The 72089-nt window shown below is 35.7% G+C and overlaps 3 protein-coding genes across 5 annotated transcripts; 1 reads left to right on the forward strand and 2 right to left on the reverse strand.

Moving 5' to 3' along the window:
• Positions 1–7647: 7647 nt before the first annotated feature.
• LOC124840251 (protein BOBBER 1-like) lies at positions 7648–12937 on the reverse strand. The gene is made up of 6 exons (XM_047316271.2): positions 12471–12937; positions 8877–9049; positions 8687–8735; positions 8112–8278; positions 7939–8022; positions 7648–7850 (listed from the first exon to the last, which is right to left on the reverse strand). The coding sequence occupies exons 1-6, from the start codon at positions 12859–12861 to the stop codon at positions 7812–7814; spliced, it is 903 nt and encodes a 300-aa protein (XP_047172227.1). The 5' UTR covers positions 12862–12937; the 3' UTR covers positions 7648–7811.
• Positions 12938–29152: 16215 nt separating this feature from the next.
• On the forward strand, positions 29153–46642 carry LOC124836150 (uncharacterized). 3 transcript variants are annotated; one of them, XM_088101241.1, is made up of 3 exons: positions 29153–29346; positions 43582–43664; positions 44284–46642. In XM_088101241.1, the coding sequence occupies exon 3, from the start codon at positions 44284–44286 to the stop codon at positions 46420–46422; it is 2139 nt and encodes a 712-aa protein (XP_087957367.1). In that variant the 5' UTR covers positions 29153–29346; positions 43582–43664; the 3' UTR covers positions 46423–46642. The 3 variants fall into 3 exon arrangements, with proteins under 3 accessions (XP_087957367.1, XP_087957357.1, XP_087957360.1); XM_088101231.1 differs by lacking the exon at positions 43582–43664 and having other exon boundaries at positions 44268–46642; XM_088101234.1 differs by lacking the exon at positions 43582–43664.
• A 2639-nt stretch (positions 46643–49281) lies between these two features.
• Positions 49282–56808, reverse strand: LOC124836148 (receptor-like serine/threonine-protein kinase ALE2). The gene is made up of 8 exons (XM_047311241.2): positions 56386–56808; positions 53630–53719; positions 53455–53553; positions 52419–52787; positions 52077–52343; positions 50876–51265; positions 50533–50773; positions 49282–50231 (listed from the first exon to the last, which is right to left on the reverse strand). Exons 1-8 carry the CDS (start codon positions 56453–56455, stop codon positions 49571–49573), a joined length of 2187 nt encoding a protein of 728 aa, XP_047167197.1. The 5' UTR covers positions 56456–56808; the 3' UTR covers positions 49282–49570.
• Positions 56809–72089: the final 15281 nt, after the last annotated feature.

Below are 72089 nucleotides of genomic sequence, written 5' to 3' on the forward strand. Positions count from 1 at the left end.
ATGATGCTTAGATAATGGTAAGAATTAGCATTATCACACGTGTAGGATTGGAAATGTGAAGGATCACACTTGAGAGTTATTATCTTAAAGGTTTAATCATTCCGGAGGTCCCTATTTGTGCAGAATTGTCTCAAATAGATCCTTGTATTTTTTTTATCCCATTTAGGTTCCTTTTTTGTAAAATTGAGTCAATTTTGACCTTGTCGTTAAATTCAGTGGACGACGTTAAAATTCGTGTGTCTTGACTTGTTGACTGCACAATTTTAAATGACATAGTCTCATTAAGTGTAATTTAAAAATGAAAAAGAAAAAGATTAAAATGACCACGATTGACCAGCTTTGTCCAGATGAACGTAGTCGATGAGGGACTGCCACGTGGTAGCCCCCTTTCTCCCAAATTAGGGTTTTGCAGATGAGGCAAAGGAGCTTGCACCGCACTGCAAGCGAAGGATAAAGAAGGCGCTAGAAATTCCTCTCGTGGTGGCGCGTTGTATGTTGGTGCTTCTTACAGGTTCGATTTGGGATTTTACGAAAGCAGAAAGAAGCATTGGCTGATGGAAGATGAAGGCGTTGCAGTTTTTGTGATTTTGGGAATGATTTGCAAGTTTTGGATTGTTGGTGGTGGTGAGGCGCAAGAATGAAGATAGGTTGGTGGTTCTGGAATCGACAAACACGACGGTTAAGGTCTCTGTTTTCGCTTTTCGCGATTGTGGTTCCCTCTTTGCAGGTTGATGAAAGCATGAGGGAGATGGTGGTTTTGCCCTGGCTACTGGCGGCGTGCTTTTTTGATGGGTTTCTCTGTGTTTGATTTGCAGATGGTGATGGACGAAGCTTCGTGGTGGTGCGTCAATGGAGGAAGCGTCGCATTTTTGGGTTGGTTATGGAGGAGATCGCGACGCGATTTGGGGCTGGCTTCTGGTGGATGGTCGTGAGCGCGGGCGACACGATTTGGGCTTGTTGGACGACAGTGACGGTTAGGCACTGACAACAAGATGTTGATGTGACGGCGCTGTATTGGCGTTAGGTGGTTGAGTCGTTGTGGTGGCCGGTTCTGCGTCAGGGATTGGGCAGTTTGGGTATTGCGACGGTGAGGTTGGCGGTGGGTTTCTCATGGTGTTAGCTGGTCAATCCATGGAGTTCAAAATTTAAAATAATTAAGTTCCACATAACTCTGCCACGTCATTAAAAATTGCGCAGTCAACAAGCCAAAACATACAAATTTTAACATCGTCCACTGAATTTAACGACAAGGTCAAAATTGACTCAATTTTGCAGAAAAGGAGACCTAATTGGGATAAACAAAATACAATGACCTATTTGAGACGATTATGCAAAAATAAGAACCTCCGAAATGATTAAACTTATCTTAAAAGCATTCACACATCTTTCAAGGAAAGGATGTCAAGATAAGGGAGGTAACTAGGAATGACAATGAGTCGGGTCGGGTATGGATAGTGCGTACCCGCAACCCAATCCAAAAATAAAAATTTCACTCGCTACCCCCGCAGATATTCGTTTAAAAAAAATTCGCAAATATTTTAAAACTCGCGCATACTCGTAGATACCCCCGCAAATATTAAAAAATATATATTTTATACATTTTTAAAATAAAATTACAAAAAAAATATATAAAATTTAATATAAATGAAATAAAATATAAGCTAAAATTTAATTTTAGTTAAATTTAATCTAAAACATATAAATTAATTTTATTTTAAATTTAATTTAATTAAATAAAATATAAATTAAATTATTATTTTTATTTTTTGCGGATAACCGATATTTGTAGGTCAAGTAGTATAATACACACACTCAACCCATTTATAAGAAGTGGATATTAAAATATTCGCTATCCACAACCTGCGGATAGTAAATATTTTTAGGTACCAATTATCCATCATGAATTTTACTTGTAGATATCCATAGAGGCGGATTTTTTTTCCTTCCATGGTAACCTCGAGGCATGGACAGTTCAATACAACCTTTACACCTTGAAAGGATCAAGTTGAACTACTTGCCAAGCAACGAAAAACGACCAAATTTAAGAACAATCAGAATGGATTAAAGAGAATTATCGACCCGACCTCTTCATGCAGAGAATGCCCGAACATGATGCAAGGAGAGGTGTCCGAAGGTTGAAGGCCGAAGCCCTACATTAACACATATGGGCCAGCATTTCAAAGTCGAATCCAATTGTGGTCTTTGTTTGTGTGTAACCTTTATCCTCTCCAGTCAACCAAACGGAGATTTAGTAGGGATTTTCTAGATAATTTTACTTAAGGATAGTGTTCGCAGTTGTAAAGAAACATCCTTCAATAATTTGATAATACTGCATTATGCGTTTAACTTTTTCACTTTATAAATACAAGAAAAACTATCAGGGACAAACTATTTTGGCTTAAGCATAATAGTACATTCTCTATCTCGATATCTTAAGTTAAAAAGGTCTAATATCATTTTTCTTCGGAAAATAGGTCGTTGATGTAATTTGCAGAAACAATGTTATTTAAGATGTGAGTCTTTCCTATTTGTGGACATTATTTATAGTTATTGCATAAGAAGATGCAAAATGTCATACAGGTTACTATCGAGAAGATGAAATTAATACATACCCATGGTAATATAGAGTGGGAAGGAGGAACGCATCTCCTTGTTCAGCAAGACAAGACATGTATCTTATTTGCTGTGGCACCAGCTCTTAGAACAATGTGGTTTGGATTAAAAGTCACTTTGTTTCCTCTAATCTTTTCCATTAAGTCTATCAATGCCTTCTTGAGGGAAGGGAGGTCATGGTAGTCCTAGAATAGAGCAAGCTTTCAGAATGTCTTCGGATCACATGTTCTGGAAGACAATTTATCATCATTATATTGTGTCAAGGGTTACCCTATTTATCATGATTATATTCTGTTAAGGGTTACCCTATCTATCATGTACTCTTGTGTCAATTTATTCTTATAAATAGAAGATTATGAGAGGATCAATCAAGCCTTCTAGAATTATTTTATAGTTTAATTCTCAAGTTGGTATCAAAGCGGGTCGATTCCGCTCTAGTTTCTGTCTTCACTGGTACGATTCGTCTTCTTCAGAGATGGCATCTACAGTACTATTTCCTTCTCCGAAAGTCCATCAATTACCTCTGAGAAGCTACATGGAAAAAATTATCTATCATGGTCTGTTGCTGTTGAAATGTGGTTCCTTGGCCAAGGGCATTATGACCACCTTGAGCGAGATGGAGGCCATGTGCCAACAAAAAAAGTTGATCAGTGGAAACAAGAAGATTTATAATTGGGTGCCCTGTTATGGCAATCAGTGGAACTCAAACTTCTTATATCTCTAAGGGCTTTCAAAACTTATCCCTCCTTTTGGAAGAAATCTCAAAGCATTTATGCCAATGATATTCAACGTCTCTATGACACTGCAAACAAGCTCGCATCTCTTAAAATGGCAGATTGTGATATGGTGTCTTCATGATTGAAGCCCAATCTATTGTCGAAGAACTCATGATGTTTTTGGAAGCGGACCCATTAGAAGATATCAAAATGAAACTAGACAAATTTTACATGGTATTGATCCTTCGTGCCCTACATCCCGATTTTGATCATCTCAGAGATCAACTTCTGACCAGTCATGAGGTCTCTTCCATGGAAACATTGACCACTCGTCTTCTGCGTGTCCCGGTACCTCAAACTCAGGAAGCACATGAACTAATGGAACCATCTGTCATGATTTCCACACGAGGAAGAGGAGGACATGACACTAGAAGAGGAGGACGAGGAGGTCGGAGACGTCCCCAATGCACATATTATAAAAGGATGGGTCACACTCAAGAGAATCACTACTCTTTACATGGTTTCCCTTCCAAAACTGCCAATATTTCGAAGACTGAAACTTCTACTTCTAAGTTCTTCGAGGATGAATATCAACAGTATTTAAGGTTAAAGTCTAACAGTTTGGAACAACCATCTCAATCTCCCAGTACATTAACAGCCGGCGTTTCTCAATCCATGGAAGGTCAAATTTCATGGGTAATTAACTCAGGTGCTTCTGATCACATTTCTGGTAATACATCTTTGTTCTCATCTATTTCCTTTCGAGAAAAACCTCATTTCATAACCCTTGCAAATGGATCTAAAACTTCCTCCAAAGGAGTCGGTCATGTTTCCTTGTCTCCCTCCCTCAATCTCAACTCTATTCTTTTTGTCCCTAATTGTCCTTTTAATTTAATTTCCCTAAGCCAGTTGACCAAAATGTTAAATTTTTTAATAACCTTTGATCACAAATATTTTGTTATATTGGGGCGTGGTAAAAGGGAGACAGATTGGAGAAGGATATGAAGCTGACGAATTATACCATTTTGGATCTCGTCTAAGGGTGTCCTGTGTTGCTGCTCCTAATCCTAAACTGCTACATGATCAACTTGGCCATCCTCATTTGTCCTAATTAAAAAAGATGTGTCCTGAACTTAGTGGTCTAAAATGTGAGTCATGTCAATTAGGAAAACATGTTAGATCTTCCTTTCCTAAAAGGTCTCAATCAATATATAATTCTAGTTTTTCCATCATCCATTCTGATATATGGGGAACTAGTTGTATCTCCTCCTCTGGTTTTAGATATTGTTACCATCATTGATGGTGTTTACTTTATGAAAAATCATTCTGATTGTTAGTCATCTTTACATCCTTTTTGAAAGAAATCAAGAATCAATTTGGTCAAGTAATAAAAATATTAAGAAGTGATAATGCAAAAAAATATTTCCCATCCTCCTTTTCTGCCATCTTGAGTTCCCATGGTATCTTACATCAGTCTACTTGTCCTCATATACCGCAACAAAATGGTATAGCATAACGAAAAAATAGACACTTGGTTGAAACTGACAGTACCCTTTTGCTTGGTGTCCATATTCTTGTCCATCACTTGAGGGATGTCATCTTAACTGCATGTTATCTTATTAATAGGATGCCCTCCTCCTCTCTTGATAATAAAATCCCTTTCTCCATTCTATTTCCTAATGATCCTCTCTTTCATACATCTCTTTGAGTGTTTGATTGTGTATGTTTTGTTCATGACATGTCTCCAAGTCTAGACAAACTCTCTGCCCGTGCTCTCAAATGTTTCTTCTTAGGCTATTCTCGACTTCAAAAAGGATATCAGTGTTACTCTCCTGAAACTAAGAAGTATTACATGTCTACCAATGTCACATTTTTTTAACACACTCCTTATTTCTCTCCATCTGTTTAGGATGTTTCTATCCTCTAACAGGTCCTTCTTATTCTAGTGGCTGAGTCAAATAATTCCATTGTCTCTATTATTCTAAGTCTTGACCACAATCCTCCTGAACTCGTTTCTCCACATATTGAGATCATGTCACACAGGGCCCCAATGGATAATCCACCTCCCCAAGACAATAGTGAATCTCCTATTTCAAATTCTTCTCCCTCGTCCCCTCCTCCCACGCCTCCTGGTGCAAATGATTTAGCATGGCCTATTGCTCTCATAAAAGGTACTCGTTCCACTCGAAACCCTCATCCCATTAATAATTTTTTTAATTATCATCGATTGTTGCCCTCTTATGTTTCTCTTTTATCCTCAGTGTCTTCTGTTGTTATACCCAAGAATGTGAAAGAAGCACTTGATCATCCTAGATGGTGACAAGCTATGATTGCAGAAATGTAGGCTCTTGACCACAGTAATACTATTGGGAGCTGGTGCCCCTTCCCCCGGGCAAAAAGGCGATTGGTTGTCGATGGGTGTATGCAGTTAAAGTCGACCCTGATGGTGATATTGATCGGCTCAAAGCCCGACTTGTTGTAAAAGGTTACATTCGGGTTTATGGTCTTGATTATTGTGACACTTTCTCTCCTATAGGCAAGATGACTACTATTCGTCTCTTCTTTGTCATGGTAGTCATTCGTCACTAGCCACTTCATCAATTGGATATCAAGAATGCCTTCCTACATGGTAATCTTGAGGAAGAAGTATAGATGGAGCAACCTCCTGGGTTTGTTGCTCAGGGGGAGTCTGGTATGGTATGCAAACTTCATCAATCTTTATATGGCCTCAAGTAATCACTACGTGCTTGGTTTGGAAAGTTTAGCTCCATTGTTAAAAAATTTGGGCTAAAACGCAATGAAGTAGGTCATTCAGTTTTTTATTGTCATTCTTCTATTGGGAAATGTGTTTACTTAATAGTATATGTTGATGATATTGTCATTACAGGAAATGATGTTGTTGGAATATCTCAACTGAAAGAGGACTTGTGTAGACATAGGATCTTGGAAGTCTCAAATACTTCTTAGGCATTGAAGTAACGCAATCAAAAGATGGAGTTGTAATCTTCCAAAGGAAATATGCTCTTGATATATTACAAGAAACAAACATGATTGATTGCAGACCGGTAGATAGCCCCATGGACTCAAACCAGAAATTAAAGATAGAAGAAGGTAAATTATTCTTCGATCCAAAGAAGTATAGAAGGTTGGTTGGAAAACTGATTTATCTCATTACAAGGTCAGATCTATCCTTTGCAGTTGGAGTGGTTAGTCAGTTCATGCAGACTCCGTGTGTTGACCATTGGAATGCTCTCATTTGCATTCTAAGGTCTGTCAAAAAGGCTCCCGAGCAAGATTGTTATGAGGATAATGGAAGCATTCAAGTCTCTAGGTATTGTGATGCATATTTGGTAGGTTCGCCTATATAGACAGTCTACTATAGGATAGTGTTTTTTTTAGGAGGAAACATTATTTCATGGAAAGTAAGAAACAAAATGTAGTAGCTCGATCAACCGCTGAAGCTGAGTATAAGGCAATGGCATCACAAACATGTGAATTTATATGAGTGAAACAATTCCTTCAAGAGCTTAAATTCTGTGACATTCATACTATAATGTATTGCGACAATCAAGCTGCTCTCCACATTAAATCTAATCCAGTGTTTCACGAGAGACTAAACATATAGAAATTGATTGTCATTTTGTTCGTGAAAAGTTATTGATTAAAAAAATATGTACTGAATTTATTGGGTCAAACTATCAACTCACAGATGTATTAACTAAGTCATTAAGGAGTCCTCAAATTGAGTTTATTTGTTCCAAGCTTGATACATACAATTTGTATTATCTAGCTTATTTATCCTATTTTATCATCATTATATTGTGTCAAGAGTTACTATATTTATCATGATTGTATTGTGTCAACGATTACTTTATTTATCAGTTTAATAATAAGTAATCCAAAATACATGCTTCATGAGATGTTCCACAATGTTTAATCCAAAACAAGTTTCCGTATCTATTAATACTAGATTATGTAACCCGTAACCTATTTAAAACACTCAAACCCTCAAACGTCACACACCCCATCCCACTGGAAGGTGAAGAAAGGAGGTTTGGAGGTAAGGTGACATAATTAACTTCTCATATTTTATTATAAATGTATAAGGATAGAATATATAATTTTAGGAGGTTGCAGCAAGGAGAAAAAATGGACATAAGTAGAAAAGGCCTACATTATAAAGTGTGGACCCTACCTAATTTTTAAAATCTTTCTACTCCTTTCCTACCAAAACTCCCATTCTATTCATTTTCAATATCTGTCTCCTCTTTTCCCATCCAACTAAACTAATGTTAACAAACTCGAGAACTCGGAATAATTCAGAAGGCCAAATAAAAGATAACATTTTATCATAAAACTCATGATGTTCAAAACCATAGAAATCACCAAACACTAGTACCACTGTTACAACAACAAAAGTACAACCCTGTATCCGAGATCATTCCAAAAACCATAGAAGCACAGCGGTATTGTAGCACCATTTTATGATACTTTTGCCCTTGAGAAGTCCATCTCTGGATGCTGCCAACACATGACAGTTGAATGTCAGATCTCTCATATCAATGAAGAGCATGTGATGAGAAGAAAAATAAGAAAATCAGGAGTTCACCTCGCTCATAAATTTCTTTAAGATTTCCTGTTTCTGGAGCTCATCACTAGTAGGGAGGCCCATAGACTTCTGTCTCTGATCAAACTGTATAATAAAAGAGAACTAAGCCAACTAAAAAAATGTACTCTAAAATCCAAAACAGTGTCATTAAATGTATGTAATAAATCCGTTACCATCATTTTTTCTACAGTCTGTCGAGTTTCAGGATCGAGGTCAGCAAGTTTGCTGTTCTCGGGCTCCACTTTTTGGGTATCAATTTCAGGATCACCCTTTACAACACATTTCCACCACTCCATTTGATTATGCTTGGTCAAAAGAATAGAAATTGTATTCTGATCCTCTGCAAAATAGATTTGTACATCAGTTCCACATGAAGAGGTCATCATTAATAAACAAAAATAAATACTGATTCCAGCAATATTGATTCGTGGACAATGAGTGAAACAGCAAGAGGTCATTCATTCTCACTCAATTAGTTAACAAAAAAATTGAAATCTGATCCCTGCAAATTGGTTCGTAAATAATGAGTGACAGTCTAAGAGTTCGTTAGATCTCACTCCAATAATAAATATCAACCAAATACAACTACTTAAGCTGGAATACTAGAACGTTCATACACTACAATAACCGCCCTCAAAACTATGTCAAGTGAATTCATACATTAAACATACAAATATAAAACTCCAGAAATAATAATTATTATCACTCAAAAAGGATTTTTCCTAGAGACAATGTAGTAATCCTTTACCTATGCTCCAATAACAGTCATCTGGCTTTATGGATTCATATAGTTCACCCTGAAAATATTTAAAAACATAATCCACAAAAACGTTACAAAAACTACACAGAAACGAAAGATAACATAGCTAGGTTGAAACAATAAATAATCTTAATGAATTAACACGTATTCTCTAACAATAAGTTTAACATAAACTTACATCAATTATTGGTGGTTGGCCTTTAAGTCCAACTTTTAGATGATTCTTCTTTATATCGCATATGACAAACCTAGATTTCGTTCCATTAGGCACAGGAACACTCACATTGACCTCCTGCAGAGTTTGAGTCCAGGAGTAACTTTCTAGATCCAGACCATTACCTTTGTTTGGTACTGTTCAGCCGTTGAAAACAATTAATAAAATTAAAATAAAATGTAACTTCAAATAAAGAGTTAATCAAGAATCAATATATATACAAGATATAAAATAATTTTAGTTGTCATGGATGTGCTAAAATAGAACACTAGTACAAATGATTCCTCAATACAACAATAAATAACTTAATCCACTAACCATAACACACATCTTTTCATATTAGTTCAAGGTGCCATAAAAGAAACAAATAAGGGATGCTAACTGGCATTTAGAACCATTCCCTTTACTCATCCAATGTTAGCCAAAATCTGGAGTATACAAGCAAACATGTATGATCTTGCAAGTAGAAGAGACCCATGCAACCTAATGTAGGAGGAGGGTCAGAAAAGTTTGAGATCGCTGTGGGATCATGAGTTTACTCGCAAAATTGATGGATCATTTATCATGTTGATTCGTTGTGTGGAGAGATTCTCATGTACTTGGCTTCTTTGGTCAGGTTTATTGTGACCCATTTTGCCCTTAGGATTCCCAATCGTATATTAGAGAAGATACAAAGCATCATACACGGCACCACTTCACTCAATGATGCACCAAATCAACAACGGACTCGAAGCCATTGTCAGGCATCATTGTCATCAGTCATTACATGAACTAGTCATCATTGATTGTCGTTGCTGCTCTTGCTTTGTGGTCATCAACCATCAACAAGGCTCACTTCATCATCTCCAATGCTCATGTCACTTTTTATTCTTAATATTTTCTTTTGTTTTTGCTGCCACTCAGATTTGGAGTGTTTTGTTCCATTCAGAATTTGAAGAAACAAATGGCATCAGGTGGCAGTAAACCTATTGAAGTTCAAGTGGTGCATCTAGAAGTGAAAGTGGTATTGGATCAAGGACTGGGGCTGCATGAGTGATTGAGTTTCAATTGATGGAAAAGCAAGAAAGGTGAAATGTCAATATTGTGAGGAAGTATTAACACGCAGTTTTCATCAATTGAAACTTTATTTAGCAGGAACATCAAAGGATGTTTGAGCAGGTATAATAGTTCCCACAGATGTTAAAAACTAATGTTGGGTGTTGTTTATTAGCTGCAGCAAAGGGGAGTAGTTTGGGTGATTCAGATGATGCTGGAAAAAGTCCAAGGCAAGAAGAGAGTCAAAACTTCATCGAGTATTTTAAGCAAAGGGGAGTGAGCAATCAAAGTACTGTCAATGCCATTTTCGAGAAAAGTGAGGGGGGATGTATGAAAGTAATTACCTTTTTTTTTCAAAACAATGCTATACCATTTAAGCTAGGACGGAATAAAGACTTCAAGTGGATGCTTTACTAGGTTGCTAAACATGTTAAAAGATTTAAGCCACCATCAAACCATAAAATTAGGGTGAAATATTTAATGCTACAAGACCAGTGAGAGTTTAGAAGAACATAGACACTTTTGGAAGTAAGATGGATACGCAACAGTAACTGTCGGATGGGCATATTAGAGGAGGATGACTACCCTTAACTTTCTGGTAAATAGCACTAAGGGGACCTTTTTGGGTAATATATTGATGCTTCTAACATGTAAAACAGCTAATATAATTTTCAACATGATGGATGATGTTGTTGTATTGATTTACTGTTAGAAGTTTTTGAGAAGAAAATACCACTTCAAAAAGAGCCAATAACAACTGGTCAAAAATTCACAACCTACATCCATTCAAGAACTGCTCTAATTTCCTAAGTGCCCAAATTTACTATGAGAAAAAATTTGATAAGACCAATCAATACTTGTTTTGCCAATTCTTATTTGACTTTGGGATGCTTGAATGAAAATAAGGGATTATTTATTAGGTTGTTCGCATTCAAGGAGTGTCAATTTAGTCCATTTATAAAGACTAGACATGGAATGCATGTGGAAAATTTGATATTGGATAATGGATTTTGAATTGCATGAAGGGTGTTTTGCCCCTAATTAAGGTGTTGTGCTTAGTGAATTCAAATGAGCAGCCAGCCATGGGATTTATTTATGAAGAAATGGATAACCTAAAGAGAAGATATAGTCTCTTCAATGGAGTTAGTAAAAGGTAATAATAACTAATTATCTTTCACAAGTTTGATTTTGTAATTTATTTTTTAATTATAGACTTTGTTTGGAGATTAAGTTATTTTTTATCTTTCTTAGCTACACCCTCCTTTGGAAAATCATTGATCAAAGATAAGACGACCAATTGCATAGACCATTGCATGTTGCAAGCTATTATCTTAATCCCATGTTGCACTATAATCCAAAATTTAAAGTTGATGATGAAGTGTGACAAGAAAAGTATGGTTGTTTAGACAGATTGACGGGAAAAATTGATGCGACGTCTAAGATTGATGCTCAGATTGAGGATTTCAAGAGCAAATATAGATCTTTTGGTAGTATAACATCTCAACATGCACTTAAAAGCAAAACAGCAGCTTGATGGTGAGAATTATATGTTGATAAACATCTAGAAATACAAAATGTTAGTTATTCGAGTATTGTGTTTGACTTGTGGTTCATCCGGCTGTGAGTATGATTGAAATGCTTTTGAGAGTTTAAGAATTTGAATTTATGAAATTGATTTGATAATTGTTTGACTATACCACCAAGTAGACTAGTAGGCTAATAATATTATGTGTTAATTAATTTTATAATTATTCAGTACCACAAGGAGAAGGAGATGGTTTACAGCAAAAGAGTGGTTTTGTGATGGCTAATTTAGGATTGAACAAGAAGGATTCAAGAAAAAAAATGCTATGACACTCAATTCTAATGTCAACTCCTCCATTCCTTTTGACTCTGACAACTGAGTTTGAATACTCCTAATTGCCCTCCATAAATATATATATGCTCTACCCGTATTCTCTCCCCTTATTATATTGCTTTGAGTTCCCATAAATTATCTCAACCTTTTTATATCCGTCTTTTATCTATTTCTTATGTTTCAATTCCAAAATTTATAAGTGACAAGATGTAGAAAAAAAAAACAGAATATAAAATTATAACCTCAAGAACGTGTAAACTTGACTTAAATAATTACTTAAATAATTGCAATTTAGAGATGTCAGTCAAGTGAACCTTTTGACGTGACAATCGAACCACTCTTTATATTAAGTTTAATCCTGTCTTCATAAAAGATCAAACACATTGTTTGACTGTATTTTATTCAAGAAAAGATTACATCTAAATATATTTAACATATATTTATTAAGTCTTAAAAGGAACTCACTTATTATATTTGTTACAAGATACGTCCAATTTATATACAAGATATCATTAGTTACAAGGCTTAGTACATATTTTTCTGTATTATTTTTCATCATAAATATATTTTTAACTACTTTCACGCTTTCAAGGAAATTACATACAAACTTCTACACATGTATTAAGAGAGCGTGAAAGTTAAAATAAATAACGTTAATCTCTTACCTATTGAAGCGCTCTCTTGGTTCTTCTTTTTCTCCGCTGCCGCCGCCGCCGCCTCCTCTTTGGATGCTTCTACTTCCTTCTTTTTCTTCTCCGCCGCTGCCGCCGCCACCTGCGCAGATTCCACTTCCTTCTTTTTCTTCTCAGCCGTTTCCACTACTGCCTTCACTTTAGCGGCTCGCGCCACAGACACAACCTCTTCCACGGCGGTATCCTTTTGGAAGAAGTCGCTTGTTTGGGCAACGAAATCGAATACTTTGCGCAGAAAATCTTGAGGGTTGGAGGTGTCAAAATTGGCGCTGAACAAATGAGTTTCCGATTTAGACGAGGCAGAGGGTTCAGAGTAACTAGCGTTAATCTGCTCCTCTTCTTGGTAATCGGAGATTATCGCCATGAATGGAAAGAGCGTGAGAAGTGTCCAAGAAAATTAAGAAGTGGCGGGACGGAAGAAAAAGACACATTAGGGCTTCCTTCAACAAAACGGTTTAATTTAAACAAAAGCAATCTAAAATAAATAAAAAATAATAATACTTTTTACACTCACTTTCTTTGTCAACACTTACTTGATAACTATTTTTAATAAAAAAAAATATTATATTAAAGTAATAATAATAAATATAAATATAAATACAATATTATAATAATATAGTATATTATAAAATTGTAGTTTAAATATAAGTGGTATTATTATTCTTCTAACAAATATATGTTTTTTATCATTAGAATTATTAAATATATTATAAATTTATAATTGATCTTTACTTGTTCACTTTTTTTTACTACGAAACTCACCATTATAAAAGTGGTGATATTGAATTGATGTTTCTGAAACAATTTAAAATATTTTGTTTTAGAAGCATAAAATTTAAAATCTTCTAAAACGTTCTAGTTGACAAGATTCTCGAAATTTCCTAAATCTTTTTATTGGAAAGTTTCGTTTGGCTAAATCTGGCACTTCGCCATTGTCGCTAGGTTGTTCCTCTTATCATGACAAGTTTTAATGTTACTAAGAAGGAAGACAAAGGGTTTGAGCTTTGTTTACTACTTTGCTGGTCTTTATTACAATTTTTATGAAATTAATATTTTATTTTCTTTTGTACATGTTCAAGGTCACACATCAACTACCGATAAAGTCAAATTATATATTAGTGGATGCAAATCTCATCTTACAAACAGGTTTTGTAGGTTGAGTTAGGCTTAAAATCATTTTCTAATAAAACTTATCTTAGCAAGATCTATGTGGGCATTTTGTTTCATCCGTTGTCGGGCCACTATCGGACCACCCATTAATTCTACTCTTAAGCTCGAGATGTTTATATCTCGACGTGAAGGGGGTGTGTGCAAACCTCACTTTACAAGCCGGTTTTGTGTGATAGTACATGTTTAGAATAGCAAAAGACTTTAATACTTCATTAAAGTTCTGCAGTTTTTACTAAGAGTATTCAAAATACACATGTGTTGTGACTTTATTTGTAAAATAATTTATTCACAATTATTTTTTAGATGTCTAAGCACAAGGAACATGTCTATGAAGCTTCATATAAGGAGTTCGAGCAAAAAGTATTACTCACTAGAAAACATTTTTATATTTATTCTTACACTTAAATCAAATTCTAAAATTCTTATTGATGTAGATTTTTATATGTCTAGACAAACCTACCTCGCAAAAGCACCACTAAGATTTTGTCACACATCTTGCAAATCTGAAATCTGAATCCAATAAGAATATTTTGCGTCCATTATGGAGTTCCGATAAAGCTATCCACGATCTCACTCATTTATCCCTACAAATAAATCAAAGCATCTTAGATGACACACAAGAATGGATCTAAACTCCATGAACTCTATTCAAAACCAAATTCATCAAGAACTCGACCAGAACAAGAAAAGCATGAGATAACACCAGATTGACTTACAAATTATGTGAGAACAAACTGAGGTAATGTTGAGAACTCAAATTGAAACTCTAACTCAATAGTTGAAGCAACAACATGAAGCCAATCTAGAGGCACTAAAGGCCAAGCTAGACAACCTGGAAGGAGAAATATCATTACGACATATCCACTCCCGAGGATATTCTCTGATAATTCAAAACATATCACTTCTCGGCAAGTGAAAGGCAGTCAACCTCGAAAAGAAAATGCCATCTCTCTAGGACACCTAATGATGGAAGACCATCAAAGAATCAAATTGGACCTCTTACTAGAGCCATGGCAAGAAAAATTCAAGAAGAAGAAGGATCACCTAACACTTTACTTCTATGGAAGGTTACTTATGAAAATCCTTCTTCTCTTGTCTAAAAACTAATAGTTGTAAATGATGTTTTTGTAGGATACAATAAAGGCAAGAACCATGGCCAACCAATCAGATTTGGTAAAAGCATTATTCAAGGAATCAGCACCAGGGCCGCTCCAACGCCCTCAGATAGGGGGGTGCCCAGTGCAGATGCACCAAATAGACTTCCCAGCTCACGTGTGCCCAGGCGCCTTCAGGAGAGGGGCGCTCCAACACCAGTGGAGCTGCATGAAGCACGTTTTGGCAACATTGTCCATGTAACCCAGCATGCTTCCCGTGACCTAGCTAGCTTAGCCTCCAATCTCGTTTCTTATTTTGAATTTTGGAGGGAAATTAGATCATAATTGAGGCCTCTCTTCACCTATAAATAAGAGGGCCTCCCCTTTGTAATTGGCACTTTTAAGCTTAGTGATATGCTGCTGAATTCATTTCCCAGCCCTATTGCTCTTGAGTCACTCTTGATTTTCAACTTCTCCACCCTTCCTCTAGCTTCCTTCCTCTATAGGAAGGCCCTCTGAGCTGTGAGGCTTCACCCACACACTTTTCTGCAACTTAAACACTTCAAACACTTCATTATCTTCCATTTTCAGCTGCACTTATTTCCATGGTTGTTCTACTCTGGTTTGGAGCTCCTTCTTGCGTGAATCCAGCTGGAAGTAGTGTCCATCACCTAATGAGGATCGAAGGAAGTCTCAACGTTTTTCCTAGAGCCCCACCCGTATCGTCGCCATTCAAGATGTTAGGATTGATGAACTTTTGTTTCTCAACACCAAGAGGGGGGTGAATTAGTGTTTTATAAAAAAATAACACTTTTGAAATATTTTTCGCAAATGGTATGGTTCTTTAAACCTTTCTTGTGTCGTAAGGAATGGTGTGCTATGAAAATAGTATGTGTGTAAAACAGTTACAGAATGTATGCACAAATGTAAAGAGATATGGAGAAGAAAATCAAACTCAATTTTTATACTGGTTCGGCCTCAATGCCTACATCCAGTCACCCTCCCAATCAACCTTAGATCGAAGAGTAATTCACTATAATGATCAGAGTATTACAACCAATGCTTTACATAGCAACTCTCAAATGTAAACACCTCACAAACTCTCAATCAAATATAGAACAACAAAATCTTCAAACATAGAACTATCTCGTTCTTGTCGCAGCAACCCCTTTGAGATAGCCCCTCTTAAAGTCAAGAGTACACAACTCTTCTTCCTGACGCCACACGTACAGGGAACAACAAATAAAAGATTGCAAGTCTTCTTCTCCTAATCAGACATAATGCACCTTCAGTTGTGCAGAAACGATCAACCTCTTTAGTCCAGTCACGTTTGCTTCTCAAGAATTCTTCAAGATCTGTAAACCACTTCTCATTTTTTATTCTTGGAGCCTTGATCAATCTATAAAACTTCTCAGATGAAAATCAATCAGATATGAAAGTGTAATTCTCAATTGTTCTACAGAAAATCAAACAATGCGTCAATATATAACTTTTGTCAATTCTAACGCAAAACAATCGATTACTACGGATTTGAGGGAATTTGAGGGTAAATTTTTTGTTGTTTGTTTGAGTGGATTTGGAGGTAATTGAGAGTGGATTTGGAAGTAAAGTTTTTGAGAATTAGTGTAGGATTTGATTGATGTGACAGATTTAAAAATTTGTTTAATTGGTAAAAATTAAAGATTACCAAAATACCTCTAGTTATTAAAGTAATATAAAATGTTATTTGTTAATGTTATATTTAATTGTAAAATTTTTTATAAAGAGTAAAAAATTAAAAATATTAATTAAAATTAATTTTTAAAAGTAACAAAATTATAATTTAGTAAAATGAATTTATTTTTAAATGTAGTATTTGTTTGTAATATAATTTTATACCAAGTAGTATGAATTTATTTGTTATGGAAGTGAGATTGATTAATTTTGAAGAAACTAATTAAACGATAAATACAAGTATGAAAACTAATGTCAAACATAATAATATTCAAAAATAGGTAATGTAAGTTATCAAACACATAAGTCAATATAAGCAAAAAAGTCGTCTAATACATTCACGGAATAGTAAGCAACTTAATCATCTAAATGATGAAGAATTAAGTTAACATTCTGATTCAGGTGAGCAAATTGTTGGTTCATGTGGAGGGATAGGTTTGTCAAGTTATCTTCAATACGCTGAACCCGCACCTGCATTTAAGCATATGTTTCATGATGTGATGAGGCCAATTTAAAGAAGGTTTATCTAGATGAAACGCACACCTATATATCACAGAGACGTAAAACATAAAAAAAACATTCAAGCAAATTTAAAGAAGGAATGCAAATGTAAATGAAAGATGCTAGACGGTCCTAAGTGAAAGTGCAAGTGACACTTTGAGCCCCTTGACACAATTTCACACTAAGAAGTGGAAACTAAGCTATCACAATGTTCAATGGTGCACTTGGAATTGCTTGAAAAGCATTTTTCCAAGACACTTAAGTTGCAAATGAAAAAGCAAATTAAACCTCAAAGGTTCCGTGATATAATGAATGAAAAACACTTGAAACTATGCCTAATACAAGTGAAAAGGTGAAACCGCAATGGCTGTAATTGGTGCAGATCCAAACTGATTGGAAAAAGATGTGGTGCTGGTCGAAGAAGTGTTGCTGCATCAGGAAGCAAAAGACAGCTTGGAGATCAACTCTTGAAGCCCATTCAACAATTTTTCCACTTCCTAGTATGTTACCCTGTTGGAGAAGGGTTCTTGTAGCTAGGAGACTTCAAGAAATGTCACAACAGCAATGCACAAAACCAAACTAGTTACACCAAAATTGTTACTGCACCAGTTTTTTTCAGTCAAAACAAATTGGAATGCACAAATAGAAGTCAAATAAGTTAAATTCAAGTGAGTTTGAGCGTTGAATTAAAGGAGGGACACAAAAGGAACCTAGGAAAGGCACTAGAACATATTAAACAATCAAGAAAATAAAAAATGCAGGTCAAATTCGAAGTGCAGTAAAGTGTTTGATAAAAATTGCAAAGTGTTTGATGAAAGTCCCCAAAGAAGTGCAGAATTTTGGATTTTCGGTTTTTGGGGTCAAAACTGGATTGCTTGGTTTTCTTTTGCTTTTTACGAATGTTTTATATTGTTTTGATCATATCATTCCATTTGGAAACATGAAACCAACTCTTGCCAATCCAGAATTGAAATTTAAAGATTGAACAACTTAAAGCGATGCTTTTAAACCCAAAAATGTATGGAAGTGTTTGAACAACTTAATTGATACTTCAAGCAACTTTATATCATCAATTTGAAGGTGTGCAAACACTTAAAAAGCAAAGAAACAAGTTGCACAACAAAATCATTGGTCCACTTCCAAATTTAGGCAAAATTGATGGTTTAGATGGTGATTTTGCATATAGGCTCAAAACTGACCAAATGAACAGTGCACACAAGTTTGGAATGGTAAACCAAACTTGCTCAAATGTGAAGAAAGCACTGAAACAGCCAAATTCATCAAATGATAGTAGCAATTGCAAAAAATGCAAAAATATTCCACCAAAATTGCACCAGAAAAGGCTTCTAAATTGGTGGTTTTAAACCCAAAATTTGTAGGAAGTGATGCAACAACTATATTGAGTGATAAAACAACTTTGTAAAATGATTTTACAGATGTGCAAACTATTACACAACTCAGAAACATATCACAATTCAAAATGACTGGTTCACTTCCATTTAATTCACAATTTTGATGGTTTAAAAGGTGATTCTGCATATAGGCTTAAAAATGACCATTTGAACAGTGCACATAACTTTAAAATGGCAAAATAAACTTGCTCAAACATTGTATATGCACAAACACAACAAGATTCAACAAATCATACTTGTTGTAGCCAAATATGCATGAAAATTCACCAACACTACACCAGAATTCAGAATGGAGGGGAATTACACATGAAGACAGCAACACAATGACTCTAACATATCCTAAAACACTAGATCTAACTGCAGAGAATCAGCTAGCAGAGTTTGAGTGACCTAAGAACAAACCAAAACATTAAGTGCGGTGCATACACTTTGATGAAACAGTGACAGTGTTGTGAAACCAAATTTTGATGAACTCAACCACTCATTTTGCAATTCTATTATTAGTCTGAGTTGCTACACCTTGAAACATGTTTAAAAACATTAAACAAACTTGCACAAAGGTTGAGAAACATGAAATCTAGACAGAAACATATTGGATCATATTAAACCAGAAATGCATTTTTATGCAGATTTTGCAAACTGGACAGCTTTCGCTCAATGCTTTAAGCTCATTTGATCAAAGCTAGACAATGTCTCATTGCTTTATATTATGAATATATAGCTAAAAAATGCACTGAACACGAATTAAAACAAAAGAAATGAAAGTATCACAGAATCAAAAGTATCACAAAAAAATTAAAAATATTAATTTTATACCAAGTAGTATGAATTTATTTGTTATGGAAGTGGGATTGATTAATTTTAAAGAAACAAATAATTAAATGATAAATACAAGTATGAAAACTAATGTCAAACATAATAACATTCAAAAATAGGTAATGTAGGTTATGAAACACATAAGTCAATATAAGCAAAAAAGTCGTGTAATACATTTACGGAAAAGTATGCAACTTAATCATCTAAATGATGAAGAATTAAGTTCACATTCTGATTCAGGTGAGCAAATTGTTGGTTCATGTGGAGGGATAGGTTTGCCAAGTTATCTTCAATTCGTTGAACCCGCACGTACATTTGTTCCATACCCTGCAATCTCTGTTGCAAGTCTTGTACCCCCTCCCACATTTGAGTCATCATATTAGTATTTGAAAGATCTAGAGGAGGTTGCACAGGGTTGTCATGATGGTGTGGTTGCTCTTCGTCGTCATCATCACCGACGTCGTGTTGCCAAACACCATTGACATTAACAATATTCAACCTCTTCAAAGAATTAATTGAAAAATGATTTTTGGTCCCAATATGAGTGCTGACATCGACATCAACATGTACTCCACAATATTGCATGATTTGAGTGATAAGGACACCGTATGGTAGGGGTGTGTCACCGCATTTAAGCATATGTTGCATCAATTACATCAACCATAGGTGCCTTCCTTTTAGAACCCCGTGAGGACGAAGTTCCTCCAGATGGGACAGAAGGCATAGATTGAGTCTGCCCTGGACTATACTCATCCATATATGAAGGAGGTGATGGTGGAGTTGGGTCAGTAAACCCTGGATACATGGGGTCCTCTAGAATGTACTCCATATTCAGATTCAGATCAACCTGTACACGAGGCCCAACCCGTTGTCGACGTGCTTGACGAGCGGTCCGAACACTACACCCAGTAGCTTGATCCGCAGCCCATAACTCGACCATTAAATCATAGTGTCTGATACTGTTAACTCTCCACTTTGCCGCACTTGGCCTCGATTGAAACAACATACATTACACATAATGTCGATCATATTATGTATTTTAAGAATCCATCAAATCTTAGTATTTAACATTTACCTGAATGGGGTCTTTCTAGACTTCGTCCCCAACTTCAAATCTCATAGTAACGACGTTCCAACCAAATCCACTCAAACCAGCAAAGATGTCATGTACCTCACGCCATTTGTCTTTCAACACTTTCTGTCGATTTTTGACATTCTTTTTCATAATTGCCACATACCTAGAGCTATGAAGATTATCAACAATCTTACTATAAGCTTGGGATGTTCAGCTTCCGTCAACCCTATTACCGAGTCGTGATTCCTCAATCATGGTGTGTAGAAGATGTGCGTCCATGTCCTCTATCCACTTTATGAACTCTCTAGTAGGACCAGAGGACTCAATGGCGACTCCTTTCCCTCTATTCATTTTAAACCTAATTGATAAACAAAATGGTAAGAAGTTAAGATTAAAAAGCCATAAAAGGAAGTTGTTGTCATTTTTAAATAAAATAGTCATACAACACAATAAAATACAATAACTACGAGTTTTGATAATCTCGCCAGATTTGATCTGCTATGGAATCCCTGATACCACTACCAATCCTATGATCCTCTTCTCTAACTTGAGATGACGAAACATTATGCTCTTCCCTTTCATTCAACTCATTATCAACTTCATCAAGTAATGAGTCATCGTTATCCACGGCACGAAGGAAGTTGTGTAAGATATAACAAGCTAATATAATGTTTGTCATTGTCTCCAATCCATAGTGTGGTTCAGTGCCACTTGCAATGATAAGGAATCGTTTTTTCAGCACACCAAAAGTTCTTTCAATAACATTTCTCAACGATGAATGTCGATGATTAAACAACTCGTGTGGATTATGTGGCCCTCTATGTGCATATTCTTTGAGGTGATATCTGACGCCTCTATATGGAGTCAAAATTGTGCTTTTCAACATAAATCCAGCATCACCGAGGTAGTATTTTCCTACAATGTTGTACACATAAAGGTATTTAGTGACATTAATTAATAAAATCTTAAACTTCACAATATACACACTCACCTTGGGGGATAACCAACGGATCATCTCGATCAAGAGCATTTTTTAAAATTCTTGAATCAGATGCAGTGCCTTCCCACCCAGCTATAGTGTATGTGAATTTCATATCAAAATCACACGCTGCAAACACATTTTGAGTTGGCCAATCTTTTTTTCCTCGAAATCTCGAAGCATCTAATCTTGGCACCTTTACACGAACATGAGTACCGTCTATGGCACCTAAACAATCCTAAACATAAAATTAACAAGTCATCATAAAACTCAAAATTATTTTCCATCCTTTGATAAAATAACATCTTCAAATATGTTCAAATTAGTATCTTAAAGTACGGGTAAAATCGATTGTTGTTGAAGACATATGGATGAACCTCATTTCCTAAGGGTTGAATTAAAAATTATGATTCCAAAGTTAAAATAGCATCCAACACATTGTGTAAGTGTTTGCTAATCGTCGACCCAGATCGATGAAAGAAAAATGCGACACTTCAATTCTTAACATTATGGCAAATTATATGAAGAAATTGAGCAACTTGTTCCTCCATTGTCGATTGAATGACGTCCTTAACTAACCCAGTTGTTCTTAGTCTCTCACAAAGATTAATAAATGCCTCTGGACTCATCCTAATAATGTCGCGGTACCGATTAGTATGCACAATGTATGACATCAATTGCTCCCTACGACGGTCTTTGTCTGGTTGGAAATTGCTTACACTACTAGAATCACTCGAGTACATATTCAAGATACTCAACGCATGTCCAACAATGCATAACATTGTTAGTGCAGCCAGTGAAGTGGTTATTTGTAATTGTTGACGTATCGTTGTGACTATATTGAAGTCTACACCAACCACATCATCATTTATATCTTCACGGTCCAAATATGATAAATCTATTTTTTTCTTCCATCTATATTTACTTAAACAAATATATATACTATAATTAAAATCATGCATTCATATATTCATTAAACATAATTCATTTATACATTAATACATTCATATATTCATTAAAATTAAAGAAAAATAAATAACGTAACACAACAACCTGATTCATAGATTTATTATCAACTACATACATATATTTTTGACAAAAAAAAGTTAATTAATATATTCATACATTCATATATTATATATTAATATATATTAAATCAACATAATACATTGCATTCATATATTCAACCTCATAAAGCTACAAATAACCACCACTTATTAACAGATTCATATATTTATTATAAACAATGAATGTTTAACACTTACCTCTTGAAGACGTATAAAGAACTGAAGCTGGATTGAGCAATAAGTTTCCAGTCAATGTAATGCCACTCACAGATTCTCCAATCAGATAAGCAATTTCTTCTTGTGTAGATGCTAAGTTCAAATGTCAATTTACAAAGAAAATTATCACTCTAAAACAAACCAAACCTACAAACATAATTATATGAAATTATTATATAACAAAATGCTTCAACAATGCACACAAAGCTTCAAAAGAAGTTTCAATGTTACATTCAAATGTACCACTTGGCTGCCCTGACGCACCACAATCCCCCACCTTCACAAGCAACCACTCAGCCACCTCTTTCCTAACAATGGAACTGTATCAAAATTGGTTAACATCTCATACTTACACTATCGAACTCATCACAAACTCCTTTCATTATCAACAAACACAACAAAAATACAAATACTTTCGTACACTACCAACTACATACAATGATGTTGATGAACCTCCACCACCTTCCGTAGCTCACACAACGCTCCACGAGGTTGGCAATCTCCACCACCTTCACGCACGTACCTCGACCACAATCACAATACCTCCAACCAATGAACACCTACATCACAAACAAACTGTTAGAGCTGATCATCTTTCACCCATCTCCATCGACTCCTCTACATGCACTAGAGATGTTTCACTCCTCTCTGCATTTTGTTACTTTGTCTCGTTCTCGACCTTCGTCGACTGCATATACACGCATGGGATGAAGTTGCATCCTCCACCTTCATTAAACATTTTATTACACAATCCAACGTAACCATGGACAACTCAAAACACGACAAGAAGAAGTTCTCTCAGATGGGCTCCGCCAGATCCACCACTTCCTCTGCCACAACCTCCACCGAAACCTTCTTATTGGCTTCGAACCACCTGCCGCGAATGGTTTTGTTGAACACAAAGGAGCAGTCACCCCTATCGTACGTACGTGTGGACTCCGGAGTGGGCATCAACATCGGTGGCGTCGAAGTTTCGCTAACCAAACACTTCCACCAACTGTTCAAAGTTTGGTTTCGGAACTGAATACCACTCCAACGTAACCATATACATATGCTTCATCAATTTTTCCCAGCCTGGAACGGGATACGCCTGTGAGCGAACCGAATACAACACTTTTGAAATTACTTCGCAAGAGCGGAATCGAATACCACTCTCCTGGAACCGAATACGCCACCCTCATACTTCATTCCAAGCATTGTTCATCATCTTCTTTCGCTCTCAAACCTGTAGAAGCTCCTTCTTTGTCCCCATCTACAACCCTACAAATAAAAAACAACAATAAAATTGGACAAACAAGACACTATATTACTAACCACACGAGTTTCTCTTCGTCGTCTGAGCAAAAGACCCAACACCTTTCAACACTCCCTTCACACACAGCTTTCAACACTCGCTTCGCACACCTGAGGGCAGTAATATATTAAGTCTTTCTGATCCCAGAATAAATACAAGAACCTACCCAATACCAACCAGATATTAACTCCTTCTCGTGGTCAAAAGCGCTTTCAATACCATATTGCATTCTCACTGTGTGCAGGAATCTTTCTTGTGGAATGCCTCTATGAAGCAAGGTCAGCTCAGGTCAGGAATCTTTTTGTAACCACGCGAAGCCAAACTGCACTATCGTCAATCTATAGTAGTAAAAGCCTGAGCATACAATTGTTCTTCAAACTTTTTATTATCAACTCTTGCAATCGGTTCTCTGTAGAAACATGTCTAAGCGAATCGATTATATATATTAAAGTGATATATAGAGATGGAATTTAATAAAATATTGAGGGCACACATGACTTTTTACTACAAATCCCTGCTAATCTCTTCCCCATCGCGGGTTACCAAAAATCCATCCATTCCGCAAATTTGTCGTCGTTCATCCTTGCTTTTCCTCTCAAGCAAACACGAGGGCTCTTGCATTTCATCGCTCGCAAATTCACATGAACAGTGTAATTTGTTCATGCGAACACAGTGTGAGAGATGAAAGTTAAAAATAATCCTTCCGAAGAATTGAGGGATGAGAAATAAAAGGCTTAATACCCTATTTTGTCCCCAGTTTCGGTCGAAAATGTCAAATTAGTCCATCCTTTAAAAAATGCGTCAATTACGTCCTCACTTAATAAAATTTGCATCAATGAAATCCCTTCCGTTAAATCCGTACAAACGGCGTTAATTATTTTTCTCTCTTATTAAGTAACGCCGTTTGTACGGATTTAACGGAAGGGATTTCATTGATGCAAATTTTATTAAGTGAGGACGTAATTGACGCATTTTTTAAAGGATGAACTAATTTGACATTTTCGAGCGAAACTGGGGACAAAATAGGGTATTAAGCCGAAATAAAATTACAAAATAACATTTAATAATAATAATAATAATAGTAATATTAATAATAATAATAAAAATAATAATAATATTAATAATATAATAATAATAATTATTATTATTATTATTATTTCAATTTACTAAATTACCATCTTTTTAAATTTTAAAAATTAATTTTTATTTTTTTTCCTTATAAACATTTTTATAATTATATATAACATTAAGCATTATCATTTTATATTACTTTTATAATTAAGGGCATTTTGGTCAAATCTTACATTAATTTTTACAAACTTTACTTCCAAATTCATTCTCACTCATCTTCAAATCCATTAAACAAACAACAATTAATTCATCTTTAAATCCTCTCAAATCCATCTTGTTATGTAGTAAGGATATTTATGTAATAACATAAATATCTTAGATATTTTAGACAGTTAAGATATTTATCAAAGCCACTAACCACATTTTTAGGTAAGGTGGTTATTTTTATTTTGCTTATAAATACAGTGACAGGACCAAAGTCCAGGTACGTTCTCTTTATGCTCTAGAGACCCTGAATAATATTTCAGAGCAGTATCATAATCATTCCCTTGAGAGCTAAGGCTCCATAATTCACATCTGACTTGAGCGTCGGAGTATCTTTGCAGGTACCTCCCCCTCCTTTGGCGAGTATGAAGAGCAACAATTGGAGAAGAGCAAGCGTCCCAGACAGCGTCCCAGACAGCCAGGAGCAATAAAGACACACCGGACAAATGTACACCGAAACACATCTTATAAAGGGAACACAACTTTAAAATTGGACGAGAAGGAGAAAAGGTTGTTACATGGATAATTATCTTTAAGAAAATTAGAGTAAAAGCTAAATGTTCTTCCATGTTTACCTCCAACTTTTGTTGTTAATAATAATAGTAAAATTTCAATGCACTTTTTTTATATCCTTTAGTATAATTCGAAATAGTAAATATAGTATAATGAATAGTACTTGTATTATATAAAATTAAAGAAAATAAGCTTTCACATATAACTAAATTGAATTAAATGCCATATTTTTTTCTTTTTTGCTTTCTATGTTCTCCTTTTAATTCTTACATGACTAATATGCTTTATTGAACATTTTGCAGGTTTCAAAGGTGGAAATAATTCTTGAGTTGCTTTTATTTACTTCCTTATATGGAGACATGCAAAAAAATTATATGGAGACATGCAAAAAATATTTGTTTGGGATGATCCATATTTGTAAAACTTTACCGTGGTAAGGTTTTTCATAGGTATTGTGTTTTTTACCCTCAATTCCATTTTATACTTCATTTATGTCAAGCCATGTCTATAAATTAGTTAGCAATCACATTTCAACACCACAAAGCAAGTTTCTTGAACCAATAACTAAAGTGAATAAGTGTAGAAAAATAAGAAAAACTATATACAAAATTTGTACAAAAATGCAAGAGAAAAAAACATTTAACAAACTTATATAACTGGTACTATCCTTTAGCAACGTACCAAGTTGGTAACAACTTTGTTGCCTAAATTGTGTCAAACAAAACAAAATTAATCCTTTTACTAATGTTGTATAAGGATTAACTCAAATCAATCGAATAACTATAATTATCAATTTAATCCATGACTCATCATGGGTCAATTCTAATCCACTTTTGAAAAAAGGCTTAATTACCTACTTAGTCCCCATGTTCAGAGGTAATTTGCTGTTTAGTACCCGGTTTTAAAAATGTAGGCATTTGATACCTATGTTTTGAAATTTGTATCAATTGAATCCTACCCATTTAACGCCGTTATAAATCTAACGTTTTTTCTGACTGTGTATGTGATTTGTGGACGAGCGGTTATGGACGAGCGTTCGCTTCGTTGGACGAGCGTCCTCTTCTGCCTGACTGGGCGTTCGCTTCGCTGGACGAGCGTCCTCTTCTGCCTGACTGGGCGTTCGCTTCGCTGGACGAGCGTCCTCTTCTGCCTCGCTGGACGAGCGACGAGGACGCTCGTCCACAAACGCTCGTCCACAAATCACATACACAGTCAGAAAAACGTTAGATTTATAACGGCGTTAAGTGGGTAGGATTCAATTGATACAAATTTCAAAACATAGGTATCAAATGCCTACATTTTTAAAACCGGGTACTAAACAGCAAATTACCTCCGAACATGGGGACTAAGTAGGTAATTAAGCCTTGAAAAAACTATCTTAAAAAGCCTTTCAAGTGAGGGAAAAAAAACTCCAATCCCAAAGTCCCTCTCAAGTGGGGCTAAACCCACATGGAGGTCAAAATAGATAATAAAAATAAGATATATAAGAATAAAAGATAGACTATAAATAAATTAACTTGCTTTAATATTCTCAATACTCTATATCTTTCAATTTATATAGGGTTAAATATGTTTTTAGTCCCTAAACTATCAAACAATTTTGTTTTTAGTCCCTCTTTCAAACTAAGGAACCTTTTGGTCATTCACCTTTAGGAAACCATAATTTTTCATCCTCAAAAACCAACGACGTTAAAAAGAAGCTGAGCTGGCTAACGGTGGAGTGTCACGTCATTTTTTTTCTAACACTGAGTCAATCTGTCCCTTACCGTACGGTAATGCCGAACGGTATTGGTAAGGCCGAATGGTTATGATGACTGAATGACCGAACGATATTGGTAGTGACCGAACGATATTGTTAATTGCCGAACGGTATTGGTAATGGCCGAATGGTTATGATGACTGAATGACCAAACGATATTGGTGGTGACTGAACGGTATTAGTGGTGGCCGAATGGTTATGATGACTGAATGGTGAAGGTGACCGAACGGTGATGGTGACTGAATGATGATGGTGACCGAACGGTGAGGGTCAAATTGACTCAGTGCTAGAAAAAAGATGACGTGATACTCCACCGTTAGCCAGCTCAGCTTCTTTTTAACGTCGTTGGTTTTTGAGGACGAAAAATTATGTTTTTCTAAAGAGAAGAACTAAAAAGTACCTTAGTTTGAAAGATGGACTAAAAACAAAATCATATAGTTTAAGGACTAAAAACATATTTAACTCATTTATATAATATTGTCATTTATAATATATTTTGTTGAGTTTTCTTTCTTCTGAAATTTTAATATAATAATGTAACTTAATTGGGTCAGCTTAAAAAAAAGCAAATATACAATAAAAATTGTGGTTAAAAAAAATATATTTTACTATTAAAATTTATCTTTTAAAAAGTTATTTTCAATATACTTACATATAATTTTAGAGAAGCGAGTTGAATTGTGAGTTAAAAATTAAAAAAAAAAATATCAATATATTTATCGAGTTGTTCAAATAATTCAAAGTTTAATGTAAACATCATCTGAGTGTAATTTTCAATCTATAATTATGAATAAATTTTATATCTTTTAATATAGGTCAAAAGTGATGATAAAAATAAGATATATAAAAATAAAAGAGAAACTATAAATAAATTAACTTGTTTTAATATTGTCCATACTCTATATCTTTCAATTTATATAATATTGTCATTTATGATGCATTTTGTTGAATTTCTTTCTAAATTTTTAATATAATAACGTAACTCAATTGGAGTAAATTTTAAAAAAATCAAATATACAACATAAATCGTGGCTAAAATAGAATAAATTATATTTTACCATTAAAATTTATCTCTTAAAAAAATATTTTCAATATACTTAGATATAATCGTAGTGAATTAAAAATAAAAAAAATCAAATATTAATATATTTATCGATTTCTTCAATAATTCAAAGTTTTAGGTAATCGATGTATTTTCCAACTTATTATTATGAATAAATTTTATATTTTTTTTAATAAAAATAAGATATGTAAGAATAAAAGAAAGATTATAAATAAATTTTCTTGCTTTAATGGTCAATATTCTATATCTTTTAATTTATATAAATGTTCATTTATAATATATTTTGTTAAGTTTTTTTTTTCTAAATTTTTAATTATAATAATTTTACTCAATTGGATCAAATTAAAAAAAATCAAGTATACAGTCGAAATTTTGTAGAATAAATTATATTTTATTATCATCATTTATCTTTTAAAAAATTATCTTCATAATTCCATATAAAATTAAAAAATCGAATATCAATATATTTATTTATTTGTTCAAATAATTTAATGTTTGAGATAAACTTTGTCTTCAGTATATTTTTTAACACATAATTATGAATAAATTTTCTATCTTTTAATATAAGTAAAAATAGATAATAAAAATAAAATATAAAAGAATAAGAGAGACTATAAATAAATTACCTTCCTCGTAATCCTCATAAACGGGTCGCATTCAACAGGAACAGAGAAAAGGAGGAACAGGTCGCATTCAACAGGAACAGAAAAGAAGAGGAAGAGAGAGAGAGAGAGAGAGCGCACTGATTCAAAGTTTTGAGTTAAATCGCAAAGAAACCAAAAGAAGTGCGAGACGAGGCAACACTGAGTGACACACCACCTTCAGTCACCGATTCTGCCATGGTAATTTTCTCTCTTAAAGTTTTTTCTTTACAACACTAACAGTAGTAATGATTGGATACCTAGATTTAGTCAAGTTTATTCCTTTTTAGGTGTAAAAACTTACAGTAAGGTGTAAGATTTTTATTTGGTTGCCTTTGGTTTGTGTTTAGGGGAGTATATGAATCTGGAGGCTTGTTTTGTATAGGGTTAGGTGTAGAAAAAAATGGCTTTCATACAAGTTTGTGGTTTGTGAAATGGGGGAAAGGTTTGATGTTCGAACCAGAGGCTGATTCATACAATTTAGCCAATTGGAATACCTTTCGTACATCATGAGGCTGCAACTTCTAACTGTCATTTGAATGTCCTTTTTTAATCCTCTTAAAAAGCATCTTAACAAATGAGCATCACCTAGGTTTTATCTAGAGGTTATTGCGTCAAAATGATCATGGTACTCTACCACTCTATTAATATTTTTGTAAATTCAAGCCAATTAGGACCTCCTGGAAGATTCGTAACAAAAGAGGTATGCCATTGTAGTGCCTTCCCTTCAGAGTCGATTACAGCCAATTTTACACGAAAATTCTCAGGAGTTCCATTAATTGCGAACTGCGTTTTACATTGATAGATCCATTGCTGAGCTGCATCACTACTAAAGCATGGACAATCAATTCGTGCCAATCGCTTTCCACTAGAATAATTGGAATTCAAAGGACGATCTCCTCTTTGTAACTTCTCCAATAATTCGCTGATCAACAAAAGAATCAATAGCATGTGGAATTGATGATGTAATTTCCGTGAGTCGTGCTTCAAGTTTCAACGTGATCCTATTCTCCAAATGTTCCTCTTGTTCACGTATGGTTGCTTGATACCACTGATGTAGGTAGAAATAGGAACAAAACTATTCGAAGAACTACAAAAGGCTTGAGGGATTCCAATGAATGAATAGATTCCGAAAATATATTGATTTGAGGAAGATTACATGACTGTTTATTCAGAAATCAGATCCCCCACTCTGTTTAGAGTATGCTTATTTAGAGAAATGCGTTACATCAATTAATTATCAATGCCATAAATAAAACATTCTAACAAAATAATCAAAATTAAATTGATTGTTAATCAAAATTAATCTGATTTATAAACAGAATTATATTGATTTGCTGTCAGGTAGCTTCCTTACTTATCTTCCTATATCAATCTGCAACCTTCTGCTAATCTCTAGTTGACAACTATTTTGCAAGAGAGTTTTAGTGCTGTAATCTGGATGTAGTTGAAAATTTATTTACGTAAAAAATTGAAGAAACAATTTAGTGGTGCATTGGATATGAAAAGTCACATTAAATCATTTAATCTGGACAGAGAAGATTGTGGTTTTGGAGCAACAATAGACCATCCATAGGTGTTCAAGGAATTGGTTTAGGTCACATGAAGTAATGGATTGAGGTTGCTGTGTCATTGGTGTCTCAGTGCAGAATTAAGTGAAGAACAGGTTAGGTGCCTTGGTGCAGGTCAGCAGTTTGAGTTGGCAGTGCAGAATGTATTAGAAGCTCCTGGAATTGGTTGAAGTAGTTTGACTAGGGGTGTTGGCTACTAGAGTTATTCTGGTTGGGTGTAGAAGAAATTGGAGAGCAGATTTTGGGTGATTCACGTCCATGCCAGCTGTTGGAACTACGGACTTGGTTGTGATAGTAGTTGCTGGGCTTATGGAGCGTGCATGCTATGGTTAGGAGTGTGGACAAGTCTGTGAAGCTGCTGGAGCATGTCCTTATTATTTGCACTAATTAGCTGCTATTTGCTGCTGCTGGAATACATTTTTAGACCTGACACAAGTAGGGACCAGCGCTGACCAGAGTTGGAGTGATCCTTGGGTTGTGTAGGCTGCTGAAGCTGCTGGAAATGGTGTTGACTGGTAGTTGGAAATTTCCAGAATATTGTGTGCAAGGTAGGATGGAAAACTGCTGGCTGCTGGACCATTCATCATGTGATTTGGTTTGAGTAGAACCTGCTGGAATTATTAGTGTTGCAGTGCAGTGATAAAAAATAGCTACTAAAATTTTGGTTGGCGTAGTACAACCCTCTTTTCTTATTGATTAAAACTAGTTTTGGGTACTGAAATAAACTGGGTAAGGTAACTTTTGTACCAGGTAGTGGCTTAATTTTTTTTCCTGAGTTGACAGTGGCGGGGGGGTGTTGGTACAGCCTTGAGTTGAGATAGAGTCAGTGAGTGGAGAGTGGTTAGAGCAGAAAGCCTAGTGTGCGTGCAGAGTTTTCTTTGGGTTCTAGTTGCACTGGTTTGAGAGAACTCTCGGGTGTAGCATTATCCATCCTGTTGGGGGTTTTGAGTGTGTGAGAATCAAGTGCATTGGCTTGTGAATGACGTGAGTTAGTAGAATGTTGAGAGTATCTCAGGAGTTTGCCTGCAACTGTAAACTGTTCAGAATAGCACCAAAAAGGGGTGTCGAGTGGTCAGGGTATTAGGCCTGTTGTTACATCATTAGTTCTGGCCAGGTTAGCATTAAGGTGGTCCTTTTAAGTGAGTATTTCAGGGCATGGTCCTGCAGTCTTAATGGTCCAGTGTAGCATTCAGAGTGGTCCAAAATAGTTGGTTTTCAGAGGGAAAATTCTGCGGGTGTTTATATGGTCCAGATGTACCGTGAAATGGTATAGGTCGAGGGAGATATTAGGAGCTAGATTTGCAGCGTTATTACCCAGTCTAGGTCCACTTTGGCAATACATTTGAAAGGTCTATTTCTTTTAAATGTATGGTTGTGAACTATCATCACCGTGTATGCGTTAACTGCCCTGCATAAAGTATAGGACTATTCGAGTTTGTTTGAGCTGCCAAACTCCTTTGTATAGCTTGGACTTATCCTGGACGCTTTTATGATATATTGCAAGGCTGCATTCAATTGTTGACAGGTTTTATAATTTCCTTCCGCATCTTTATACTTGGCAATGGTGTTTTGCTGCTGGTTGAGAGCTATAGACAGCAGAAATGTTGCAGCTAGCTGCAGTCTCTCCCATGGCTATGTTTGGATGTCTTTAGTAGTTATTTTCAAACTGTTTGGGGTGTTATGTTCTGTTCTGCTTGCTCAGGAAATAGGGTTGCAGCAGTCAGTCAAGACATTAGTGCTTGAGTTCAGTTTCTGGTTCTGTTTGGTGCAGTGTTTTGGGGGTTTAAGATGCTAGATTTGGTCCTATTCTTATCTGTTAGGTTCCAGACTTGGGAACCTAATATCAATTCTCACTTTCACTCCAAGAAACACAGAAAGATTGGAAGAAATCAATTGTATTCACAGTAAAAGGTTTGTACAAACAGCACCCAGAGGCATAACCCTCTTCAACAGGTAAGTACCCGTTAACAATCTAAACAATCAACAACCCATAACTCTTCTAACCAGCCAGTATTTATACCATCTTACACGCTCCCCCCCTTAACTGTCCTAGACAGTTAGTTTGTTATAGTCAGTTGCACTTATTCCTTCTCTCATACACTAACCACCTTTTCTTATTCCTATCAATACCCCCTCCTTCATCATCAACCTTGTCCCCAAGGTTGAAATCAGGGTACTGCTCCTTGATTGTTATTTCATCTTCCCAAGTGGCCCCTTCTGGCCCTCCTTGTTGCCATTCGACCAGCACCTGCTGCACACTTCTGCCTTCTTCGGTCCTCTGCCTCCTTCCCAAAATTTTCATGGGCCAAAACGAAGGCCCCTCTGCCTGCAGGTCCGGTGGTAACTCCCTCTCCGCCTGATGTTCTCCTAATGCCTTTTTCACCTGTGAAACATGGAACACAGGATGTATTCGAGCTGTCTCTGGCAGCTGCAGCTTACAGGCTGCCTCCCCTACCATCTGAATTATCCTGAACGGCCCAAAGTATCTGGCTGATAGCTTTGGGTGGAGTCTGGTAGGCATCGAGGATTGCCTATGGGGTTGTATCTTCAAATACACCCAGTCCCCTACTGCCACGTTCGCAACCCTCCTCTTTTTATTAGCTTGTCGCACCATAAGATCTTGCGCGCGCTCAAGATGAAACTTCAATTGTTTCAAAGCTTCGTCCCTGGTTTGAAGCTCTTGATTCACAGCCTCCACTAGAGATTCACCAGGAATGAATCTGTGCAAGGAGGGAGGTGCTCGCCCGTGGACAGCCTCAAAAGGGGTGCATCGGATTGCCCCTTGATAGCACGTGTTATACCAAAACTCCGCCCACGATAACACAGTCATCCACCCTTTTGGCTGCTCTGAACAGAAACACCTGAGATATCCTTCTAACACCCGGTTCACCACCTCTGTCTGCCCGTCCGTCTCCGGGTGATACGCGGTGCTCATTTTTAACTGCGTCCCTTGGCCTTTGAACAATTCATTCCAGAACATGCTTAAGAACAAAGGGTCTCTGTCGGTCACGATGGATTTTGGAATCCCATGCAACCGTACTACTTCTCTTAGAAAAATCTCAGCCACCGTCCTTGCCGAATAAGGATGCTTGAGTGGTATGAAATGGGCATACTTGCTCAGTCGGTCCACCACCACCAAAATAGCGTCGTACCCCTGAGACTTAGGCAGCCGCACCACGAAATCCATGCTAAGCTCTTCCCATATTGCATTCGGAATGGGCAAGGGTTGTAGTAATCCTTGCGGTGATGACGCTAAATACTTGTGTTGTTGGCACACAAGACATTTAGCCACGAACTTTGTAATGTCCTTTTTCATCCCCACCCAAAATAAGGACTGAGCTATCCTCCTATACGTCCGGTAAACTCCTGAATGACCCCCCATCTGTGTTAGGTGAAACTCTGCCATCAATCTTGGTAGCCACGAAGACTGCGCCGACAACACCAACCTCCCCTTGTAGTGCAGTCTTCCATGTTCTATCGTGTATGCTGGGTGAGAATTTGGGTCCACCTCTATCTCTTCTATCACCTTACGTAGTTTCTCGTCCTTGGCTACCTCCTTCATTACTTCTTCGAAATCTTGCCAATAGGGCCTGGCTATCACCGACAACTCCTTATCTTCGTCGTTCACCCCCTCATCTCTTCGGGACAACGCATCTGCCACTCGGTTGGTAGTCCCCACCTTATATATGATTTCAAAATCGTATCCCAGCAATTTAGCTATCCAGTTTTGTTGATTCTGTGTCGTGATACGCTGCTCCAAGAGATACCGGAGGCTCCTCTGGTCAGTGTGGACTATGAATCTCTGTCCCAAAAGATAAGGACGCCAATGCTGGATCGCTAATACCAGAGCCATCAGTTCTTTTTCATAAATGGACTTGCTGAGAGCTCCTTAAGATAAGGCCTTGCTGAAAAAGGCTATCGGCTTCTTCCCCTGCATCAATACAGCGCCAACCCCTTTGCCCGACGCATCACACTCAATGTGAAAGGGTTGCTGAAAATTTGGGAGGGACAATACCGGGGCTGTCGTGACGGCTGTCTTCAACGCTTGCCATGCCTCCTCTGCTTTCTCATTCCAGGTGAATCCTCCTTTTTTCAATAGATCCGTTAGAGGCCTGGCAATTTTGCCGTAGTCCCTGATGAACCTTCGATAATACCCCGACAAACCCAAAAATCCCCTCACACTCTTCACTGATTTTGGCCACCACCGCCTTTATCTTTTCATCGTCCATCTCCACGCCTTTGTGAGAGATAATGTGTCCCAAGTATTTGACTTGGGTTTGCCCGAACTCACACTTCCTCCGATTGGCCACCCACTGATCCCGTCTCAGTGTTGACAGGACTTTCCCAACGTGCTCCAAGTGCTCCTCCCAAGTTCGACTGTAGACCAATATATCGTCGAAGAATACGAGCACAAACTTCCGCAAATAGGGCTTGAAGAGATGGTTCATAGTGCTCTGGAATGTTGCCGGCGCGTTGGTGAGCCCGAAAGGCATCACGACAAACTCGTAATGTCCCTGGTGCGTGCGGAACGCCGTCTTCTCGATATCCTTCTCGGCCATGCGGATTTGGTGGTACCCGGCCTTCAAGTCCACCTTAGAAAAATAGGAAGCCCCCCCTAACTCGTCCAACAGCTCTTCTATCACCGGTATGGGAAACTTATCCGGCACCGTCGCTCTATTCAGGGCTCTGTAGTCTATGCAGAAACGCCAACTGCCATCTTTTTTCTTGACTAAAATTACTGGGCTGGAGTACGGGCTATGGCTCGGACGGATCACCCCCGATCGGAGCATCTCCGAAACTTGCTGCTCGATCTCATCTTTCATTACATGTGGGTATCGGTACGGCCTGACATTGATCGGACCAATTCCCTCTTTAAGGTGTATCTGATGCACCGTCTCCCTGCTAGGTGGCAACCCCTCAAGCTCCGTGAACACCACGTCATGTTGTTCTAGTAAATCCCCCATCTGCTGCTTCTGTTTTTCCGTAAGGCCTGAACACTTTGGGCTGCCTGTATGGGTCTCGCACAGGCCCAACTCCCAGACCAAAAAACATGTTGTCACCTCATCTATTTTTTTTAAAGCTTCGGGGCCCACCACCCTCCTCTCTAACGTGGGATCCCCTTGTACAATTATCCTCTTATCTCCTTGTCTGTACTTCATCGTTAAAACTCTCCAGTCCACCGTCACCTCCCCAAGCTTTGCTAGCCACTCTACCCCTAAGATGACCTCCACCCCTCCGAGCTCGAAGATGTAAAAACGTTCCACGACTTGAGCCTCTCCTATCTCCAACGCTACCTTTTCGCAACAGCCACTGATTCTCTTCCTCTGCCCGTCCCCCAGACTCACCAAATACGGCTGTGTTTTTGTCACCGTCATCCGCAGTTCCTCCACCAACCGTCGATCAATGAAATTGTGGCTCGCGCCACTATCAATTAGAATTAATACCTCTCTTTGTCCGATGTGTCCTCGTAACTTCATTGTCTTGGGTGTCGTCAGTCCTCCGGCGGACAGTGCCGACAACTCCATTGTCGCAAGGCTCGTCTCCGACACTTCTTCGCCTTCTACCTCCTCCTCTTCCTCAACCACAATTAGCATTTTGAGGCCCCTCTCTGGGCAGCGATGGCCGGGACTGAAGGGTCCGCCGCATCTGAAACAACGACCCTCTTCCCTTCGTTTAAGATACTCCGGGTAAGGTAGATTGCGAACAGTCCGATCACCTCCGCCGCTAGTAGCCAGCCCCTTATTCCGTCCCTGTGTCGCGTCTTTATTAACAGACCCCACACTTTCCGCCGTTCCTCCTCGCACCGTCACCGAACCCGACGCCTTCCCCCAAGAATTCTGATTCTTGGATAACCACCCTCCTCCGGTCTTCGTGCATAATTTCTCCACATCCCTCGCCACTCGCATGGCGGTCATCAAATCCGGTGGATCATGTGGCCGGACATGATCGCCCACCTCTTCCCTCAGACCGGACAGGAAATACCCCATGATCTGCTCCTCGGGTATCTGGGTCGTCTGCCCCACCAGAACTTCAAAATCGCGTATGTACTCCTCCATCGGTCCCGACTGTCGTATGGTTGACAGCCTTTCATACACCGTTCCTCGTGTTCCTCCTCCAAAACGGATACCAAGAGCTCTCTTCAACCCATCCCAAGAAAGGTTCTTGGTTTTCTCTCGCCAGAATCGGAACCAGCTTCCGGCGTAGCCATCCATACTGATAAAGGCCAGTTCCAGTTTCTCCTCCTCCGCCACCTTCTGTACTTCGAAAAACTTCTCTGCTCTGCCAATCCATACCCAAGGTTCGCCCCCCTCAAAGGCTGGTAATTCGACTCGTTTCCTCCATTGGCTCATACCTCCTTGGTTACCGTCTCCATTTCTTCCCCCTCCGTCGCTTGGACCACCACCATTATCGTTCACCGACGACTCACTCTCCCCCTGTTGCCTCCCGTGGTTATTGCGGTGATGTTCTCCAAGCGCCTTCAAGATTGCCTGGACGTCCTGGCGTATCGCCGCCGTCTCTTGTCGCAACGCCCCCGTATCAGCTTTCGTCTCTGCAATTGCCACTTCGACCGCCTCTAAGTGCCCTTCGACTACCACCATTCTTCCCTCCATCTCTACGTGCGATAACACTCCGATTGGGTATCCGGCAGGTCGGACCAAATGTTAGGTTCCAGACTTGGGAACCTAATATCAATTCTCACTTTCACTCCAAGAAACACAGAAAGATTGGAAGAAATCAATTGTATTCACAGTAAAAGGTTTGTACAAACAGCACCCAGAGGCATAACCCTCTTCAACAGGTAAGTACCCGTTAACAATCTAAACAATCAACAACCCATAACTCTTCTAACCAGTCAGTATTTATACCATCTTACACGCTCCCCCCCTTAACTGTCCTAGACAGTTAGTTTGTTATAGTCAGTTGCACTTATTCCTTCTCTCATACACTAACCACCTTTTCTTATTCCTATCATTATCTGTTATGATTACTGGTGGTGCTGACTGCCACACTTTAAGGAATTTAAGCTGTTTGGGTGAACGTAGGTGCTACTTTGGCATGTAATGGCTGTCATATAATTTTGCGAATAATTCTATCCTGTCACATACGTTTCTGATGCTTGTTTGGGTACTGTGGCAACCGAATTGCTGCAGCCATTTGCCATTTTTTTTTCCTGTTTTAATGCTTTCTGTTAATTACCAATAGTTGTTTGACTCTCAAGCGAATTGGAGATTTTTCGTGCTGTTTCCGTGGGTTCTAGCAGCAAGGAATTGTTGCGGCTGGACCATTTTTGGGGACATGTGTTTGACAGGCAGTTTCCAAAGTTTTCTAATCTGTTGTTAGACTTATATAGGTGCTGTTTTGAGGTGTCCTTGGCTGCAACACAGCGGCGGTGATTGCCTTGTAAATTGCGTGAAAATGTTGCTTGGATAGTGATGGAAACCCAACTCGTTTGGGTCATGTAGGTTTACTGGTTTGGCAGTTTGAGGGCTGCCCGAACCCAGTTGAGGCTGCTATACGGCTGCAACTAGTTTTAGGTTGTATTTTCACAAGCCAAACACTGTTGTTTGTGTTAGAATAATTACTGTTACATATCATCATTAAGGCTAGTCTGCTAGACCAGTAATGAGTAGTACCTAATTCTGTACCTAGAGGTCTAGTGCAGACTCTTGGTATTCCATGTACTCTTGCTTTTTCAATATATATAGAAGATAATGAGAGGGATCTGTTAAGCCCTCAAGAATATATGTTTATCAGTTTTCAATCTCAAGTTGGTATCAGAGCAGGTTCATCCTGCTCTGGTTTCTGTCATGGGTTGTCTACCAGCATTGTCATTGTTGTTCGCATCTGTCCGATGCCCTTTGCCATTGTCCGCGGTTGTCTTGTCACTACCTGCAGCTGTCAACTGCAGTTTAAAGCTCTTCAACTTGGTTCTCTGCCATCTCACATCTGTCCGTCGTTGTCCGCCGCCGAACGTCGCCATTCGTCGTCACTGTTCTGTCCAGTGACCACTGGATCTGGTTCGTCTCTTCACGCGACGACCATCCCCACCGGTGCCGGAGTCTGATTCTCCTACACGCTCCGCCACGTGCAGCTTCTTTGTGCACTGCAAATAGGCGCGTACTGTTCACGTGCAGCTTCTCTCTCTGTTCTGACCCTCAAAACCCTACTTCAGTGAAGTCCAGAAGCTCCCCTTGAAGAAAACCCTAAGAAACTCTCTCAGCTTTTTGGTTCCTCACTGTCTCGTTTTTTCTGTCTGCTTTTTTTATCAAGAATGGCGTCTGGAAGTGTTCTTTCTTTCTCTAGAAGTCCCTCCATTACTTCCGAAAAGCTAAACGGAAAGAATTATCTGTCTTGGTCTGCTGCCGTGGAAATGTGGTTCCTCAGTCAAGGGCATTATGACCACCTTGAGCAGGATGGAAGCCAAGTACCTTCTGAAAAAGCTGAACAATGGAAACAAGCAGATTTCCACACCTTGAGCAGGATGGAAGCCAAGTACCTTCTGAAAAAGCTGAACAATGGAAACAAACAGATTTCCAATTGTGTGCCCTATTGGGGGCAATCTGTGGAACCCCGACTTTTGATATCTCTTAGAGCATTCAAAACATGTCACTCTTTTTGGAAGAAAGCTCAAAGCATTTATGCTAATGATATTCAACGTCTCTATGATACAGCAAACAAGCTTGCATGTCTCAAAATGACAGACCATGATATGGTCTCCTTCATGACTGAAGCCCAAGTAGCTGTGGAAGAGTTGAGAATGTTCTTGGAAGTGGAATCTTCGGAAGACATCAAGAAGAAGCTTGACAAGTATTATATGGTGATGATCCTCCGTGCTTTACATCCAAATTTGAATCATATCAGAGATAAACTTCTGACAAGTCATGAGGTCCCTTCCTTGGAAGCCTTGACCACACGTCTTCTTCGTGTTCCAGTGCCTCAATCTCAGGAAGCTCATGAAACAATGGAACCATCTGTCATGATTGCCACGCGAGGAAGAGGAGGACGTGGCACTAGAGGAGGAGGATGTGGAGGTCGGGGACGTCCACAGTGCACTTACTGTAAGAGGGTGGGTCACACCCAAGAAAGTTGCTACTCCTTGCATGGTTTTCCTTCAAAAACCGTCAATATCTCTAAGGCTGAAACTCCCACTTCCGACTCCAAGTTCACTGAAGAAGAGTATCAAGAGTATCTGCGATTAAAGTCTAACAGCTTGGCCCAATCATCTCAATCCCCAAGTACATCCACAACTTGCATTTCTCAATCCATGGAAGGTCAATTCATGGGTAATTGACTCAGGTGCTTCTGATCACATCTCTGGTAATACCTCATTGTTCTCAACCCTTTCCCTCCAAGAAAAACCCCATTTCATTACCCTTGCAAATGGCTCTAAAACTTGTTCAAAGAAAGTCGGTCAAGTCTCCCTCTCTAACTCTGAAATCTGTTCTTTTTGTCCCTAATTGTCCATTCAATTTACTTTCCTTAAGTCAGTTAACCAAAATGTTACATTGTTTAATAACTTTTGATTCAAAATCTTTTCTTATACAGGAGCGTGGCTCGGGGAGACAGATTGGAGAAGGATATGAAGCTGGAGGTTTATACCATTTTGGATCTCGTCCACGGGTATCCTGTGTTGCAGCTCTTCCCCCTAAAGTGTTACATGACCGATTTGGCCATCCTAACTTGTCAAAGTTAAAAAAGATGTGTCCTGAACTTAGTGGTCTTCAGACTTTAGAATGTAAGTCTTGTCAACTAGGAAAACATGTTAGATCTATCTTTCCTAAAAGGTCTCAATCAATGTGTAATTCTAGTTTTTCTATTATTCATTATGATGTCTGGGGACCTAGTCACATCTCTTCTTTTGGTTTTAGGTATTTTGTTACATTTATTGATGAGTATTCTAGATGTACTTGGGTTTATCTACTGAAAGATCGCTATGAATTGTTACTCATCTTCACATCCTTTTTGAATGAAATCAATAACCAATTTGGTCAAGTAATTAAAATCTTAAGAAGTGATAATGCTAAAGAGTATTTCTCCTCCACTTTTTCTGCAATCCTTAGATCCCATGGTATTTTGCATCAGTCCACTTGTCCTCATGCACCCCAGCAAAATGGTATAACCGAAAGAAAAAATAAACACTTGGTTGAAACTGCTCGTACCCTTTTGCTTGGTGCCCATATTCCTGTTCATCACTGGGGGATGCCATCTTAACTGCATGTTTTCTTATTAATAGGATGCCCTCCTCCTCTCTCAATAATAAAGTCCCTTTCTCCATTCTCTTTCCCAATGATCCTCTCTTTCACACCCCTCCTCGAGTTTTTGGTTGTGTCTGTTTTGTTCACGACATGTCTCCGGAGCTAGACAAGCTCTCCGCTCGTGCGATCAAATGTGTCTTTTTAGGCTATTCTCGGCTTCAAAAAGGGTACCGGTGTTACTCTCCTGAAACCAAGAAGTACTACATGTCTGCCGATGTTACATTCTTTGAACATACACCTTTCTTCTCTCCATCTGTTCAAGATGTTCATATCCTCCAACAGGTCCTTCCTCTTAATGTCTCAGTCAATCCAAGTCATGCTCAAGGTCCTCCCGAACCTTCCTCTCCACATATTGATATCTTCTGCCACAGTACCCCGATGGGTAGTCCTCTTCCAGAAAATGGTGGATCTCCTCCTTCAGATTCTTCTCCCTCGCCGCCTCCTGCCACGCCTCCTGGTGAAAATGATTCTGGTTGGCCCATTGCTCTCAGAAAAGGTACTCGTTCCACTCGAAACCCTCATCCCATTTATAATTTTCTTAGCTATCACAGACTGTTGCCCTCCTTTTATTCCCTTTTATCCTCAATGTCTTCTGTGGTTATACCCAAAAATGTGAAAGAAGCACTTGATCGTCTTGGATGGCGACAAGTCATGATTGCAGAAATGCAAGCTCTTGACCACAATAATACTTGGGAGCTTGTGTCACTTCCCCCGGGCAAAAAGGCTGTTGGTTGTCGATGGGTATATGCAGTTAAAGTCGGCCCTAATGGTGATTTTGATAGGCTAAAAGCCCGGCTAGTTGCAAAAGGATACACTCAGGTTTATGGCCTTGATTATTGTGACACCTTTTCTCCTGTGGCCAAGATGACTACCATTCGTCTTTTCTTCGCAATGGCAGCTATTCGTCAATTGCCACTTCATCAATTGGATATCAAAAATGCCTTTCTCCATGGTGATCTTGAGGAAGAAGTTTATATGGAGCAACCTCCTGGGTTGGTTGCTCAGGGGGAGTCTGGTATGGTTTGCAAATTGCACCGATCTCTATATGGGCTCAAGCAATCACCACGTGCTTGGTTTGGAAAATTCAACGCCATTGTTCAAAAATTTGGGCTAAAACGCAGTGAAGCAGATTACTCAGTCTTTTATTATCATTCGTCTCTCGGGAAATGTGTTTACTTAATAGTATATGTTGATGATATAGTCATTACAAGAAATGATACTGCTGGAATATCTCAATTGAAGGAGTACCTGTGTAAACAGTTCTAAACCAAGGATCTTGGAAGCCTCAAATACTTCTTAGGCATTGAAGTAGCTCAGTCAAAAGATGGAGTTGTAATCTTCCAAAGGAAGTATGCTCTGGATATTTTGCAAGAAACAGGCATGATTGATTGTAGACCGGTTGATAGTCCTATGGACCCAAATAAAAAATTAACAGTAGAAGAAGGTGAGTTATTCTCCGACCCGGAGAGATATAGGATGCTAGTTGGAAAACTAATCTATCTCACTATTACAAGGCCGGATCTATCTTTTGCAGTTGGAGTGGTTAGTCAGTTCATGCAAGTTCCATGTGTTGGCCATTGGAATGCTATCATTCGCATTCTAAGATATGTGAAAAAGGCTCTCAGGCAAGGGTTGTTATATGAAGAAAAAGGAAGCCTTCAGGTATCAGGATATTGTGATGTCGATTGGGCAGGTTCTCCTATTGATAGACGATCTACTACTGGATATTGTGTTTTTCTTGGAGGAAACATTATCTCATGGAAAAGTAAGAAGTGGCTCGATCAACAGCTGAAGCTGAATATAGGGCAATGGCGTCACTAACATGTGAACTTATATGGGTGAAGTAGTTCCTTCAAGAGCTTAGCTTCTGTGACATCCAGAGTATGAAGATGTATTGTGATAACCAAGCTGCTCTTCACATTGCATCAAATTCAGTGTTTCACGAGAGAACTAAACATATAGAAATTGATTGTCATTTTGTTCGGGAAAAGTTATTGTCAAAAGAAATATGTACCGAGTTTGTTGGATCAAATGACCAACTTGCAGATGTGTTACCAAGTCATTAAGGGGACCTCGGATTGAGTTTATTTGTTCCAAGCTTAGTACATACAATCTGTATGCTCCAGCTTGAGGGGGAGTGTTAGAATAATTATTGTTACATATCATTATTAAGGCTAGTCTGCTAGACCAGTAATGAGTAGTACCTAGTTCTGTACCTAGAGGTCTAGTGCAGACTCTTGGTGTTCCATGTACTCTTGCTTTTTCAATATATATAGAAGATAATGAGAGGGATCTGTTAAGCTCTCAAGAATATATTTTTATCAGTTTTCAATCTCAAGTGTTTGAAAGTCTATAATGTAGCTAAGGTTGTGGTATGTGATGACTGAAGCTGTTATGTTTTGAAATGCTATATGCTCAGGAGATAAGAGTATATAGAATGAATGATTGTCCGCATAGGTAACCCAAAATTTTTGAGGACAAATTTTTGAAGTTAAGAAGAATGTAAGACTCGGGAAATTAGTAGATGCCTAAGCCTAATTTAATTATAGAATAAAGAATAGGAGTTGACATAGTGGTAATGTGATGTGTGTATGTGGTTTGTGGCGCAGATGTGGAATTGAAGATGTAATTTCCATGAGTTGTGCTTCAAGTTTCGATGTGATCCTATTCCCCAAATGTTCCTCCTGTTCATGTAAGGTTGCTTGATACCACTGATGTAGGTAGAACTAGGATCAAAACTATTCGAACAACTACAAAAGGCTTGAGGGATTCCAATGAATGAATAGAATCCGAAAATATATTGATTTGTGGAAGATTAAAAGACTGTTTATGCAGAAATCAGATCCCCACTCTGTTTAGAGTATGCTTATTTATAAAAATGCATTACATCAATTAATTAGCAATGCCATAAATAAAAATTCTAAACAAAATAATCAAAATTAAATTGATTGTTAATCAAAATTAATCTGATTTATAAACAGAATTAAATTGATTTTCTGTCACGTATCTTCCTATATCAATCTGAAACCTTCTGCTAATCTCTAGTTGACAATTATTTTGCAAGAAAGTTTTAGTGCTGTAATCTGGATGTAGTTGAACATTTATTTACGTAAAAAATTGAATAATCAATTTAGTGGTGCATTGAATGTGAAATGTCACATTAAATCATTTAGTCTGGATAGAGAAGATTGTGGTTCTTCTCTGTCATGATTCCTAAATTATTTTATTTATATGCATTATGAAGTGTTTTTAATACCACTTTTTGGTGCTTAAATATCCCATTTATGGTCGAAAGGGTGCTTGATATGCAGATGAAGAAGAAGAAGAAATCAGATACAGAAAGGCAGCATGACGACTACAATGAATTTAAGAGCAATGAAGATAAAGATGATAGTCAATACAAAATGAAGGAGTGGAAGAAGAAAACACTGAGTGAAGTAGGAAAAAGTAAGGAGTATAATGAATTTGAAAGAAATGAAGGTGAAGATGATGCCCATAGTAAGAAGAGGAAGAAGAAAAAATGGAGTAGAGAAAGCAAAAGTAAGGAGTATGAAGTCTTTGAAAAGAATGAAGGTGAAGGTGAAGCTGATGCCAAAGGTAAGGAGAGGAAGAAGAAAAAACTGAGGGAAGAAGTCAAATGTAAGGAGTATGATGAGTTTGAAAACAATGAACGTGAAGATGATGCCCAAGGTAGGAAGAGAAAGAAGAAAAAATGGAGTAAAGAAAGCAAAAGTAAGGAGTGTAATGTCTTTGAAAGGAATGAAGGTGAAGATGATGTGAAAGATAAGAAGAACAACAAACTGAGTGAAGAAGCAAAAAGTAAGGAGTATAATGAATTTGACAGCAATGAAGTTGAACACAATGCCCAAGGTAAGAAGAAAAAAATGAGTAAAGAAAGCAAAAGTGAAGAGTATAAGGTCTTTGAAAGGAATGGAGGTGAAAGCTATTCCGAAGGTAAGAAGAGGAAGAAGAAAAAATTGAGTACAGAAAGAAAAAGTAAGGAGTATGAAATCTTTGAAAAGAATGAAGGTGAGGGTGAAGGTGATGCAAAAGGTAAGGAGAGGAAGAAGAAACAACTAAGGGAGGAAGGCAAAAGTAAGGAATTTGAAAACAATAATGGTGAAGATGATGCCCAAGGTAGGAAGGGGGAGAAGAAAAAGTTGAGTAAAGAAAGCAAAAGTGAGGAGTATAATGTCTTTGAAACGAATGAAGGTGAAGATGATGCCAAAGGTAAGAAGAAGAGAAAAAAACATGGTGAAGAAAGCAAAAGCAAGGAGTATAATGAGTTTGAAAATAACGAAGGTGAAGGTGATGCCCAAGGTAAGAAGAGGAAGAAGAAAAAATTGAGTAAAGAAAACAAAAGTAAGGAGTATAATATATTTCAAAGGAATGAAGGTGAAGACAATGTTGAAGGTAGGAAGAGTAAGAAGGAAAAAATGATTGAAGACAGCAAAAGCAAGGACAAAAATATAATGACAAAGAAGAAAGCCAAGGAAGATAATGGTGACTCTTCTAATCCTGAACACAGTGTATTATCCAAACCCAAACGGGTAACTTTTTCTGATCAAGTGGATGTTTGTTGTGATGGCTTAGTCCGTGGGAAACGGTTCACACCAGAAGAAGATGAGCAGATTAAATCGGCTGTTTATAATTTTATAGAGTCTCGTGGTTTGGGAGAGGAAGGTCTAGATATGGTTCTCCATTGCCAGGCTCATCGGGAAATTAGACATTGTTGGAAGGAAATTGCAGCAGCCTTACCCCACAGGCCAGTGTATAGTGTGTATACTCGTGCCCATATTTTGTTTGAAAGGGGTGAGAAGCGAAGGTGGACACCTGAAGAGTATGAATTTTTACGGAAGGTCAAGGAACAACATGGATCTAATTGGAGACAAGTAGCTGACGCATTGGGCAAAAATCGAATTCATGTAAAGGATGCATGGCGTAGAGTGAAATTAAGAAATACAAATAAAGGACGATGGACCCAAGAGGAGTATCAAAAGTTATTTGATTTAGTGAACCTGGACCTACGTGTGAGGGCTTCACAGGGTTATAGAAAATCAAAACATGGTATGTTGCGAGATAATATTGGTTGGGAGGCAATTGGTGAAAAGTTGGCCACTAGAAACTCCGTGAGCTGCTGCCACAAGTGGTATGATAAATTAAGATCACCCATGGTTGCTACTGGTGCCTGGAGTGATACTGATGACTATCGCCTGGTCGATGCTTTATATAATTTGGATGCGTGCTGCATGGAGGAGGTGGATTGGGACAATCTGCTTGAGCATAGGACTGGTGAGGCATGTAGAAAACGGTGGAACCAAATTGTCCGATATATTGGGGAGCATGGGGGGAAGCCATTTGCTGAGCAGGTTGAAATTCTTGCAAAAAGATATTGCCCCAACTTATTGCAAGAAAGAGAGGCCTTTGATGCAAAACCTTTGGTTTGTTGAGATTATGTTTAGAAATGTGTAGGTTTATGTAATAATAATAAGTCACATAGCAGAAAGGTAAGATTTGGTTGTTTGGGCTAAACGAGGATGGTGGGTATTTTGGGTAAGAAAGGTGTAAGGTAGGTTTTTGTTTTGGCTGGTATTTCTCTTCGAATAGCTTTGCCAATGAAACCGCTCGTAACAATGATTTGGTGATGTAATATTTTTCAGATTTCTTTTATTTTCTCTTGTGTGTTTGATGTATCGGAAGTTATTTTAAATAGGTTTAATGTTGATTTTGGTTCCTAAGTCCAATAAGTTTATTTAAAGTAGTCCTAACTCTTGTTTAAATGTTTATATTTATCCTATATTTTCAAAAAACGGTTTAAATTAATTTTTTTTACACAAATGACAGAAATACGTGATAAAATTAGTCCAATTAACATGATAATGTTAAAAGTCATATATATATATATATATATATATATATATATATATATAAATAAAATTTATGAAACACAGTTTAATTCTTTTTAAAAACAATTAGCTATATTTAATTTATTAATTTAAATTTGAATAACTGACCCAAAAATAATAATATTTTTACTCATATTATTAATTATTTTTTAACTTAGCATAATTTCAGAAACTAAGAATATTGAAAAATATATTGGAAACATTTTATCTGTCTTACTATTAATTGGTAATGTAAAATAGTTATTAGTTATAATATATATTAAGGAAGATGAAGAGAGAATTAAATTATATGTACGATCCTTTTAATATGAAATCATCTAAAACAAAAGAGAAGGTTGATTCGGATTAAAAGTAACTTATTCTAAGATTAAGTGGATTAGTAATATAAGTTTCAAAAATATCATCAAGGATTAGTTTAAGTCTTTGTTAAGTTGTAGAGAGCAAGTTCTTTTATGTGCAAGAACCTTTTTCGATTGTCATTAATCTTGAAATACTTTGGATTAGTTAAGGTTATAAGATAAAAATGAAGATCTTTTTCTCATCTTTGTATAGACCTTACGGAATTGAAAGTGGTAGAACAAACTCATTTAGACTCTATTTATTTTGATTAAATACCATTAAACAATAATAAGCAAGTTTTATACATAAGATTATGCGAGACATTGTTTGTTACACTTGTTCTCTTTACTTCGTATATTGAGCAAGAGTCTCATTAGACAATATGCATGCACACGGTATTGTGTGTTTAACCTGTTTCTTGTGCTTTAACCTGCTTTTACCTAAATCCAATAAGTATAATTCAATTTAATACTTACACACAAAAATGTATATTAAAGTGAATGTTATCCTTGAAGAGTAAATTTCAAGTATTAAGAGAAGTTGTTTTAATAATAAAGTTTGATGTTGATGCTAAAGATATATTAGTGTTATAATTTTCTTTGTATGTTTTTGAAAGTCTTAAACAAAAAGTATTCAAAATAGTTTCACTTTAGCACACAACTAATATTAAAATTAACCAAAATTTTTTTACTTGGAAAGATTAAAAATGAGAAAAATATTTTATGATTATATTAAACTATTCAGGTTTTAAGTAATTGATTAAATTACTCTTGAGATATTTTAGAATAGGATAATCGATTATTAATTTTATTGATTAAAACGAAATGTATAATAATGTGTTATTAGTTCATGGAAATAATCAATTAACTTCTTTAATAATTGATTAATTTTATTTTCTCTAATAAAAAAAACTGAAATAAATTATTAACTCCCGTAATTATAGATAAAAACAAAAAGTATTTTGAGTCATATTAGAAGAGAAAAATATCAATTTTATTTTGGAATTTATATACTACTGTAGTCATTTTGGAACTTCACTTCTTTTAATATAGCTATTACTAGACTTATTTATGAACAAAAGAAGTAACATGTACTAGGATATTTTTAGACGTTTGGTATTGAAAGAATTTAATCATCATTCTTTCTTGAATTAGCAAACATCGTAAAATTGATGTAAAACATGAAAATTCTTATCATTTTGGTGGTGAAATTTTATTAAAAAAATGAAAAGTAATTTAAGAAATAAACAAAATTATGATATCAAATTCTTTAAAGTAATTTCGCGTTTTTTTTATCACATTTATTTTGAAATATTAGATACGTATGAAAGATTATCATTTTAATTAGGTTCATACCTTAAAGTTTCATTAATCACAAGTCACTGCAGGAAAAATCTATAAAAGCAGGAAAAAAATTATACAATAACCATGAGATCAAACCAAAATTATGCACATAATAACCAACCTCGAAACAGTTAAATGATTTCTAAAAACAAAATCAAAACAAATACGGAAAGGTAAAGCATCAAATTAAAAAAAAAAATCAAGTCTATATTAACAAGACCAGAAAAGTTGTTAAAGTTACGTTTGAGATCAATTATGCCTTGTAATAAATTAAAAGATATTTTTTAAAGATTAATTGATTACTCAAGCAAAAATCCAACGTAGAGTATCCTTTATTAATGAGAATTTACTAAGAGACAGCTGTAAATTGCTTTAGAGACCGTGCTGCTTAATATATGCAATATTAGATTGAGGGTGAAGGAAAGACAACACGAGATTTAATTCTTCCCTGATTTGCCACCTTCTGACAAAGTAACGAATGAATATGTATGCATGTCTCACTTGAGTTAGTGATATCTACCCATTTTGGAACCAAAAAAGATTAAAAGCTTTATTTCCCAAAAAAGACTGGATACCCTCCTTATATCACATCCTTTTTTATTTTTATTTAAAGCACTTGTGTAGTTCAGTATTTACACACTACTTCAGGAAGACTGAAGAATGAAAAAGAATATATAAGTGAGAAAAAGAATATATATATATAAGTGAGAAAAAGAATATATAAGTTTAACTGTTTGAAATTGAAGTTTTCTCTGGACGTATCTCCGGTTTGAGAAACTTGATAATTAAATCAATTCAGAATTATAATTAAAATTTCTCCTTGCCTGATCTAACCCTAAAAATGTAGGGATTTGAGGGCTTAACCCACACCAGTAACTGTATGTAAATCAGCCCCTTTGGGCGCTTGTTTGAAACTGTAAATTTCTCAAAAGCAATAATTGTCAAACCTTAACCTATTAACCATTGATAAATATCATGAAAACTTAAACCAAGTAACCATCAATTCATCATTACAAACAAGCTTGGAAGGATACGACATGATCGCTGCGACTTCGAGTAAGCTTAGTAAAGGATGGCTTACCCCGGGCTGTTCTCAAGGGGCCTGATCTATTCCCGTGCCTGATTGGCAAAGATGTCTCATCTGCATTCAAGCTTGATGTTCCCTTTTCCATTTCTAGTAGACCAGAACTGTAATCCATAGTGATGAGGGAAGATTCAGGTCCATAAGTTAATGTCGGGGTTACCCCTTCACCATCCAACCAACTGCTATCAGAAAAGACAAGGTCACCTCCAAAATCCGATTCATGGCACAAAGACTCCTTCTCACTCTCATTGGTGTCGTTGTAGATCAACTTAAGAGCCTGCACAACTTCACCCATAAAAGGCCTTTGAGTGACCTCCGGGTGGACGCACAAGGAAGCAATAGCCGCCATCTTTGCCATCTCATCGAAGTCATACTTTCCAGCCAAAAATGGATCCACCACCTTTTCTAAACCTTCCCTGTATCTCAACAGAGGTCGAGCCCACGTTACAAGATTCTCCTCTCCTTGAGGTTGAGACATGTCCACTGGTTTTCTGCCTGTTATAAGTTCAAGCAGCACAACACCATAACTATAAACATCACTTTTAACGAGTAAATGGCCTGTCATTGCATATTCTGGGGCAACATACCTGCCAAATGGAATAGTAGAAATTGCACAAGTTAAAGGCTAGGAATTCACGATGGCATGAAAAATATAACGTCAATCTAGAGTTGAACATTATATAAGAATAAAAATCTCAGAGAATAACTTTATGACGTTGATTGATGATGTTATCTAATGTTAAAGAAATTGAAAACCATACAGCATCCGCGTACATACACACAGAACCACCGCCACATGATATGGCAGTTAGGTTCAAACCCAAGCCGCGAAGTGGAACTCAAAACAATGCTAAATCCAAATCCCACGGACAAAGTCTTAGAACATACCCAAAAGTACCCATGACCCTTGTAGAAATATGACCATTTCCTTCACCCGCTTCTCTGGCTAATCCAAAATCAGAAACCTTAGGGGTAAAGTCATCTTCTAACAACACGTTACTAGCTTTAAAGTCTCGGTGAATTACACGAGGATTGGAATCCTCGTGTAGATAGGCCAAACCTCTTGCAGATCCAATGGCAATTCTTTTCCGTGCTTCCCAATCCAGAGGGCAGTTTTTCTTGTCATCACCTTCAGGATCATTAACAGGAATTAAATTTGATTGATATAGAAAGCATTATAAGTTGAAAAAATGGCACACACCCAGAACTAAAGAGAATAAGTAATAATTACCATGCAAATGAGACTCAACACTGCCATTGTAAACCAGCTCATAAACCAAGCAACGCCTTCTCCCTTCTATGCATATACCGAAGAGTTTCACAAGATTACGATGATGCAAACGGCTTAGCATCTCAACTTCTGCAATAAATTCACGGTCTCTATTCTGACCATTCTTTGTTAGCAGCTTAACTGCAACTTCATTTCCATCATCCAATGTCCCAGAATAAACACGTCCAAATCCTCCTTCTCCTAATACTCTCTGAGAATTGAATTTATCTGTTGCTTTCTCAAGCTCGGAAAAGGAAAATGTTTTAACGGAGAGAATAGAAGCAGTAATAGCGGACACAAGGGACATAGATCTTGAGCTCATAATTCTGCCTGACAACATAGATTCCAAGCCTGCATAATCCATCCGTTTATCACTTCAACTATGATACAGTTTACATAACGAAGTAAATTATCAAGACTCAAGTGTCCAAGAAAACATAAAGTGGAATTCATTGTCTTGAATATGAAAAATGTTGACTTCACCAGTCTATTTGATTGTAGGTATATTCAATAGCCACCAAAAGTAAAGGGCATCTCACTAACTTATTGATCCAATAGAAATACTAGCGTCCTTTTAGTAGAAAATATGATATAAGGATATGTTACTACAGTCAAAGTACCAATGACAGGCCTAGAATCCTTGAGGGACAAGCAGAGGCCCACCAAAGGATTGCCTCCAAAGAAATTTTAATCCAGTAAGAAACATTATTTGACTAACCTTTGGAAAGTAAGTGCTATCCTTTTGAAATAGTAGTTATATTGATGGGGATAAGAATCTGTTTTACCACTATTATATAATGGTCCTCATGTAAATCACAAATATCTAATTTAATTGAGACAAAATTAACTACTTCATTAGCTAGGCAAACCTTTAAAAGCCAGTGTAAAACAAAAAGATATTTTCCAAGTACTTTTCAAAGAAAAAGAAATGACTAGACTAATCTTTGGCACATACTAAGCAAAACTTAGTGAACTGATAAAATAAAATTGCAAATGGAACTATACTCAACGTAACAAATGATATTTTAGGCATTAATTCAGTTAAGCATAATTTACAATAAATTGCTTACCAATCTAGCAACAAATTTTTCCGATTCTATATAAGCATCTGAAAATTATTTTATGAAAATATTAACATATACAGTAAAATAAAAAGCTATACCATATCTCTTATTTAGATATGACGTGAGTGAAGGGCCCATAGCACTTGATGAGCTCCTAATTTTCCACCATTTCAACAAAATGAAAAATGCTCCAACCAAAACTAAAAAGGGTACAGCAGAACATAGAGAAATAATGAGTATGGTTTTAAGAGTCAATTTCTCGTGCTCATTCATGAAGGAAGCAGTGATTGGGAGAAAACCAACGGTATTACTGGGCAGGGGACTACTCCCAATTTGATATCCAGGTGGCAGTGATGATGGAATACCTGGATACCAACTGCATTAGTCTCATATATGATAATGATAACATAAAATGTCATTAGAAAAACGGAAACTACTACCTGGATAAGCAACGTACAATGTGGAATAATCACCAAAAAGGCTCCTATTTAGATGAACTTTTTTGTTCCAAAACCTCTCATATAACAGAAGTGCAGTGGTATTGTCAAATTTTTCTCCAAGTGGAACCAAGTCAATATCGACAATGGTTCTCCACTGATTTTGATTGTCAGCACTGACACCTATTATCCTCACTTGGCTCTGCTTCAAATATGTTCCAGATGCAATTTCAATCTCTAACTCAGTAATGACTGGAAAAACAACCAGAGGAGCTACACCCAGTACTAGTCTGACTTTCATGGGAAATATACAGCCACAAGGTGAACCAAAAGGAGTTGCAGTGAATGGATCAGTACAGATTTGGCTACAAGCTGCAAGAAATTATTTTGTATGGTGAGTGTATGGCTTTATGGTATAGTCATGTTAGATAACAAAGATGTGGGGAATGCCATTTCACAGAATTGTGTGCAATTTAATAAGAAAAGGATTGAACTCGCACTCATGCCAACTGAAACTTCGAATTTCCCATTATAAAATATCTAGTTCCACTCCAATGTATTAAATATTTACTAAACCTTTCAGGCCAACCATACCATAAGACAGCAGACCGTGAGAACCTGAAGGCATCTTGAAATAACATTGTGAAACTAATACAATCCAAAATTTTCTTTTACCCCATTGCACTTTTACCCTTACCTAGTGAAGAAAACATCAAATATAGTATATTTATTAATTTTATAAAAAAAGTACTCAAGCATCAAACAAACTAGATCCGAATGATTCTTCCAAATAATCCAATTTATACATCATGCCTATTTACACTATCTTACCATGTATGAAAGTATCATACATTAAAAGAATCAATTTTTGATTCCCTTCACCAACACACAATACAAAATACAAACGTAGAGAATTGTATGAAAGAAAAAAAGACTATAATTAAAGTATTGCATCAGCAGAAAAGCCATTGAGATTTTAGAAATAGCCCTGACCATGGTAAAAGTAGTAGCAGAAGAGTGTATAACATTCAGGAAATACCTGGGTCTTTATAAGGGGATGGAACCACAGGATAAGATTTACCACTGTGGTGATGATGGTCATAATGAGGAAGTTTTGGTCTTGGAGTCACAATAGGACCTACATAAGAAAACTAATTCTTAGTCTCGTAGTAAACATGAAGTATAATGACCCGTTGGAAAATATGATAGCTTACCTTGAGACAGAGATTGCCTAGAAGGTTTAAGTAACAATGTCTTAGCTCGTTCAGATGAAGCAAATGGGACATTCATAGAAACTGAGTTCACTGCAAAAAAAAAAAAAAACCTATCACTGTTATAGACAGCAGCATAGTTAAATTTGCAGAGAAAACGTCAGAAGGAATCTCTTAATATCATTTAAAAATAAATGAATTAGTCACACTCCTTCTCAAGTAGCCACCTCTGCCTAGTAGGCAAAAGACTTTCGTTTCCATTTAAAATCCTTTCCATGAATTCCAAAGTGATTTGATATGAACTGAGCTCAAGAACATAAAAGTAGCATAGGATTCATTTAGAAAAAAATCTATCCAATATTGGAAGGATTTTATACTACCATCTTATTTAATTTAATCTGGATTTAGTATTTTTCATGATCAAGAGCATATACATTATGCATATCCTCTAATATCCTTTTCAATGGATTAATGGAAATATAATAAAGTATTAAATCTACAACTGTCAGGTACACAACCCAGCAAGATGGTAAATGATAACAAAACACACCTTTGAAAGGAAATTGGATAAATAACTGGAAGATCAAGGTGGCCTTCTCTAAGAAAATTGAATAAAACATGAGAGTCTCAGACATAATTACCAAACATTTTTAAGAAACTTCAACAAGAAAATGAGAAAGTTTGTTCACAGGAAAATCTAATAATTTAAAATATATTATGTTCAACAGCCACTGAGAGAAATGTCCGTTTACAGTTCAATCATTAAATACTCCAAAAGATGAAGCATTTTAAACATCATGTAACGATTGTCAAAAGATTACCTTATAATAGACTCCACATTTGCAGAGGATTAGTGTTATTGAATACAAAGATATAAAACAATAGATTTCCTACATTAATTAACATTTAGATTTTCAAGTATTCCAGTGCTAAATCATTGGTCTGCATAAAACACTACAGGGCAGATGTTAGCGAATGCATTTTTCAACTAATACTTCTTTGACTGACAAAGGTTGGTGAGAAATGAGCCAAAATACAATTTGTCCTGGGCTTCACTAAAGAATAGCAGACACTATCTCATGTTTAACTGCACAGCAGATTCTGACACATCAACACAGACTTACTAGGCACATGCACACAACAGATCCCATATGTACAAGTCTTCTAAAATTCCTAAATGAAAAAAAAATACAAGGGGAACACACATGCCCCATTAAAACAAAAACCACCAAAGACCACAGCAATATGTCTTAGGCCAAATTTGAATTCAAATGGAATCCCTGCCCCAGAATGTATGACATTACATTCAGATCAATTTTCTCTAGAGAGAATGCCAGAGTTGCAAATGAAAACATTGAATTTGGAAACGAATTTATTTGTCTAAATATCTAATGCAGCAACATCGAACTGTTTTCAACTGAATGCAGTCAGCTACATTCACCAAACTATAATGTTCCATTGTGAATCATGCCTGCCTATATAGACAAAATATTTCCCTTGCAATTCTTCTTAATGATTTCACCTATAATTTATCTCAGTCTTCTTCTACCTCTAGTAATAGGTAATTAAGGATACTCTCCATCTATCTACTCTCCTAACTAGGCTTTACTTGTGTTACATGCACCCAATGATCCAACCACCTAAACTGAGATGCTACCATTTTTCAGCAACAGATGTATAGGCCAAATTCTCTCTAATACATTCATCTTCAATCCTATCTCATGCCCCCTCTTCCAACTTAACATCTCATGGCTACTACGTCGGTTATATTCTCTTGTAGGATTTGCACTGCCCAAGAATCAATTCCTTGTCACAATGCAGGTCCATAATCAGGTGCTGAATATATAACTAAATAGAATCCAACGTGTAGGCATAAACAGTGATTTCATTTTAGTCTAGTCTATGAGAAGCATGCTAGAAATGCTTTGTGACAAATTCTCAGATTAGTGGACGAAGAAGAAGCCAATGTGATGAGAGATGGAAAATGAGCAGTAGGACCAGATAGAAGAGTAGTGGAATGCAGTCATAATATTAAAATACTAATGATGTCCGCTTGTAAGCCAATCCACACAGACCAAACTACTATATTTACAAACATAGGCAAGATTCAATGTACCCAGCAAAGCCTCACGAAAGAATTAGGTTTCATATATGAGGAGCAAGTATTATCTAGAACTACCGAATAATTAAATTATACAGCCGCACATCCAGTCTAACAAGAACTACATGAAAGAAACACTAGAAAGCTGCTCAAGACCGAATAATCAAGAAGAAAAACAAATTGAACAAAATTTAAAAAAAAAAACAACTAATTATTAAGCATAACATGAACTCCCGACATAATCAATAGTCATAATAACTTTCTACTACAGTTAGGTGCTGTCAACATCAACCCATTGAACGACCATCGCCCTACAGTGAAAATGCACTAGGTAACTTATAGTTACAATTCACCAATTTCATTGTCTGACACATGTTAGCTAATGAGCAAATATTAGCTTGACATGCTACGGCTCAACCTCAACAAATTAATTCTTCAATCTTCGTAGATTTCCTTCCACCTTTATACACTCTCCCTGGTGTAACCATTCAAAGACACTGCACAATTGAAAACAAACCTCTCTCCAAGAAATTTCACGCGGCAGAAAACGACAAAGGCTCGTGAAATCGTTGATAGTCATTCATGAGAGCAAAATAATATCAGCATGCGAATTGATTAAGCAGCGTAAACAACAGGAAGGAATCATCGTGTTTGATACCTTGGAAAGAGAGAAGCAAAAAATGAAGGAAAACATGGATGAACACGAAGGAGGTTGACATCAAAATCATCGTCAGTAATTGAGCTCGCAGAAAGTCGTTATCGTACAGCAGTTACAGTGTACACAGCAGCGGCATTGGAGTGCGTAGCGTGAGACGCCGAAGGAAGCATCAGCACGCGAATCGGAAAACCTAGAGGAGAGAGAAGAACGTAAAAGATGACAGTGGATTGAGGAATGCGAAGCTTCTAGAACCCAGAAATGCAGGAAAAGAGAGGACCAATGGCTCCGATAACACGCCGCTTGTACGAATAAGGTGAAGAAGAAGAAGAATATTGTTGAGGAAGAAAGGTAGAGAGAAATTAGAGAGAAAGAAAAATGGTGGAAGAGAAGAGAATTTTGTTGAAATGTGAGTGAATGAATGTGTTTACGCAATTGAAGAGAGTTGATGGTGTAACACGAGTTTGTGAGTGAGTGTTGGAGCCATAAACGACAAATGGAAAGCCGTTTCATGGCGTCATTTGAAACAGTTCTACCACTTCTTTTCTTCATAGGCTGACGCAATTCCCTATAGAGAAATTATCCAATGTGATGCGGCATCATGGAAGAATGTGGGCCTCTTTTTTCTCAAATCATATTCGTCCTTTTCATCTGATTATCAAATCAAAATGCTCCAATGTGCCAAACCATATGCTCATTCTTTTTGTTCACTAGTTCTTCCTCGTTTTGGCATTTTTTTTAGAGTTTTTTATTATTATTTATGAAGAACATTAATTAATCTATAGCTGTTGTCTTTATTCTTTCATCTTTTATATTGTTTTGTAATAATTGTTTAAGGTTTTTTTTCTTACTAAAATAATATAATTTAATATTTTTCATTGAATTGTCCATTTTTTTTTTCGTTTTTCATTTTCATGTTTATTTTTTTTCTCCGCTTTTATGACTATTTCCGCTCTCCTTACTTTTAATTTTTTTTTCATTTTGAAAGGTAAAAAATGTACATAAAAAAATAAAGTTGTATAACGATACAGATAAGATAATTAATTTATACGTGTGCATTTATTATTATTTAAAATAATTTAAAAAATTATAAATGTTTTACTAAAAAAATTACTTCTTTATAACTAAATTTAAATAACACTTAATAAAGACTGAATATTATTATTGTTTATTACCATTATTAAAATATAATACAAATTATTTATTACCAATACTGAACTACAAAATTTATTTATTACCAATACTGAACTACAAAAATTATTTATTACACTACACAGGTGCTCTTTTAAGAGAGCTTTACCTACACTTCTAAAATGTTATTAGATAGTACGAAATAATACGATTACGGTAATTAGTTAAAAATATTTTTAAGTCATTTTTTTTAAAATAATTAGATTTTAAATTTAATTCAACTTTACAGTATCGTTATATATTTGCATTCATTTGTATACTTTGAATTGATTTTATCTTTAGTTGGTATCAGTAGTGCAAAAACAGTATATAATGGCAACCATTAAATAACCAATGTTAAAAATGACCTGTGACATTTTTGTAAATAAATACAATTATTAGACATCGTTTAGAATTGTAATTCAACGTCAATTTATTATATTGGGTATTTTTTTGTGAAAATGTTTGTCGCCAAGGTGAAAATGTATTTACGTATGATGTCGAATTCCCTCGAATTAGACGTCAAAAGGATATAAAACGTCGAATGTCCCAGCCTTAAACGTTAAAAGGTTAGTGAATTCAATAAAAATTTGAGCGGGAGATTAAAAATTCATTCATTTTATCTTAGCGCACGATACTGCTCAAACTTTTTTGGGACGAAGTTTGACGACCATCACATGTAATCTTTTTTTCATTTATTACAAATGCATGTTAATTAACTACTTTATGTATGATTTTCGTTTGTTTCGACCGATTATTTTCGTGTTCTTGTCCTTCATATGCACATTCTGCTTTCTCTCTTAGTGGTGGTAACACTTTATTTCGACGAACCCATCTTTTGAAAGTTAATTTTCATTTTGAAGAACTTATTTGTTGTTAAACTTGTTTGTTGTTGTTGTTTGGTTGAACTAGTTTGTTGTTGTTGTTTGTTTGAACTTGTTTGTTGTTTGTTATTGATATTACACTACACGTTCATAGTTCATGGTTTATAAAATACCAAAAACTGAACTTTGTTGTTTTTCTGTTTTTTAGGTCTCGTAAAGTTGTAAAAAAGTATCAAAATTAATTAAAAAAACAAAAAAAATTGATTAACATCGAATATTGACAAAATTCAACGTTAATTTGCTTTATTGTAAACGTCGAATTGTTCTATGTTCGACGTCAATTTAACGTCTCCCGATATGACGCTGACTTCGAATTTGACGTGAAAGACCGAAAAACAACAACATTATACGATGTTTTTGTACTAGTGTGTGAGACTTCTAATATATTCTCCCACGTTAATGTGAGATTTGTACTCATTTATATACTCTGAATTAGTCTTATCTCTAGTTGGTATAAGACTTATAATATATTCTCTCATGTTGAGACATATATATCTTGTACGTTTGACTGACATTAATGGATGGTCCAGTAGTAACCCAATAACGGATGGAAAACAAATTTTACCCTCTTTGAAAAGATACCCATTATTCACATAGAACCCTCCTTGAGACTTATGTATATTATCTTCATAAATGGTGGAGAGTCTTGAGAATATAACTCAGTTATGTTATTAAATCATAGAATTTGGGCTACCAAAGTGGATAAAAGATTGTTTCGTCTTGATAAAGCATCTCAACCACAATATTGGATTTACTTTTCTTGTATTTAATCATATAGGCGAATTGCTCCAAATACTTTAACCATTTGGTCTATCTCTTTTGCAACTTATTTTGGCCCTTCAAATATTTGAGTGACTCATGGTCATTATGAATGACAAACTCCTTGAAAACAAGGTAATGTTCCCAAGTTTGAAGGGCCCTCATTAGATCATATAACTCCTTGTTATAAGTGAGACAATTATAAGAGGCACCATAAAGTTTTTCACTAAAATAAGCAATTGGACGTCCTTCTTGCAATAAAATTGCACCTATGTCCATTCCCGAGACATCACATTCTAGCTCAAAAGTTTTGGAAAAGTTTGGTAAAATTAGAATTAGTGCCTTAGTGAGTTTGTCTTTAAGGATATCAAAGACCTTTTGGTGTTTCCCCCGTTGCCTCAATGGAATGTGACATCTTTCTTCACTAACTCATTTAGTGGTGAAGCTAGACTAGAGAAGTTAGGAACAAATATTCTATAAAAGATTGTCAAACCATGGGAGCTCATAACTTTTCCCACATTCTTTAGGGCTAGCCATTCTTGGAAGGCTTTTATTTTCTTGGAGTCAGAATGAACCCCTTGCTTATTAACCACAAAACCTAGGAAAATGACGCTACATACACAAAAAATGCACTTATCTATGTTAGCAAACAAATGATGGACATTTCACCCTACACCTCCAAGTGTTTTATCTTGCGGCTCTAAATTTTTCGAAAACGAAAATACCTATTACACCCCAATTAAAACCAATTAGAATATTATTAATTTTAATAAAACAATTTTTTTTATGAGATTCTTTTAACAACTTTATCCTTCTCCAAAGCTCATTTCTCTCATATTTCTCTTTCTTTTTCAAATATGAGTTTCTCTCCTCTCTTTTTTGCTTTATTTTCTTTCTCCTCAATTTTCTTAATTAAAAGAATGACGAAATAGAAATGGTTTTGAACTAATTAATTATTTTTTGAATTAAATAATTTTACTTGTAAATATTTAGTATAATCAAATAAAAATTTGGTTAAACCCCTTTACTTGTCCCTATTTATGTATTTTTTTTTCAGTTTGATCCCCATTTTTTTAAAATTCTCAATTGAGTCCTAAATAGTGCTAATTTGAATCAATTGAGCCCCTGCCGTTAATTTGGTTTAACGAGGTTAAGTTTTTGCTGAGGTTGAAGGTTGACGTGTCAATTTTTTTAAACGTGGCATGTTGATAGTTGAATATGTGGAATTTGGTGATTAAAATTTCGAAAGGAATGTGCTTGTGAGAGTCTTGTGAACCTTGCACAAGTAGGTGATGTTGTTCTTCTTCCTTACGATGCACGAAGGTGGACATAGATGGACAAAGGAGACCTTACGATTTGGATTTTCGCTTGATGGTTATGAGGCACAGCGCGATGAAGATGATTGTGGCTGCTAGTCCGATTTCGCCCAATCTTCATTAGGGTTTTTCTGTGATTGGGTTTTCCTTTGCAAGTTGAGGAAGACGGTGATGGCTCATGCAGGAGGAGGGAGAACTGTGGTTGATGCGATTCACGATTCGATGCTTCTGCATTGGAGAAGTTTCTACATCTTTGTGATTTTTGTCTCTCTAGGTTTGATGATGAACGCGAGAATGAAGATGCTTCCATGGTTGACATCCTGCCCTTGCGGTGGTGGTTTAAATGGCGCTGTTGCGGCACAAGGAAGCTCTAGGTGGCGGCAGTCGCAACGGCTTGCAATGTTGGGTGGTGTTTAAATGACGGTGAGGGAGGTTGATGAAGATGTTCGCGAACTGGCGGAGAAATCGAACTCGGGACGACGTTGCGATTCGCGTTCGAGGGTTCTGTTGGAGAAGATGGTTGATGGAATGTTGTAAATTGATTGCGCGACGGCGGCTTAAGGTGGTCTTGCAGCGGCAACATTGGTGTGGGGTGATGGCGAGGTTGCAGTAAGGCGGCAGGGTGGCTGACGACGGCCTAGGGTTGCCCATGGTTTTGACGGCGGCACAAACACATTCCTCTTAGCATGCCATGTTTAAAAAAATTGACACGTCAACCTCCAACCTCAGCAAAAACTTAACCCCGTTAAGTCAAATTAACGGTAGTGGATCAATTGATTCAAATTAGCACTATTTAGGACTCAATTCAGGATTTAAAAGAAACGGTGATTAAACAGGAAAAAACCAACATAAATAGGGACAACTAAAGGGTTTAACCTAAAAATTTATAAATAATATAATTAAATTAAAAAAACTTAAAAAACCATATGAAAATCTAATACATGTTTTTCATATGAATTTTAAATTTTTAATAAATTCTTCATGAGTTTTAAATAAATTTATTTTTTAATAAATTAAAAAAATTCACACAAATTATTTTATAAAAAATTTTAAAGAAAATAAAAAACTAATATAATAAATTTAGCATTTATAATTAAATTATAATAAAAAACTAATTAAATATTTACAAATAATCTAATAAACTTAATAAAACTAAATTCAACATTTAGAAATTATCTAATTAAATATTTTAAAATAATCTAATAAATATTTATAAATAATATAATTAAAAATTAAAATAAATTTCAAAAATCATGTATCGGATTCTCATATCCGATACATGTTTTTCATATAAATTTTAATTTTGTAATAAATTTTTCATATGAAATTTCAAAAAATTTATTCTTTAAATAAATTAAAAAAATTTATACAAATTATTTTATACCAAAATTTAAGGAAAATTAAAAACTAATACAACAAATTTAACATTTATAATTAAATTATAATAAAAAACTAATACAATAAATTAAATATTTAAAAATAATTTAATAAAATTAAATTAAACATTTAGAAATTATCTAATTAAATATTTTAAAATAATCGAATAAATATTTATAAATAATATAATTAAAAATTCAAAAATAATTTCAAAACCATTATCGAATATGAAAATCTCATAATTTTTTCAAAAATCATTTATAAATAATATCGGGTATTGAGATCCGATGCAGATAAATCGAATTTTGATATCCGATCTATTTCAATATTCAATTTATTATTTATCGAATTTTTATATCCGATTAAAAACTGAGAGTTTTATAATAAATTTATAAATTTGTTTGACGCGAAAAGCTTAAAAAAAGTCATTCAACTTCAATGTTTACCACTAACACAACAACAACACTTCTTAACGAAAAACCTCTCTCAAATCTCTCTCAAAGACCACTGAAAGCAGTGGAGGGAGATACTGAAAAAATGAAATGAGGTGTAGGGAAGAGGAAAGTATATATTATATGTTCATGCACTGACATCCTCAACTAAATTCAATAAAAAGAATTTAATCAACACCAATCTCATTAATTACGAGGACATTTCTGGAAATTGGAGGTGTAAAATGTGAAACCTTGGAGGTGTAGGGTGAAACACCCACAAATGATTGACTCTAAGAATGGAGAGGATTGACCTAAGATGATGCATATATTCATGCAAACTCTTACTATACACTAAAATGTCATTAAAATAAACAACTACAAAATTTCCTATGTAATCCCTAAGGACATGATTCATTAGTCGCATGAATGTACTTGGTGAATTAGTAAGGCCAAAGGTGTCAACAACCACTTTATAAACTAAATTTGGTCTTAAAAGCAATTTTCCACTCATCACCTTCTCTAATTCGAATTTGGTGATAATCACTCTTAAGATCAACTTTATAAAATATGTTCGAACCCTACAAGTCATCCAATGTATCATGTAGTCTAGGATTGTATGCCTATACTTTATTTTTATGTTGTTGATGACCCTACAATCACAACACATGTGCCATTTCCCATCTTTCTTGGGCAATAACAACACAAGCACAACACAAGGACTTAAACTCTTTTGAATCCACCCCTTATCTAGAAAGTCTTGAACTTGAGACTCTATCTCCTTAGTTTCTTGAGGATTTGTCCATTAGGCAGGTCTATTAAGAAGACTAGCCCCAGGCACAAAGTCAATTCTTTAGTTATAGACTCACTAGTTGTGCATGTGAGTGTTCCTTGACACAAAAGGACGTACAAAGGTTGTTTAACATGAATAAGGTTTTCAAAAGATTTTTTAGTTAAAAGAGTTTCATGTTGAATGACCTCATGGGAGGGAACACCACTCTTCCACACCTCGAACTCATCCCTAAGGACCATTCTTTGATTTCTTTTTTACTTTTTCTTTCGTTTTCTTCAGATTCCTTGATGAGTTTCATTAGTGCTTGATCCTCTACCATTTATGAATGTTATAAAGGATGAAGCAAAAATTTCTTATCATTCTAGAGGACAATTATTTCATTAGAAAGACCATTACGAGTAGTTTTGCGATCAAATTGCCATGGTCTCCCTAACAAAATATGGCAAGCTTCGATGGGAACTATGCCACATAAAACTTCATCTTTGAAGTTCCCTATGGATATTTGTACCTTGACTTAATTCTTTACTGTTATATCCCTATCTTCATTTAGCCAATGAAGTTTATAAGTTTTGCAATGGCGTATGACAATCAATTTTAAGTTCTCATCCAATTTAGTGCTGCTGAAATTTCAACAGGATCCATTGTCCATAATGAGAAAACACGTTTTATTTTGAATTTGACATCTTGTATGAAAGATGTTCTCTCTTTGGGAAATATGTGAAGCACTAGGTTGATTGCTTAGTACTCTTCTCACCATGACAAGGTTGCCTTCACAAGGATAAGTATCCTCTCCACTTTACTCTTGTGAATGTTCATTCTATCTCTCACTAGTATTGGAGTCTTCCTCACTACTATAAAGATCAATGCCCCTTATGATGATGGTTCTCTTGGTGTGGCACTGATATGCTATGTGTCCTCTTCCTAGACACTTAAAGCATTTGATATCACTAGTGTGAGTGTATGTGGAGGATTCAATCTTACCCTTCTCAGGTACCTTTTCTAAAGGCTTAGTTGGCTCTTCCTCTTTAAAACTTTTCTTTTCATAAAAGTTAAATAGGACTTGAGTTTTCTTGGAAGAAGATGTTGATAAGGGGGAGCTATGTGAAAGCTAAACCTAAACTCTTGTGTGTTTTTGATGATGACAACAACAGAAATGTTTTAACAGTTTCTTGCACATATTGAGAAAAGTTGTGTTTATATGTTTGTTTGTGTTTGAACTATTTGTTTTGCATACTTATTGTGGTTATACATGAGATTATATCTGTGGTATGCATATTCATGATTTTGAATGGTAAAACTCTTTGCACAATGCATATATGTATGAATTAATCAATTACAGTGTTTATGTAATCAACTAGATTCATCATATATCAGTATATGCTTAAATGTGGCAAACTACAAGTTTTAACTGATTACATTATATGTATAATCAACATAAGCCTCTTCATTATCCTTGCCATGGAAGTAGGGCAAGTAACCTTTCACTTCTTTAGGAGGGGGTTCTCTTCTTTTCCTTCTACATGAAGAAGCCTGATTATAGTATTCTCCTACTTTCAAACTCTCTTGTTCAAAATTAGACTCCCCACTCCTACTTGCCCTTGACCTTTCTCTCTTTTGGAATTGTTCTTCTTTTAAAACCTTAATGTCATATGCTAGTAATCAATTTATAATTCTTTATCAATCTTATCACTTCTCCTCATTTGCATTTCCTTTTGGTTCCATAGTTAAGTACTCTAAGTTGTTTTGAAAGTTCTCTAAGAGTGATAGATTCCTTAAAGTCACTTACCCTATGTGGAGACAGATCCTTAACATCTTTTAATTTCAAGAGTTTTCCTAACTTGAAGAAGTTGCAACTTTTCACCAAAAGCTAATTCCTAGGTAATAGAGTTGAGTCAAAGAGTACTTCAATACCAAGTCTTACCTAGAACGTCTCTGGTACTTGTTTTTACCACTTTCAAGATAAGATCACCCTTAATTTGAAAACATTGACTCACACAAACAAGAAACAACTTAGAAAAACCCTAGATTCCTGATTCAGACTTCTAATGTGACAAGGATTAGAGTTTAATCTCTTGTAGCCTAAATCACTCCTAAACACGTGAAAAGAGATAACGCAATATGAAAATCCTAAGGTGAGGCTTGAAACTTCGGTTCCAAGATATTCTCATTGTTTAAGTCCAATTTTAACTTTGAAAACCTTGAAAGAAAATGTCCAAGAAATGGAAGAACACCAAAGCTTCTTCCAAGACACAGAAGCTCCACAACAAAATTAAACTCTCTCTCTCTCAATTTTGTGTATTTGGTGAAGGTAACAACTCTTTTTTCTCTGAAATTTGGGCTAAACTCGATTGTTTCATCTCATCACAACTACACTTGTGTAGGAAATTTGTTGGTCTTCATCTTGACAACCACGGTCTAAACATTTTACAAGGCCACCAACACCTAGAATGCTACCAACCATCAGAATATCATAACACCAAAATCTGTATTCCAAAATCTACTTTGTTGTCTTCCTTAACACCAAGCTAGTCCAAAATGCCAAGAATAGAATCAAGCAAATGTTAAATGAAAGAAAAATATAAACTAGAACACTTTGATACATATAAACGATGTACACATGCTCTAATTTGAAAATCTTTTCAAAATTATTTCGTTTAGCATGTGTATTTGTTAAACATAAAAGATGGGGAGATTGTTAAGATAAAATCGTCTAGAGAATAGATCATCTAACAACTTAGGTCTTAAAGTTTAATAAAAAAGAATTAAACGAAATATCGCTCTATATTAAATATTGTTTTAAAGAAATAACGTCTAAGAGAAAAATATTTTGGAACACGTTTTATAGACGAAACCAAGCTTATAATAATATTTTATAGACTATATTGATGAACAAAGCTTTATAAACAACATCTAATAAAAGGAAGCATCTTACCTAATGGGTCATCTAATAAACGATATGAGTAACAAACAATGTTTTACAAACAACATCTAAATGTCTAAATGAACAACGTCTTACAAGCAAGCGTTTTATGACAAAAAACATCTACCTCAATGATAATATTGAAGCCTAAAATGTGTTTTATTCAAAACACTTTTAATTCAAGCAAGCGTCTTAAGAAATGTATCGTCTAATAAAAGACCGCTAAGCGCTGCATATCTCACACAACTTTTCATAAAGCATCTAATGTTTTACATCAGTTGATGATCATATATGTTTTATGCTTTACCAAAGGATACATTTATTAATGAAATGAGAAATGATAAAATATTTTGAACATGCAATACGTCCTAATGTTTATCAACGTTCAAAATATTTAATGCATGTATGATAAAGTGCTTTGATGCTTGTATACCTTGTTCTTGATATCTGTGTCAATGGTAAAAGTAGAAAAACTTTATATGAATCATTGCACCCAAGAAAAAGACAATGGGAGATATGAAGAACATTTTACAATGTTTCCCTTGAAGACTTATACTTTGACACATCGTACAAGCTAAGCTTTGCTAAAAGCTATGAAAAAGCACTAAGTGAGAGAACTCACTAAGGGATGAGTCGGTAGGCAAGCTTATTCGTTGGGTGAAGAGTCCGAGTCTATTTTATAATTTTCAAGTTATTTTTAGGCCTGATGTCTTTGGGCTTCCTTTTCAGGTTTCTTAGGTGGCTTAAACACTTGTTCCTATATATAAGAGCATTAAATACATATGAAGACACCTTGGATGGTCATTATATGAAATTGGTTTTCATTAGGAGAGGATTCTCTTGGTTCTTGTCATAGAACTCAGGTTATTATCAAAGACATACTTCTTTGTGACGAATCTTTATTGACTCATCAATTTGCTAAATTAAATCATCTTCATCTCTGTCTTATTTTGCATTACTCTTTGATTTATTATTGTTTGTGCCTCTTAAAGATTCAAATTCAGAAGTGATTGTAACAATGCATGATTAGAGCTTGGAATAGTGTTTAAGTGCCTTAGGAAAAGGTCTTCTTCTTTTTTGTTTTAATTTCTTTTGTATCTGTTCAATTTGTAAATCCTAAGTTATCCACCATGGAGAGCAAACCTATTTATTTAAATTAGATGTAACAAACTTATTGATCGAGGTTGTATCCAAATCAAATTAGTATGCAATAAAATGCATTATAAACTAAGAAGTGACTCCTAGGTCGTCTCTCAAGGACTAACATTTGGTTCAGTCATTAGATCAAACACGTGGTGGGGGAGGTTTATGAACAGTTTTGTGAACTAAAATAAACCAAATTAAAGCAAAAATTCAAACACAGATTAAAATAAGTTGGCATATAGGTCAATTGCAATGCTTCCAATCACAGATTAACAACAATTAAATACTACTCTCACCCCTAATCCAACACGAATTAACCAACTAAGAGAAGGTTAATACGGTCTTCAAAAACATGAATTAAGCAAACACATTGCACACACTCAATCAATTATGCACTATCATAGATTAAACAACTGTGACTCTAACCAACTAAGGGATGATTAAACACAAATTAGGTAACTAAGGGTATACCCAACTGTGAGCACAAAACCGGATTGACATCATGCAAGGCAAGAATAGCACCATCCATTACAATCCAGAAATCTCAATGATGCAAAGCAATATTGCTAATCACCAACCCACACAGATTCAAGCTACCATCAAGATGATTTGAAAAAAGCAAAACGAAATTAAAGTGCAAATGACTAGACATGCAAACGAAATTGAAATGCAATGCAAAAACGAAATTGGAAACGTAAATGCAATAGGGAACGAAATTGCATGATTGAAAACGTAAAAACAAGAATGGGAAACAAAAATGAAATTGCACTTAAAAACGAGATTCAATACAATAAAGGAGAAAAAAAAGCAAAACCTAACCCCCACCCAAAAAGGGGGGGGGGACTAAAAAAACGCAAAAATGGAGAAGAAAAGGAGAAGTGAAATATGATTTTGGGGTTTATAAACCGAAAATTACAATTTTACCCTTCATATGGGCTTCTACAAAAATGTGCCCAAAGCCATTAAAAACGAAATTCAAATATAATATTAATGTGGATAATGGAAAATAACGTGGACACACTCTTTTTTCCCAAAATATGATTCCAAAATTGTCCTGTAAATAATAATTTGAATAATTAGGCCCAAATAATTCAAATTAATTAAAATAAGTATTAATAGTCAAATTAAGCCTAAATAGTTAAAAAGAGACAATAATGGATAATTAAACACAATTCACTAATATAATTTGGTGTGGAAAGCTAAGTGAATAGTACAAAATATTGATTCATCACTTATTTCTTGTGTATTTTGTGATATTGATACATATGTTTTTCCATTTCCCCGACAACAGTGCCAAATTTGATAACATTGTCATTGATGCGATCAAATTAATACTACTAAACTATAGCAACTTTAGTATTGCTAAGATAGTAACAAAATAGAAACAATAAATTCAACCCTAGGGTTTCACCCAACGAACACATATTGACTTCAAACAAATTAGTTCTTATAAAAACTATACAAAAGGTTTAGTAAAAAAAACAATAAAGAAGATAAAGATCAATAAAAGATTAAAGAACAAAATAACAAAAAATAGAAAGAAATAAATTTATAAAAAGATTTAAAAAGATAAAACAATGATAAGGTTGATTTCATTGCCTTTTCAAAATAGGATTCATCATTGGTTATTGAAAGATTTTTGTTCAATTAGTTATTGTCTTAAAATTTCAAATTAATCAATGTAAATTCTCAATTAGTTTATTGGCGTTCTCACTATTAACTAAAGTACATTTTTAATCAAAAGCAAGAACTTTGTAGATTAATCATAGTAAATTTAACCAAAGTACATTCTCAATCAATTATTACTATGCCTAATCATGTGTATTCTTTTACCTCTTATATCAAGTAAAAAGGTAATTAACCAAAGTACATTCTTGATTAATTCTTGTTAAAATTTTTACCATTAATCAAAGTACATTCTCAATTATTGGCAAAAACTCATTCACTCACATGAAAGTTTCTAATTTTAATTAAAGTAAATTCTCAATTAAAAATAAAACTCATTAGACTTATATGATTCATGTGTTATGTAGATTTAACACCATGCTAACTTACTATAATGTAAAAATTATTACTTTTACTTGATTAAGAAGAAAAAGACATAGATGAAAATAAATCACAACAAGAATAAAAAAGAACAAATAAATTTATTCATCTAACCTCAGAATCCAATTAAGAAATTACAGCAGAATCAACCCTAGAGACTTAGCAATCCATGGAATGTAGAAAGAACATGAAAACAAAAGAAGAAAGGGTGGAGAAAATGAGAGAAGAGAGAGAGAACAAAATTTGAACCCCCAAAGGGTTCCTAAGCATCCTAATGTGTTTCCCTAAGTCTTTTTATATAGAATTTGGATTAAGCTTTGTTTAAGGCTTTTCTGTTGTTGTAATCTTCTTTATGATAATGTAATCTCCTCCAATTATCTTTTAAATAATCCAATATCTTCAAGATATATTTTACTGTTGTGGAGATCTAGAAATATTTGAAAAGATATTTGCTAAATTAAAAAAGATTTGGCAAATATTATCTTTTGATATTTATTGATATAGTTAAATAAGATAATTATTTAACAATATCAAATAAAATATCTTAAGATATATTTTCCCTAAATTATATTTAATCATAAACATTTATCAAGTATGTGTAGCAGAAAAAATAGTGAAAATCGCAAGATCCATTTTTTGTTGCATTTTCTCTCTTCTTCGCTTAACCAAATTTCTTTACATTTTCATGCTATGCTTGGATTTACTTTTTTTTTGTCTTGATTATCTACTATTCTTGGATTTGTTGGAATCGGTATTATGCAACAAAATGTTTAAGAGTGTGTTCGAATAAAACCAAGAGGGGAGTGGTGAATTGGTTCTAATTAAAAATTCAATTTTCTTTCAAAAATTTCTTCGAAGTGAATTAGTAAAATAGAGTAAGGATGAAAAGATTCATACAACCAATTTTATACTAGTTTGAATAAAAAGATTATACGTCCATTTGTTAATCACTCTAAAAGTAGTGATTAACTTTTCACTAAAATGTAGTTCAAAATACAATATGGAATGAATACAAGATGGATTAGAAAACACCTCTCTTAACTGATAAGAGACGTCATAACACCTTCCTTCGACACACGATGGAATGAACAACTTGATTATGCTTGGTAGAGAACCATTTCTAACTCAAACACGCTAAGTAAAGCTTCTCCTCTTCAAGCACCGCATCTCAGGCTCTGTTAAACACTTAGGTTGTGTTCACTTCGATGGATAACACTATTCAAGAGAAAAAGTGACGACGAATTTGCGATAAATCCGTGTTCATTTCCCGTGATATGAGACGATGGAATTGAAGGGATTTGCGAGCTACAGGGGTTTCCAAATCTTCACTGAAGTGCTAAGATTCGCGGTGATTTCAATTACAATGTCATATTTGCCCTCCTTCTTTTGTTAAATACCACACAGGAAGAATGATAGGTGAAGAAAAAGACAATAGTGGTTGAAGAGGTTGAAGAGGAAGAATGAAACCTACCAAAGCATGGTGTATTTGGTTACAGAAGATGACTATTTGGTTCCCCTTCAACAAGAAAAATTGAACGCTGGTGTATTCGGTACCAGGATTGGGTATTCGGTTCTCCTTCGTGATGCATCACATGCGTATCCGGTTTCGCACCTGGTGTAGCTCCCTCCCCTTTGTTTTCCTGCACCTTTTTACTAAAACACCACCACAATGCGGTCTGGTTTCACAGTCGCACTCATGGACGAGTTCCTTACATTGGCAGTAAAACATGGCGCATCTCGTGTGCAAAGAGAACTGGTAAGCAGAGGTACCCGTCCGAGAAGAAGAGGCTGAGAATAAAGCACAAAGAACTCTTATCCGAGTCCAAGGGGAAGGACAAGTTTGAGGGCACGTGGAGGCTCTTCAAGCTCGCCGTTCCATATGGAGCTAATATAGGTTAAATGGAAAATGGGGGCGGGCATTGCCTGGAATAATGGGGTGGCTGATATGGCGCTAATTATGGTTGCATTATAGTTGTAGAGGCCTCCAAAATCCAATGTATTAATCTTTTATAACAATTGTAGTTGTAGATGAAATTTGAACTTTTTAGTCATAATAATTAGCTCGAGGTTTGAAATATTTGATTGTAGTAATTAATATTTGGAATGGTCTTGTGCAATTGTTAATTATTTTTGTTAGGATTAGTGTATGAATTAGATGTTTTGTATTTCAATTCTTTGGTTATGACTTGTAAGTCTCAACGAGAAGACTATATGCAATTATATTACAAAAAATATTAAATTTAAAAATAATTTCATTTTACTAAATTATAATCTTTTTACATTTTTAAAATTAATTTTAATAATTAACGTTAATTTTTTACTCTATAAATATTTTTATAATTAAATATAACATTAACAATTATCATTTTATATTACTTTAACAACTAGAGGTATTTTGGTAATTTTTAATTTCTACTAATTAAACAATTTTTTTTTCTGTCACATCAATCAAATCCTACACTCACTCTCACAAACTTTACTTCCAAATTCACTCTCATTTACCTTCAAATCTACTCAAATAAACAACAAAAAATTTACCCTTAAATCCCCTCATATCCATCCACTCATTCTCCTCCAAATCATCTCCTCCAAGTGAACAAAACCTTAGAGTTTCTTGAGACTATTCTCTATACTCTATAATGGTTTAAGTTACCTTTCAAGAACTATGAAGAACACAATATATAACAAAAGGTTCAAGCTAGGCCAGAAGTTGAAAAGACCACTCAACTACTAGTGATAATCGATCATCTAAAGTGATAATCGATTATTTTAGGTTGTTATAAATGTTTTCATTTTGGTGATAATCGATTATCCTAAGTGGTAATCGATTATCTGCAAACCTTGGTCAATCATACTTTTTGGTGATAA

This window comes from Vigna umbellata, chromosome 1 (assembly GCF_029865625.1).
Source record: "Vigna umbellata cultivar VRB3 chromosome 1, Vumbellata_1.0, whole genome shotgun sequence".
NCBI classification, from domain to species: Eukaryota; Viridiplantae; Streptophyta; class Magnoliopsida; order Fabales; family Fabaceae; genus Vigna; species Vigna umbellata.

Bases quoted from the DNA above. Each gene is read 5' to 3' on its own strand.
- LOC124836150 (XM_088101231.1), top strand. From the start codon at position 44,278: ATGCAGATGAAGAAGAAGAAGAAATCAGATACAGAAAGGCAGCATGAC.
- LOC124840251 (XM_047316271.2), bottom strand. From the start codon at position 12,861: ATGGCGATAATCTCCGATTACCAAGAAGAGGAGCAGATTAACGCTAGT. The intron at 8,736-8,876 runs GTAAGTTTATGT...AAATATTTTCAG, and splicing joins GCCAACCACCAATAATTGAT to GGTGAACTATATGAATCCAT. The intron at 7,851-7,938 runs GTGAACTCCTGA...ATGTGTTGGCAG, and splicing joins TAAAGAAATTTATGAGCGAG to CATCCAGAGATGGACTTCTC.
- LOC124836148 (XM_047311241.2), bottom strand. From the start codon at position 56,455: ATGATTTTGATGTCAACCTCCTTCGTGTTCATCCATGTTTTCCTTCAT. The intron at 52,788-53,454 runs GTATTTCCTGAA...AATTTCTTGCAG, and splicing joins ATCCCCTTATAAAGACCCAG to CTTGTAGCCAAATCTGTACT. The intron at 51,266-52,076 runs GTATAGCTTTTT...TGGATTATGCAG, and splicing joins ATATCTAAATAAGAGATATG to GCTTGGAATCTATGTTGTCA.